The sequence below is a fragment of the Malania oleifera genome, chromosome 4 (genome assembly GCF_029873635.1).
Source record: "Malania oleifera isolate guangnan ecotype guangnan chromosome 4, ASM2987363v1, whole genome shotgun sequence".
Classification (NCBI taxonomy): Eukaryota; Viridiplantae; Streptophyta; class Magnoliopsida; order Santalales; family Ximeniaceae; genus Malania; species Malania oleifera.
This window is the reverse complement of record NC_080420.1, coordinates 73,525,746-73,597,834: the sequence shown is the minus strand read 5'-3', so window position 1 is coordinate 73,597,834 and position 72,089 is coordinate 73,525,746. Positions and strand designations below refer to the sequence as shown.

General features: G+C 36.0%; 1 protein-coding gene and 1 long non-coding RNA gene across 2 annotated transcripts; one reads left to right on the top strand and one right to left on the bottom strand.

Moving 5' to 3' along the window:
• The first annotated feature begins 22,349 nt into the window (after positions 1-22,349).
• Positions 22,350-29,179, top strand: LOC131153134 (uncharacterized). Its single transcript, XR_009136164.1, has 3 exons — positions 22,350-22,461; positions 24,860-24,936; positions 28,572-29,179. It is a non-coding gene; the product is annotated as an uncharacterized LOC131153134 (long non-coding RNA).
• Positions 23,202-52,383, bottom strand: LOC131153133 (protein TOM THREE HOMOLOG 1). The gene is made up of 11 exons (XM_058105212.1): positions 51,789-52,383; positions 51,343-51,433; positions 51,198-51,250; positions 51,013-51,105; positions 50,274-50,345; positions 31,799-31,871; positions 31,675-31,720; positions 24,822-24,885; positions 24,680-24,733; positions 24,230-24,307; positions 23,202-23,764 (listed from the first exon to the last, which is right to left on the bottom strand). Exons 1-11 carry the CDS (start codon positions 51,942-51,944, stop codon positions 23,672-23,674), a joined length of 873 nt encoding a protein of 290 aa, XP_057961195.1. The 5' UTR covers positions 51,945-52,383; the 3' UTR covers positions 23,202-23,671.
• Between the last annotated feature and the right edge of the window lie 19,706 nt (positions 52,384-72,089).

Genomic DNA, 72,089 nt, shown 5'->3' with positions numbered 1-72,089 from the left:
AGCTAACAAGGGTGTGTCCTCACTTCATGTATTATGTGTTCATAAGCATATAAATTTCTCTCATTTGGTGGTGGATTTCGTGAACTATGCACATCACTTTTCACACATGCTAACCTGGATCTAACACCTTGACAAGGATGGCTATCTAAAGAAACATTGTTAAATGTCCTTTATCTTACACTTTAAGTTTCATAGAGTCGCCACAAAACATTTTTACCTAGATGTGGTTAATTTCATCTAATTACTACCAACTGATTAGTCTCTAGATAATCCTAAGGTCCAAGTAACCAATAATCTCTAGTCTAAATTCCAAAGCCAAGTGCAAGAGTGCGATTATGGGAAGGGAAGGTACTAGAACCTCCACACACCTATTCTACAAATAGTACCTAACTAACCTATGATTATCTTTGAATTCAACTTATCATGACTTTAATTCTTTCAATTTTGCATTTACAAACGTTTAATATATTGGATAACCTACATAAGATGATGATTATCCTCACCTCCAGATCCTCAAAGGTATACACAAGTCACTTCCATGAGGTCCATTATAAGATGAATTTTATGTATAAATGCTCTTTGATGTATATTTACCCTCCATTAGATATTAGGTCAATCCTACACAAGATAGTGACTACCCTCACCTCAAGATCCTTGAATGTATGAACAAAACACCACCTTGAGATCCATCATCAGATTCATTAAAGTATTTTAAGGTTTTTCACATTTCCATTCATTTAGACCATTCAACATTCAATAGAAATTTAATCATACTTCAAAATAATCATGGTCATATCATAACAAAATAAAATCACATGTTATTGAGTTCTTATACGCAATTCAAACTATCATGAACCCTAAAAAAAACATCAAAATAGCTTCATTCCACTGAAATTTGGCACAATTCCAATCATACCAACATTTGCAAATAAATGAATGCACACAAAATGAGGTTCCAAGGGCCACCAAGGCTCGGTATTGATACATTCCTTGATCCTCTCACTCAAATTAGGATGCAAAGGGGTTCAAAGCACTTTTAAATTCTCACACAGAATAAATACCCCTTTAAATTTTATTTTTTTTTTGGGTATTTTTAGGCCTTTTTTTTCTTTGCAAATTTTATGATTAGCAATTCAGAAAGGCAAAAAATATGAGAAAATGCAAGAAAAACTAGTAAAAATATTTAAAAGGAAAAAAAAAAACCAACTTAAAAATCCCCAATTTATGCAAAGAGGATCCTTAAATTTTAAAAAAATGAAATTTGAAGAAAAAACTAGAAGAAATTTTTTAAAGAAAAAATAGAAAAAAGTGAATTGAGTTTCAAAAACATTTTGGCTAAATTAAACATTTGCGCCGATTCACCACATATCATATCTCATTCAATATAATAATGTGTATGAAAAATGATTAAGCTATGAGTGAGCATACACGTGCAAATAAAGGTGTGCATGCAAATAAATAAAGCCAAGAATGAACAAACATACACACACTGAATTTAAAGCGTATAAATTAAATGAGATAAGGAGAGAGAGAGAGAGAGAGAGAGAGAGAGAGAGAGAGAGAGAGAGAGAAACGATATTTGCTATCAAGGTTCGGCCCAACCAGCCTACGTCCCCACCTTGAGCATACCTCCCAAGGATTCTACTAAACCTGCTCACTTAAACGAGTGGAGCAAAAGCCGTTACAACCTCTCCTTACGGGGTGAGGTAAACCCCAGCTCAATTACAAGGTTGAGTCCAACTTGTCTCACTTATGGGGCTGAGACTCCTCAGTTCAATTTTTGGGCTGAATTGAACTGATTTCACTTACGGGGCTGAGACTCCCTAGTTCAATTCCGGGCTAAACCCAACTGATACAATAGAAATCATTTTTGTACATAATAGTGCTTCTGAAAATATAAGAAAAGATGTACACGTTTAAGCTCAAATATATGCACTCTCTCATGATATGATTTATGCTCAGTAGAGAAAGGGTGCTATCAAATAAATTTGCACAAATAATATATATATATATATATATATATATATAATGAGTATTATGTTCTCCTATAAATATTTTTACAAATAAAGAATATTTGGAGAATCTAGGAATTTAAGCTCAAGAAAAATAATTGTGCTTTAAATAATTTTATCCCAAAAATATTTATCAAAGAAATAGTAGGGAGAAAACCTAAGCAATACTCTCAAAAATGTTTTTCAAAGATTAAGTGCTAGGTGAGAGTATATGCAAATAAAATGCCCTAAATAAAATACTCTCCTCAAAAATGATTTTAAGATAAATGCATGAAAGAGAGTTGGAGATATTTGTATAAAAGATTCGGCTCCAAGAGACTGATTTTAACAATAAAAAACGTTTTGGGGAAACTTTGATTAACAAAGGCTTTGAAAGAAAATTTAAGCTAATCAAAGTTGCTAATCTGAGTTATGGAGGAAGTATTTATAAATTTTCAGAAAATTATGACCGTTGGGGACATGCTCGGTATTTTGAAAAATTTTAATTAAAAAATTAATGACGTTTTAGCCCTTAAAAAATTTCCAACCCGAGAGGTTTGGTCGACCATATCACCAAGTTCGATCGACCGTGGATAATTTGAACTACAAGTTCGGTCGACCATATTAGGGCAATTTTAAACCCTTTGTAGGTTCGGTCGACCAAGGCAAGGTTCGGTTGACCATTCCTCTGAGTTCGGTCAACCGTGGCATAAATGAACTACAAGGTTCGGTCGACCAAGTAGTTGGGTGTCAGACACATGTTGGTTCAGTTGACCGAGGGCGGTCTGATCAAACTGGAACGATCGACTGAGAGAAGTCAAATGTTGACTTTTGACAGTTCGGCCGACCGTGGCTTTTATACTGCCACAAGTTCGGTCGACTGGGCAAGTCAAACTTTGACTTCTAGGCAAACAATGGTTCAGTCAACCAAGCTAGTTATTAATAGTTTGGTTCGATCGACCGAGGGCGTTAACAATGAATATTTTGCCCAAAAAATCTAGCTTCGGTCGACTGAAAGCTTTGTTTTTGCCCTAATTTTGACCCTAAAGCTATTCCAAAAAACATTGTATGATTTTAGTCTTTTTAGAAAAAGCTTTTTTGTGAAATGTTCTGGTCCTTAGGGTCTATCTACGGTCGTTCTGAGCATTCAAACATATCGTGCAGATGCCTGCATTATTATTGACCAGAGATAAAAAAAATTAAATGCAATACAATTAAAAACAAAATGTCTTCTTCTTTTTCTCTTCACTCCATGGAATGTGCCAGTTGAAGTAAGCTTCAAGTCTTCTGGCTTCCATCTCCCTTTTGCCTTATGTGTGTGTTGAATAGTAAACCTATGCAAGCATTTAAAAACAAACATAAGAAACTGGTGTTTTGTCAGCATCAAAATAGGGATCAAACTCAAAAAGTCAACAGGCTGACTAGTCCAAGGGGAGTGGCACACATCACACATATAGGATGGTGTTAGATTTGGTGTATTCCCAAGAGAGGGGTGAATTGGAAATTTAAAATTTATCTCCTAGGTTAAACGAGATAGCCGTATAATACAACCTAGGGTCTTTTTATGCAATTCCAAATGCGCCGATAAATATAATATGCAGAAATTTAAATCATACGCATCATTCACATCATAACATACACGTGCGGTAAATATAAAGTGAGAAATATAAACAGACACACGATATGTTATCGAGGTTCGGCCAACTGTGCCTACATCCCTGCCTCTAACTCGTAAGCCCGAGGATTCCACTAATGGCTCACTTAATGGGTAGAGCAGCACCGATTATAACCAGATCAATTAGCACAGGGCTGACCTCAACCTTTACAAATTCTCCTTGCGAGGCGAAGAAGGCCCTAGGTTAAATTCATAGGGCTGACCCCGACCTTTACACAATCCTTACCATGCTAGATTACTGCCCCCTTAGGCCACGCTTGGAATACAATGGATATGTAATACAATTTTTGCGTACCCGAAAATATTCTTCTTACACTAAGCAGATTATGTACCACAATATGCGCAAGTAATAATCAATCCACACCAAAAATGTAAGACTCAGAGTGGTGTATATGTGCAATCTACACTCAATATAATGATTATACTTAGTCAAGCATGGGAGTGTTCAAGCAAGCTAATCTTTGAAAGCAAAGTATGTGAAATCTTAATATTAGATTAGTGTTTCAAAGATGCTAGCAATATTATTCAAACGAACTCAAAAATATTTTCTCAAACTGTATCAAGCACAAGAGTTGTTTGACAACAAGCTTTGAAAAATATTTTGCACACAAAAATAATTACTTAAGGAATCTTACAATGACAATGCAAAGATCCTCAAGCTAAAGAGTTTTCCCAACACAAGATTTATCAAGTTAAATCTTTGGAAAGAACCCTAGCCAAACTCTCAACAAAAATCAAACAATACAAATATCAATGAGAGTATATGGTTATTTAGAATGGAGCACTAATAATCTAAATGCTCTCTCTAGACTTGGATGTTCAAAGAAAACGAAGTAGAGGAGTATGAGGATTTTGGGCCAAAATATTTTCTAAGGATTTTTCTTAATCATAAATCCTAATCCCTTGTTAATCTTTGCAAATAATGGGCTATATATAGAAGTTGGAAAAATTATAGCCGTTAGGACATGTAGGAAATTATTATAAAAGTTTTAATGTAATTTAACTAAGTTAACCCTGTTTAAAAATATTAACCACGGTAAAAATAATGGGGCAACCCAAGAGCACCGGTCAACCGAAGGAAGTTCGGTTAACCGAGTTTGTGCAAGTTCGATCAACCGGGCATCATTTGAACTACAAGTTCGGTTGACCGGACATGGAGGTTCTGGGGCGATTTTTCTATTTAGTGCAGTTCAGTCAACCGGGAACCTTTTGAACTAACTAGTTCGGTTAACCAGACCATTGAGTTCTACACGTGGGAACTCGATCGACCAGAGCGTTGGCATGCAATTTGGGCACGGTCAACCGTAAGGTCAATTTGTTGACTCCTAGGGAGTTTGGTCAACAGGGTGAGAATGAACTAGAAAGTTCGATCAACCGGGCAGTGGTCAAACTGTTGACCCGGCACCGGTTTGGTTGACCAGGGGATATTGTACTTAAGTATTACGGTCAATCGAACATGCAAATTAAGTGTATTTCGGTTCTATTCCCTATGTATATTAACCCTATTCATATGATAATTAAATTTATGAAGATAGAGCAGATTTTCATGTATTATGGAGAGTCCTGAGGTTAGTCTAGATCATTTGAGGACACCGAAAAAAATCTGGTGTCAATCGACCGAATCCTTAAGGTCTCTCAAAGGTCATGATTTTGTGTAGGGACCTAGAGTCATTCTAAGGTCTTTGAGCTTGTAGTTCCTACGTGCATGAAATGCAAATTATTACAGACCTTTTCTTAATTAAGATTACAGACCCAAATAGAAATTACAACAAATAAATTACACCTAGCGTCTTCATTTTCCTCTAGGTCTCTGAGTGCCATCGTATGATATTGCCAAGATAAACCTGCACATCAACTCAGCAGACATTAAATACCTGAATATTTATCATAATCAAAACAGGGTATGACCCATAGGGTCAACAGATGGGACATTGCCGATGTTACTATTCTATTGTTGTCATTGGCAACTTCGATGAGCCACCAAAGACGATGATGGAATCTTAAAATTTCAAACCATCATATCTTCTTAGTTTGAACTCCAAATTGAGCGTCATTTTTCTTTTGTTTAGATCCTTTCTCAAACCTAGGAATATTTTCTAGGCAAAAAAATCTTTAAAAAAAAAACACATGAAAAATACAATCTTTTCAAGAGAACAAAGCAGAAAACCCTTGTTTTGGGTATAACCTTTGTGCGCAAATCAGATCATCATCTTTGGCCCTAATACAGATTTTAAACCATAAGATGTTGTATTTTAATGAGAATGAAAGATTAAAATACTTACCTTGTGTTTTCGTGTTTTGAATCTTTAAGAAACCCAACATTTTCGCACATTAGCATTTCAGTAGAGTTTCCTTCTATTTTTCTCCCTTTCTCTTTTATCTTTCTCCTTAGCTCGAGCATGCAACTCCCCTTGGTGTTGAACGTGTGTGCCTCCAATCTCCCCCCTTTGCCTCCAATTTCCTCTCTCTTGCCTTTAACGTTAAGCCCCTTTAAATAGAGCAAGGGCTTCACTCTTTTTTTCTCTTCCAAAAATATCCTTTATTTTTAATTTTTTTTAAAAAAAAAATCTTACTTTCACGTCCAATATGGGGGGTGTTTAATCCCTTTTTTGCTTTATCATTGTCCAATTTCAAATTAAAATGAAAATAAACTCCCATTCTTGATTATCAAAACATGAAACTAAGGCTCCACAACACTCTAAATGCAAGATTTGCACATTGAAATGCAGGGAGAGAGAACATGTTTTCAATTAATTGTTCTTAAACTCACATCACTTGTAATTGCTCTTTAAACTCTAAATTAACCAAGATTTTGGATAAATTGGCCCAATAAAAAATAGTGTCAACAAGTCTTATCTCCTCGTTTGATTGAAAATAAATCACATTTGCATCATTTATTTTACATTATATTACAAAATTCATGTAAATACCAATTAAATACATCAAAATACATTAAAAAAAGAATATAAAAAACACACAAAAATAAGGACTGTAGCAACTTTCTCGACCCATCATTGGGTCTCCAATTCGGCTAGCCCTTCAAAGGTCCATTTACCCACACAAAAAGCCTATTTTAAGTTAGTTCTAGCCTAAAGAAAAAGCAAAACAAGCACAACCCATTTAAGCCTAACTATCATCAGCCCTCTCCTAACTCTACCTCTCCCTTTGGTCACTCTAGAGTTCCCCCTACAACCATTGCCCTTGCAATAGTAGCCACCCCACCTACTACTTGCAATAGCTAGATGGTTGCCCAAAAACCCCTAAAAGAGATGAATTGGCAAATCAAAAGGAGGAATCAAAGGATTTTCTAGGAAATCATGGGATTTAATTTTTTTTTTTTTTTTTTGGCCTATAAATAGAAAGATAGATAGAAGAGAAAGAAAATGACTATAAATTGGGAGAGACCCTTGGGCATAAAGTATAAAGTGAAAGAAAGTGAGAATTAAAAGTCAGAAGACCATTTAGAGGCAAAGAACAACCATGGAGATGGGAGGAAAGTTCAAGAGGAGACACTAGCACAACACTCAGCTAGTAGAGGAGCTAAAGGAAGAGGAGTAAAAGGTTTCAGAGGTATACATTTTCCTTTTCTCTTCTAAACCTATATCTTTTGCTATGTGATGTCTAGTTTGACTTAATGCTTAGCATGTATAGTCATGGGCTGGTTTGGATTTTGGGTAAGATGTATGAAACCTAAAGCATAGTTGGCAAATTTAATTGGGTGGTTGATGGAATGAATATTGTTTGATTAAAAAAATTTTGGATTGCAAATTGTTGTGTACCTTTTAAATTTATTTTAGCTAAGCACGTGATATGAATGAATATGTTTTTTTTTTTTTTGGGCAAGCATGATGCAAATTGTAAAGTTTGGAACCCGAAAAATTGTTTGAATTCAAGGTTGTGCAATAGTAGTATTATGAGTTTAAGGGCTAGTAAGAGTCATAATCATTAATAAAATTTTGCAATTGTAAGCTAGTTAACAATTTTAAACCGATCTAACAACCTGGTCTCTGAATCATTTAGCCTCTATAAACCTTGGATCCACCTACAGAGATCCACCTACGGATCCAAATTAGTTGACCTTGAATTCCTAACCACTTTAACTGGTTTAGTTTGAAAGCCCAACCCAAAAATCAAATGGGTCAACCCAAAACCTGAATCCACCTTTTTGATCGAGTCAACCCAAGACCTGGATCCAACCACCAATCAAGTCCACTCAAGACCCATATCAAACTTCTAATTGAATTAATCCTAGGAACCAAACCCCAAATACAGTAAAAACTGAACCCAGACCTAGTAAACCTAACCGCATCTTGACCCAAACTCTACCTAACCTAAACTTTGGCTAAATTAAACCAAAGCCCCCACTTGTGGCCCTATTTGTTTGGTAAGAAAGGAAAAGAAAAGAAAAGAGAGATGAGAATACAAACAGGAAATTAAGGAGGCTTGGTGCCCATTTGGGAGAAAAGAAAATAAAGGAAGGGTGAAAGAGAAAAGCTCAACCATACTTAAGAGGAGAGAAAGGGTCCTTACGACTGAGGGCAATTCAATGATGTCTCCGTTGGAGTGGATCAGATTAGAGTAAGCTTTAGCAGCAATGGGGCTCGCCAGAGTAGAGAAAGTGAAAAGAATGGGAGTTTGAAATAAATAAAAATAAGAAAGAAAAGAGAATAAAATAAAAAGGAAAGAGAGAGATAAGGGTTTGAACCTGGGTGATTGGTGGGTCTTGTCAGCCATGGTGGTTTTCACCAATTATGGTGGTTGGCCGGAGGTGAGGCTCAAAACAAAATAATGAGACTTTTTTTACATAGCTTTAAAACATATATATTTTAAAATTTTCATAGTGGGCCATGTGTCACCTCAGTGGGTGACACATGGTGCAATTCGAATCGCATGCAGCCTATTAGGTGATATCGACATGACATCACCTTGTCATGTGTCATCATCTGGATTTTCAAAAAGATAATTAATTCAACCGTCCATATCCACTATGTGTCACATTTTGGTGGTGAGATGTGGCTCAACTAGAATCACAAGATGTGTTTTTTCTATAAACAATTGGATCATAGCCACTTTAGCGACATGTTCAAAAGAGCAAGCCAACAAGGCAGCACCACGTGGTGCTAGCATACTACTTAGGTGATGTTGGCATGGCATCACTTGCCACATGTCAATTTTGGAGATTTTTTATTGTCTTAGTGGGCCACGTATCACATTTAGGTGATGATACCTAGCGCAATCAAGATCACAAAAAGTATGTTTCTACAAACAGTTGGATCATAGCCACCTCAGCAATCCATGTTCAAAGGAGAGAGCCAACAAGGCAACTCCATGTGGTACTAGCATACCACTTGACTAACGTCAACATGATGTAACCCTAACATGTATCAATTCCAAATATTTTTTATTTAAAAATCTAAAAGTTTTTGGTCATCCATAGTAGGTCATGTCTCATTATGTTGTTATGACAAGTGGCATAATTAGAGTTGTCTAATTTATACTTTTTGCGGACAACCAAATCTCAGCTATGTCATTAATCCTTGTGAGGGTGAGTGTGCCAATAATAGTGTCATATGTCTCCATTTAAAATCTCAGGTGACATTAGTATGACATCACCCTGCTATGTGTTAACACCTGGGCAATTCCCGCCTTCCCCTTATTGACTAGGGTTGACTCTTCCACTAGCCTACCCAATTCATTGACCAATTTGACCCGGTTCAATCTAGTTGAAACAATCAGCCCCTTTTTAATTTAACTTCTTTTTTATTTTTCAAAATTGTTTTTTTATTTACGATAAATCATTAAAAAATTCATAAAAATAGTGAAAATTATGTAAAATCAGAAAAAAAAAAATTATAGAAAAATTTTGGAAGCTTTTTAGAGGTTGTTTTAAGTTAGAAAATACAAAAAATAAATCAAAAAAATTAAAAACCACAAAAATGAAAAAATTTGAGAAATTTCCTAAAAATCATTAAAAATTGCAGAAAATTACCAAAAAGTAGATAAAATTTGAGGAAATTTCTAGGACCTCCCTTGCATGTTTTTTTAACACTTCTTGGTATGTTTTGACTTTTGGGTGGCATTTGAATGTGTGTTTTACTTGATGCTTGATTAAATGGTTGTTCATCTTCTACATGTGTGTTTGTGTGTATGTGTGTGCACCACCTAATGAAGAGGAACTCAATAAAGTGGGATTATATGGTCATCAATTATCTCCTAAGGGGTGGATTATCTAGTAGAGTTACTTTGAGTTCAATCCATGGTGATTCTGTTAGAATTTTCTGAATTCAGTGCATGCATTTCATTCGATCTTGCTTTGGTGGATTGTTTATGTGCATGTTTAATCCTATTTCACATGTATGTTTCCATGTTTTGTATAGTGTTGTTTCTCTTTGCCTCTTCAGTATGTTTACCACTTTGTTTAACATAAGATAAATTGAATTGGTTAAATCTAAAGGAAAACTTAGGCTAATCGGATACTGTCTGCTGGACATTCCTTTTGCATTATCGTGCTCCTGAATCCTATATGGAGACATAGACCTCTACTGCTAAATTCCTTAAACCTAAGTGTAGCTTAGAGACCAATGAATTGGTAGAACTATAAATAGGTATTTTAACCTCACCTAAAATAAAAATAGGATAGTGGCAATTCCATTGAACCATCTATTGATCTATTTCTCAACCTGCTGCAATACCCCCTATTCGATTTCAAGTTTGTATCCATGTTACAACGATTTGGAGATTCGACCCCCTTTGTTTACGGGTCGACCCTTCGGCACGTTGTAACACTAAATATATTAATAGTGGGTCCTCCTTTTTATATGTCTAATATTAATGAATGTAGGACCAATTAGACACATTTTTATCATCTAAAAGATGTTGCAACACTAAATATATTAAAAATGGGTCCCCCTTTTTATATGTTTGATATTAATGAATGTAAGACCAATTTGACACATTTTTATCATCTAAAGTACAGGTATGCGGACACATAAAAGAGCAAGTCTCCTGCATAATTTCTCGTAATAACATACATAATAGATATCCAAATTATAGTATTAATTATGCAACTAATTGCATTATTTAATTTCTCATGAGAGGTGCAATCAATATCAAAAGTATATACATATGTATATAAATTACGTCTATATCTAAGTGATCCAATTAACCACATAATTACACAATAGCATATTAGATAGCTTGGATATCTCAACCACACAATATTTAATATGTTCCACTACAGCTATGTCAAAGAAAGTTTAAGAAGGATTCATTATTAAAACCAATAATAATTTGTGGTCACCTTAATTAATTTTTAGGAGTATGAATATGAAGAAGTTCGATCCTAAGGAGGTCTATAATTTGGTTTGAAAGGTGGGCAATTTAATGAAAGAGTGATTGACAAATTTTAATTTATCAATGAAGTATCTTCGATAATAAGAAGCCTAGCTAAGTACGATTTCATACTATTCAAAGTTATGACTAGACAATAGAGATGATTTAATCTTTTTTCACTTGTTCAATTTTTATTAGTTTTTTGTTTCTTATAAATAAGACCATTTTATCATGATATTCTATTTATTGTATTTTTACTCTTGTCACTTCAATTAAAGGATCTCTCTCTCTCTCTCTCTCTCTCTCTCTCTCTCTCTCTAGTAATTATGTATGTCACTGTAATTATAATATTAATTAACTGCACATATCATTTAGAATTAAACTACATGTGTACATAATTACATAATTAAGACCATTATTTGCAAATTTATATACACAATTTTGTAATTATGACAATCTGTTTGAAAATGTATGTAATTAAACTACACAATCATATGTATGCAATTGGTTTGACCAAACTTGTCATGCCCCGAACCTGCAAATGGGCCCCAGGTGTGATTTTAATAACCTAACATGTCTCTGTATTATTTAAAACATACATGATACTACACTAAATGAGAGTCCGACCCCGTGGAGTACACGTACATCCTATACACATTCACATACATATCTATACACATCAAATACATAATGGAAATGTTCTCTCTATACATACATCATACCATACCACGTACCAAACTAGAGTCTATACATAACCAGAATCTACATTCCAAAATACCATACATACCCCGGGTGTCTACAAAACCAAATAATGACAACCCAGTTACCAAAATCCGTACTTATACAAATACTCTACGTAGCTAACCGACACCCATGCTCTCGAACGCTAGGATGCTAGTTTCGGCTACCCGAAGGACCTAGAAAACATTTGTATATTTGGGGTGAGACACCTCTTAGTAAGGAAGAAAGCATGTTATATCAGTGTGTGGCATACAAGTGTTATTTCGACATAAAACATAACACAATATAGTTCCAGTATTTTCACAATCAAGTTCCAGTACATTCGATACCAAACATATAGTCAGTGTCATCACACTCAAGCACCTGATATCCTGCAATAACCGAAGCCTCACAACAATATCATGCTAATACGGTGTCCACTCACACCTATCGATGACCATTCGAAACAAACAGGTGATATTTCATACCCTCAGATATAGAGTCGGACACTCTCGCCCATTGTATTTAGCCGAGACATGGCATTTGCCTACGGAAATTAGCCGAGACGTGGCAAAATTTCTCAAAACCTGGAACAATTTTGGAACTCATATTCCTAAACCCATCAGCGTACGGTAATGAGCTACCCCTAACTATTTTACAAAACATGGAATATTTTACATACAACATTTCATTCCATACTTATTTGAGTATAGAACAATCATATCATTTTCAATTCGAGAAATACAGTTTAATGCAAATACAGGTACGGTCATCTCATTACTACAGTTTTATACAACATACGATTTTTCAACAGAAATAGAGATGATACTCGAAACCCCCAAATTTTCCCAAAAACTATAACCCGAAAATTCCACATTTTCACCAGACAGATTTTCCCAAATAAGTAACCACAATGTACATACAATTGTAAACTACATGTTTACCGATTCTGATTTCAAAAATAACTGATATAAATAGAATCTCCTTACCTTTTCCTGAATACCACAAACCCTAACTCTACAGCTCCAAAACTATGAACCGAGGCACCAAAACCTAAATAATGAAGAACAATACTTCCTTACAATACTATTATCTATAGATCTACCAGAAGGAAATCGAACTCTTACCTCAATTTTGGGTCAAAACTCAAAAATCCTCAAAAAGAATTTTCGATCCTCTATAAACGTAGAGTTTCTCCTCATAATCCATGTGGTAACGTTGGATCATTGATTTTGGCAACAGACGGCCTGAAATCCTAGAGAGAGAGAGAGAGAGAGAGAGAGAAAGGGAGGATTCGAGTTCTAGAGAGAGAGAGAGAGAGAGAGATTTTGAGGTTTCTTAGCAATGAAGCAACAAAATATCCTATTTATAGACCCTTGACCCGGTCCAATTCATCAACAAGATGGCACCTTCGTCGACGAACCGGTTCCTTCAGCCACAAACCCTATTCTGATATTTTATAACTCGTTCGATATCTCTTCGTCGACGATGCTTTGAATTTCGACGACGAAGAGTATGAAGGCCTTCGTCGACGAGAACAATGGCTTCGTTGACGAAGCTTGCTAATTTGCCTTTTTACCCTTACTCATTTATTTAATCTACATATCTCAAGTCGAGTTCTTACAACCTCCCCTCCTTACAAAAATTTCGTCCTTAAAATTTGTAATCTCATTTACCAACTCAACTACATACCCAAACGCATACCCGACTATAGAAAGAGTCAGCGGCCACCCACATAACAGCCTCGTCCCAAATATATACATACCCTCACTTATGGGGGAGGAATACCTTGGTTACATACATACATTGTCTCGAGAGCTCACAATATTACCAAACTCTCCTAGAGACTAACCACACGACATCACTACAATAGCATAATATTACATACATACATACCCATACCGATCCTACTATAAAAACTACTACTCAGATCAACTGTGGATGTTTCAGGAGTACTTCCCTCTCTAACTCCCAAGAAACTTCCTTAATTGCATGATTCCGCCACAGAACCTTCACTAATGGTATCTCCTTGGTATGCAGCTTCTGAACTTTACAGTCCAGAATCTGAATGGGTATCTCCTCATACGCCAAAGCATTCCCAATCTCTAAAGATTTGTTACTAATCACATGCGACGGATCCGTCACATACCTCCTCAACATGGATACGTGAAACACATCATGGATCCTCGAGAGTGCTAGGGGTAGTGCAATCCTGTAGGCCACCAACCCACTCATTCCAGTACCTCGAATGGTATGATATACCTCAAGCTCAGCTTTCCCTTCCTTCTAAATCTCATCACCCCTTTCATCGAAGCCATTCTCAGAAATATCTTACCCGCAACCTTGAATTCCAACTCACAACGGCGAACATCCACATAACTCTTCTGCCGACTCTGAGCTGATTTAATCCTATCCCTGATCAGTCTGACCTTCTCAAAAGCATATTGTACGAGTTCGGGACCCAATATCTGCCGCTCACCAACCTCATCCCAATACAGAGGAGATCGACACCTCCAACCATACAATGCCTCGAACGGTGTCATCCCGATACTAGCATGGAAGCTATTGTTATAGGCAAACTCCATCAATAGTAGAAACTTAATCCAAGTACCTCCAAAGTCTAAAACACAAGCCCGTAACATATCCTCCAAAATCTGTATCATCCTCTCTGACTGTCCATCAGTCTGGGGGTGGAACGCTATACTGAAAGTAAGCTTCGTCCCCAGTGCTTCTTGTAAGCTCTTCCAGAATTGAGAAGTGAACCACAAGTCTCAATCTAAAACAATGGACATCGATACCCCATGCATTCTAATTATCTCCTGCATGTACAAATCTGCTAACCTTCATCAGTATAAAGTGAGCAGATTTAGTCAACCTTTTCACAATTACCCAAATGGCATTTTGCTTGTGTAGTGCTGGTAGAAACCCGGTGACAAAGTCCATGGAGATGTGCTCCCATTTCCACTATAAAATACTCAATGGCTGCAACAGCCCTGCTAGCCTCTGATGTTCAGCCTTTACCTATTGACACGTCATACAGTGCTCCACGAACCAGGCAATCTCCCATTTCATGCGACTCCACCAAAAATATTTGCGCAAATCCTGATACATCTTCGTACTACCTGGATGTACCATATACAAAGAATGATGCGCCTCCTCCAAGATCGTCCTATTTATCCCCTAGTCATTTAGAACACACAGCCTTGTCCCAAACCACAACACACCTCCTTCGGAGATATTAAAATTTGCAGCCAACCCTTGCTGCACTTTCTTTATAACCTCGGCTAACTCCGCATCATTAGCCTGCGCAGCTTTTATCCTCTCAAATAATGTCGGCAGGATCACCAAGTTAACAATGAAAGCCTGGTGATTACCATCCACCAACTCCACACCAAGACTTTCTAGATCTTGTCTGATATGATGCTGACCCACTACTGTAGATACTGACACGTGCTCTAACTTCTAACTCAATGCATCAACTACCTCGTTAGCTTTCCCCGGGAGATAGCTAATTGTGCAATCGTAGTCCTTGATTAGTTCTAACCACCTCCTCTGCCTCATGTTCAACTCCTTCTATGTGAAAAAGTATCTGAGGCTCTTGTGGTCCAGAAAAATCTCACACTTTCACCATATAAATAGTGTCTCTAGATCTTTAACACATATACTACCGCCGCCAACTCCAGATCGTGCATGGGGTAATTATTCTAGTACTCCTTGAGTTGCCGAGAAGTATAAGCAATTACTTTCCCTTGTTGCATCAAATCATATCCCTAACCCTTCAGCGATGCATTGCTGTAATCACAAAACCACCATCCCCAGATGGGATGGTTAAAATCAGAGCAATGACCAGTCGGTGTTTCAACTCCTAGAAACTCTGCTCGCACTTGTCGTTCCAATCAAATCTCACACCCTTCCTTGTCAACTGTTCCAGAGAGCCAGATAACTTAGAGAATCCCTCCACAAACCGTTGGTAATACCCAGCCAGTCCTAGGAAAGTCCGAACATCCTACACGCTTTTGGATTTCACCCAACCAACCATGGCTTCTATCTTACCAGGATCAATTGAGATACCACCCTTCGACATGACATGGCCTAGAAACGTGACCTGATGCAGCCGGAACTCGCATTTCTTTAGCTTAGCATACAGCTTCTTCTCCCGTAGAACCTAAAGTACCAACCTCAGATGGTTTTCGTGCTCTTCCGAACTCTTAGAATATACCAAAATATCGTCGATGAATACCACTACAAACTGATCCAAGTATTCATGGAAAAATATGTTCATTAGGTCCATAAATATAGTCTAAGTGTTAGTCAACCCAAAAGGCATGACTAGAAACTCGTAGTGACCGTATCTGGTTCGGAAAAAAGTCTTTGCAACATCCTCAGTCCTAACTCTCACCTGATGATACACTGACCGTAGATCAATCTTCTAAAAGACCTGTGTTCCCTACAGCTGGTCAAACAGATCATCTATACGAGGCAACGGGTACCAGTTCTTCACGGTTACCTTGTTGACCTCACGATAATCAATGCACATTCACATCGACCTGTCCTTCTTCCTAGTGAACAATACTGGAGCTCCCCAAGGCGAAGCACTAGGTTGGATAAAGCCCTTATCCAGTAGTTCCTGCAACTACTCCTTCAATTCTCTAAGTTTAGCTAGAGCCATCTGGTATAAAGCTTTAGAAATCAATGCCTTGCCTAGCAGCAATTTAATAGCGAACTCCACCTCCCAATCAGGAGGTAAACCGAGTAAGTCTTCGAGGAATACATCCAAAAATTCATTAACCACTCAGATATCTTAAAGTTTCAGGTCATCCCGAGGTGGTTCCTTCACACAAGTTATGTACCCCTGACAACCGTCCAAGAGTAACCTTCTCATCTGTATAGTTGATAGAATATGTGGTGTCGAACGCACACACGATCCCACAAACTCATACTCCCACTCCCCAGGAGGTCTGAACACTACTACCTTCCTACGATAATCAATCATTGCATAGCTAGAGAATAACCAATTCATCCCCAGTATGATGTCAAATCCACACATGTCGTACACCACCAGGTTCCCCGGTAGCAGCCTTCCCTGAATAACCACTGGGTAGTTTTCCAACATCTTACTACAAATCGTTACACTCCCAATTGGTGTAGTGATAGAAAACCACTCATCCATCACTTAGGTTTCAACCCCACACAGTTTCACAAAACTAGCAGATATAAACGAATAGGTTGCTCCCGAATCAAATAAAACAACAGCTCTATTTGAAAGTAATAACATGGTACCTGTCACCACGTTTCCCGCATGTTCCGCATCTGTTGGAGTAAGAGAGTACACTCTCGCCTGAGCCGTGTTTGCCTGATAGTTTCCCCGAGGCATCTAATTACTTCTACATTTCTGGCTCTATGCAGGCATATCACTCCTTTATGCTTGACAATTTCGAGATATGTGGTCCGGTTTGCCACAGTTGTAGCAGTTACCCCAAAATAGCTGGCATTCACCATCGTGCCATTTACAGCACCTGGTGCATAATGTGAAGCACGGATCCCCCTGAGAATCCTGCCGTTCAGTATTTTGGCGATAACCCGAACTATAGTTATTCTTCTTCTTCCACTGTCCCTGTCGAGGACTAGTTTGAGAACCAAAAGATACTGGCCTCTTCCTCTGTTCCTGAACCACCTCATCCCCCTGGAGGTCAGCCTCAACTATGGTGGCTTTATACACCAGAACATAAAACTCTCGAATCTATAGCATACCCACAAGCCTATGGATGTCCTTCCTTAAACCCTTCTCAAACTGCTGAGTCTTCTCATACTCGTTCGAGACCAAATAAAGCTCGAAACAAGATAACTCAATATATCTGGCATCATATCTCTGCACCGTCAGGGTTCCTTGAGTCGGGCTCAAGAACTCATCAGCCTTGGGGTCACGAGTGGAAACCTGGAAGTATCTCTCAAAAAATACCTCCTTAAAGCGACTCCAAGTCATACTAGATGGACCTGCTCTCTGCTTCTCAAACAGACTCACAGTCATCCACCATCTTTCCACTTCTCCTGCCAGCTAAAAGGTAGAATAAAAAACCTTTTTCTGGTCAGTGCAATGCAGAACTTTCAATATCTTCTCGGTCTTCTACACCCAGTTTTTTACTACTATCGGATCGGGTCCTCCCATAAACATCGGAGGGTGTAGGCGGGTGAATCTCTCTATGGTGCAACTCGTAGTAGTAGGAGAGTGCTCACGTCTCTTAACACTCCGCCCAATCTCTCAGATAACCTGCCTCGTCAAACCCTAAGGCACAGAAAGAGACTCATCACTCGCAATCCCCTCGGAACCACTATCCAATTTGTTATCCTTGGGCTCCATTCTGAAAATAAGGTAGGATTCGGTTAGAATTCCTACATCATACACAGTTAACACAATCATTGAAATCTAATCATGTCAACTACAACTCTCATAGGTCCAAGTCTGTCCTACCACACCGACACGAAACCGTCAATGGTTTGCCGTGATTTTACTGAAATTGTCATTCCAGGAAAAACACAGAACACCGCCAATGAGTCCTCATCTAGCAACAAAACAACCCTAGACCTACTCTACCCATTTCCTACATCCTATACTCTAGTATGTAGACATAGCTACACCTAACCAAGTTTACATGACCTAACAACCTAGTTAGCTCTAATACCAAGCTGCCACGTCCCAAACCCGCAAATGGACCCCCAAGTGTGATTTTAGTAACCTAACCTATCTTTGTATCATTTAAAGCATACATGATACTACACTAAATGAGGGTCCAACCCCGTGGGGTACACGTACACCCTATACACATTCACATACATATCCATACACATCAAATATGTAGCGAAAATGTTCTCTCTATACATAGATCATACCATACCACGTACCATACCAGAGTCCATACATAACCAGAACCTACATTCCAAAATACCATACATACCCCGGGTGTCTACATAACCAAATAATGACAAGCCAGTTACCAAAATCCGTACTTACATAAATACTCTACGTAGCTAACCACGCTCCCGAACGCTAGGATGCTAGTTTCGGCTACCTGAAGGACCTGAAAAACATTTGGATATTCGGGGTGAGACACCTCTCAGTAAGGAAAAAAGCAGGTCATATCAGTGTGTGGCATACAATTTTTATTTTGACATAAAACATAACACAATACAATTCCAGTATTTTCACAATCCAGTTCCAGTACATACGATACCAAACATACGGTCAGTGTTGTCACACTTCAGCACCCGATATCCTGCAATAACCAAAGCCACACAGCAATATCATGCTAATATGGTGTCCACTCACACCCATCAGTGACAAGCCAAAACAAACAGGCGATATTTCACACTCTCGGATATAGAGTTGAACACTCTCGCCCACGGTATTTAGCCGAGATATGGCGTTTTCCCACGGTAATTAGCTGAGACGTGGCAAAATTTCACAAAACCTAGAACAATTTTGGAACTCATGTTCCTATACCCATCAACGTACGGTAATTAGCCGCCCCTAACTGTTTTACAAAACCTGGAACATTTTGCATACAACATTTCATTCCACACTTATTTGAGCATACAACAATCATATCGTTTTCAATTCGAGAAATACAATTTAATGTAAATACAGGTATGGTCATCTCATTACTACAAATTTATACAACATACAATTTTCCAACAGAAATAGAGATGATACCCGAAACCCCCAAATTTTTCAAAAAACTGTAACCTGAAAATCTCGTATTTTCACTCGATAGATTTTCCCAAATAAGTAACCAAAACATATATATAATCGTAAACTACATGTTTACTGATTCCGATTTCAAAAATAACTGATATAAACTGAATCCCTTTACCTTTTCCCGAATACCACAAACCCGAACTCTACGGCTCCAAAACTACGAACCGAGACACCGAAACCTAAAAAATGAAGAACAATACTTCCTTACAATACTGTTCTCTACAGATCTACCGGAACGAAAATGAGATCGAACTCCTACCTTGATTTTGGGTCAAAACCCAAAAATCCTCGAAACGAATTTTCGATCCGCTATAAACATAGAGTTTCTCCTCCTAATCCACATGATAATGTTCAGATCGTTGATTTCGACAATAGATGGCTTGAAATCCTAGAGAGAGAGGGAGGATTCGAGTTCTAGAGAGAGAAAGAGAGGTTTTGAGGTTTCTTAGCAATGAAGCAACAAAATATCCTCTTTATAGACCCTTGACCCAATCCAATTCGTTGACGAGACGACACCTTCGTCGACGAATCATCTACACATTTCGTTGACAAACCGGTTCCTTCGACGACGAACCTTATTCCGATATTTTACAACTCGTTCGGTATCTCTTCGTCTACGATGCTCTGAATTTTGGCAACAAAGAGTATGAGAGCCTTCATCGACGAGAACAATGGCTTCATCGACGAAGCCTACTAATTTACCTTTTTACCCTTTCTCATTTATTTAATCTACATATCTTGAGTCGGGTTCTTACAAAACTAATTAGTATACATGCATGTGCATAATTATGAAATTGATTCGATTTAGATATGTCCATAATTATATAAATATGTAATTATAGTATGTATCAGCTATATCAATCATTTGAAATTAAACAACACAATTACATAGTTAATATAAAATTTTGAAAATACACGGACATGATTTTATAATCATGGGCTTCATTCGAATATGTACATAATGGTACAATTATGTACATACATAATGATTTGATTTGGTTTTCCAAACCAATTAATATGCATGCATGTATATAATTACGTATTTAGTTTAGTTTATATATGTCCTTAATTATATATAAAATTATAGTTTTAGTTAGACATATCATTTGAAATTAAAATTCATAATTGCATAATGAATTCTATAATTCAGATGTTTATGTACATAATTTTATAATATATTGATAGTTTGATTTGAATATCCAAGTAATTATGTAATTTTATGTTCATAATTTGTTTGTTTTTCTTATGAGTGTACATAATTATACAATTATGGATGTATGCAAACATGTACGTAATTACATAATTGGTTGTTAAGATGTGTCCGTAATTAAATAGATACATGCATAATTATAGTGTTGCTACAACCACCTTTTGAAATTAAACAATCTAATTTATTAATACAAAATCAAACTATAATTTAAAAATCTAAATACATAGTTTTCTAATTATGGCCACCCTGATCTATCTATATGTACGTAACTATAAAATTATGAGTATACACAATTGGTTGGATTGAATTATGAAAACCCATTAATATGCATACATGCATGTACATAACTACTAACTGGCTGGTTAAAATATGTCCGTAATTATGTAAACATATAATTATAGTGTTTACGACAACTACAATTTGAAATTGAACTATATAATTAATTGTGTCATTAAATCTGAATTCATAAATCTATATATAATTTTGCAATTGTGGACAGCTAGGCTCGAATATGTACATAATTATGTAATTATAAGTATACACAATTTATTGGGTTAATTACATTAGAGACTGGTTAAGATATGTTAGTAAATATATGTAGATACGTAATTATAGTATTGGCTAGCTACAACTATTATTTGAAATTAAATTATATAATTAATCACTTAATCAATATTATAATTTGAAAATTTATTCATAATTTTGTAATTATGGACATCTTGATTGAGATATGTATATAATTACGCAACTATGAAAATCAATTAAATGTGCATGCATGCCATGTAATTATGTAATTACGTACATATTTTTCGATTAGAGTAGTAAATCGAGTCACCTTCAAAAATAGTGGAAGATGTAACAATGATAATATTTGACGATTATTATAAGTTTCGCCTAATATTGAATAATTGGTCTCGTATGCTTTAAAGTTAAATGGATAAATGTGTTGACTCATGTATACATGGGTATGATCATAAATGGATAAAATATTTTATATAAATGGGTGATAAATGAATAATATATTTTGATCAATACCCATCCATTTAACACGTCTATATGCATGTAAGAAGACACACACTCATATCTTAATTCTTTTTTTTCTTTCTTTTTTTTCCGTTTTACGGTCTACATGACTAATCTCGCGCCCCTTGAAACCGACCCTACAACTCCAAAGGGAGGTAAATTTTAGGACTTAATTACCAAACCCTCATAATTTGATATCTTGATTCTTGGAGGTGCTAGTGGTGGCAAGGACTTAATTACTAAACCATCATATTTCAAAGTAAAATGAAATTCAAATATATAATATGTTTTAAAATATGTACATTTTAAATTTATGACCGTTAAATATTATCTATATTATAATTTTATAAATGCCACACGTGTATGTGTATGTGCATGTGCATGTGAGAAGACAAAATCATGTTCCCAAACGGAGGTTTTATATATATGAAAGAATCATTTTGGTAGAAAACATAAATTAACCTATCGTTCAAATCTTTAGTGAAATATGATGAGCAAACCTAATATTCAAAGGAAGAGAAAGGAACCAATTGAGACCAGTGGATGAAACGGTACGGAATCCACCTACTGGTCCGCCTTAACCACACCCATCTTCCACCCATTCATATCTCATATATATACATATATATATAAGGCAGTCATTCTAACATCTGCAATGATAAATGATTCTATCCTCCAAATTCAGCTCGTTCATTTCAGAATAAAAATCCTTTGACATGAAAGAAGCAGCTTCCGCCATATGAAACAGATGAACCAGGTATGTTCCTTCTTACCACCTCCTCTTCAAAATTCTCTTGTTTTTTGTTTTTTTAATTATATTTTTTTTGCTTTTTTTTCTTGTAATCGTTTGTAAGTGAAATATATAACTTGAATTTAAATTTTTGTCAACTTAATATAATTGTATATATTGAATTTAATCAAGCATATTTATACGAGTCCAACGAGCCTACTCTTGCATTTCAGCCTCGGCCAGGCAACTCTGCATTTTAAATACCAAACAAAATTTTCAAACAGTATTACTGCTTTTTTTTTTTTTTTTTGCCCTTTTTATCGGCCTACTCAATTATGATTCAATTAACAAAACCACAAACCCAAACTGCAAAACACAAAAATAACTTGAACAAATAAAACCCTGTTCTGCATTTATTTTTTTCAGTGGAAAAAACACATTTCTCAAACAATTCATATAATTCTTCCATACCACGGATCAACATAGGACAGGACGGATCTCTATAAAAACACCAAGGCCTGTTTGGACGTGAAAAACATTTAATGTTTTATTTCTAAGTTTTAAAGTAATTACAAGATTACCATATATTTTTTAATTTTCAGAAATTTATATCTAGAAAACAATTAAACTCTGATACAAATTTTAAAAATTTAAAAATAATGCAACATTCCTGCAATAATTTTTAAAAATAAAACTGAACAGGGCCTTAATTCTCCTAAACAGCAGAAGTCAAGCACCAATTGCCATTCGTACTCATGGATAAAGAATGAAATTAATGGCCAGACCACAAATCATAACGGAATTGGCCCAAACTAATTATTACACAAATAAACAAATTTTAAATCACGTTCTTGGGTCGATCACAAGTTCTGTAACACTATTTTTCACCACCACCACCCCCCACCCCCCCTCTAAAAAGGTGACAGGAGTAAAAGACAGGCGTACAAAGCGAAGATCATTCCGTTAAAAGAAGAATGCAACATATTTCACAATATACGGAAGGTCACATTTTCGACAACATCTACAAACCCCAGCTGAGAGAACACTGCCCCATTCATATTTCACGAGCAAAGCTTCTTTAGTCAATACAACAAATGGTCATTTTTCGTTATACATCTTCCTTGCCTTTTGTTCTTTATAAGACAAAAAGAGCATCTCAAAAGCCAACCCTCATCCAACACTACATTCTCAATAAGTCTCCTTCCCATCGTGACATTCGCTTTTTTTTTTTGTCATCTCATCGAATAGGATGATATTGTGTGATACCACGCTTCGGAGGCAATTTTCTCAAAATGAAAAGGACTAGAGAAGAAGGTAGTATCTCCACCAGCTGTAGGAAGACACAGGGAAAACACGTGAAAACATATCGCATTTTAAGTGCCAGAGATAAACAAACTGCAGGAATGCAAGATTATTCAGAATGGACAATAGAATGCCTCCAAGGGGGGCATTCAAAACCATTTGAGAATTTCCTTATGGCCTCTTAAGCTCTTAAGATTGAAAAGGAGTGGGAAGGGGTTAAGGGGCGAGGGGCACCACTATGTAGCTCAGGCACAATAGGCCTCCCACTGAACCAAAAACAGAGCAACATAGCAGATGCCAGATATTCCCTATTAAGAAAGAACTCAGTACAGATGGTATTGGGAAGAGGGAGTTGCCATCTAAGCAAACATCTGCCAACTAGTTATGGTGACCATCCTTTCCAGATATATTTTGGCATGGAACGCATGCCAAAATATTTTCACTAGATCACATGCCACCAAGCAACAAAATAAAATCATGAACAAATGCTTACCAGGTAGTATATGGAGTTTAAAATTGGATGATCCAAAACATCGAGGTCTGCAGCCTCGTCAAATGCATCAAAGCACATCTGTATCACGAGACAAATAAATAAATAATAGATTTATATCAGCTTCAAAAGAAACATCATGCAGCAGCAAAGGATTGCTTCTGCGCTTGAGCAACACTGTTGTAACTCTTATCACCACCAATTGCCCACTATAAATGCCTGAGATAAAACTGAAAAACAGCAGTAAAATAATCCCAACAATAACATTGTGGTTCAGCAACCTTGATCATGCAACAAACCAGAAACATACTAGTTTTATTCCCATATAGAGTTGATGTTGTATGATTTTACATTTTCTATTCATGTAAATTTGGTTGAATGTATGTAAAAGCTCAAAGCATTGTAATGCCAAATCTGGTAGATAAAAAGCGCACAGAATATGAGCTGACTTACCATGATGCATCTGACAAGGAAACAAGTAAAACATATTGTGGTGACATAGCCAACCTGACAAGAAAAATAACACAGGAAAAAAAATTAAAAAGAAAGCAAAATAGACATGTAGCATTTTTTTATTTTGACAAATATAAAACACCTCTTGCAACTTTTTACGTCTCCCTTTTGATTCAACAGGAAACCGCTGCAGCATCAGGAAGAGCCTGGCAAAAGTTAAAATTCAAAGAAAATGCATAAGGAATATTGCAGAATATGTAAGTTGGAGAATGAATATTTGAATGAGCATTCATTAGTATGCCATATTTATCTGCCAATCGTCCAAATCTAATGCAGAGATGGTCACAATTACTATACAGCAATTAGGAGAAATAGTTCACTGCAAATTATAAACACTAATTAACATGAGTTAATAATATCCTCCCATAATTGTGCAATGCGTGATCATGAGATTCTCACACCTAATTTCAGCATATTGCACCCACAGAAGAATCCTCCATCCCCTCTTTCCTTTTGACTGAAGATTAAAATTTAATGCTTACAGATAAGGGCCATCGTAACAAATGTTTCAAAATTTGTGCAACAGAAATAATTGAAAAACATGGCCAGTGTCATGCAAACTATAACCGTAAAACACTTTCTAGAATATTTTTAAAGGACCTTAAGCTTATTTTGTGAACTATTTTCATAGTACAAATAATTCATACAGCTTAGCTACTTCAGTTGAAAGAATATGCGCTCTGGCACAAGTACTTGAAGGACCTTAAGCTTATTTTGTGAACTATTTTCATAGTACAAATAATTCATACAGCTTAGCTACTTCAGTAGAAAGAATATGTGCCATGGCACAAGTACCTCTTATCTTCTTTCCTGCTCCTCTTTGATCAATACTTGAATATGTGGAAATTGTTTTATCTTCTCTCCTTTAATCACTCTTATGTGCAATTGATTGTTCTTCTCTCTTTTACTCACTCAAATAGGTGCCTAGGTGACTCAAACCATTAAAGACTCATAAATCATATATGGTCTTCTCCTTCCTCAAAGGTGAATGTGCCTCTTAGATTACAATTTCACCTAAAAGCTTAAGCTATTGGGTTGGGGCTACCAACGTATATCAAGCCTCAACACTCCCTCACACATGCAGAGTTAAAACAATGAGTAACACCCATATTAGGAACATGATAATTTTTTTGAAAAACTTACAATAAACATGGCCAACAAGACTCGAACCTACCTCCTAGCAACCATGGCTCTAATACTATGTTAGATTACCACTTCATCTAAAAGCTTAAACAGTTAGGTTGTGGGCTAACAATGTGACAGAATTTAGATATGGAGAGAGAATATAGGGAATTAGGAAGAAGAAGAAGAAGAAGAAGAAGAAATAGAGGTGAGAGAATTTGAAGAGAATGAGAGGAAGAGGAGGAAGGAAAGAGAAGAAAAACAGCAGAACCTACCGGAGAGAGGGGTGGGGGGGGGGGGGGGAGAGACAGGGAAACTACATCTGATTCAAACAATGACTGTACAATAACTTAGATGTCCAGCACTAATACCATTACTATTACTAACACATATTTACATAAAACGCCAAAAAAACAACTACAAAATAATCCCAAAGTAGCTAAATACACAAAATAAACCTAAATTAACCAAACTTCTAAAATAACCAGAAATATACAACAATGACAACAAGAAGAAGCAGCTTTAAGCCCTACTAGGTAGGGTCGGTCGCATGAATCCTTTTCTGCAAATTCACCCAATTGAGAGCATTTTCCTCCATTAGATTAAGGGCTAAAATGACCAAAAATATCCCAACCTAAAATAGAAGTCCAAGCTACCAAATACACATCTAAAGTTCTCCATCAAACTCCCCTTATTAGAGAAAACTCGACCTCAAGTTTTATAATGGCATAGTAGCTTCAACTCCATGTATGGGAACAAAGCCATAAATGTAGGCAAATCAGGAGGAGGCACGATTTTCATTACATCATCAATCACCATTGGAGAGTATCAAGATTCCTAGAAGATCCTCCAACTGCAAGTAGCATAGAAGGCTGCAATGTCTTCTAATAAAGTAACAAGTCCTCCAAACAAGGAAATAATTTAATATCCAAATCTATTGGCAGCTCAAGCAAATATGCATTTGGTCCACATTCTAGGATGGTGAACAAAGTTTCACCAGATTTGGTCAAGGAAAATGTAGAGGGAGAAAATACGAGGGATGGAGGCACAAGTTTAGTGAATTGAGGAAAAGTAATCTCAAGGAGATTTTCAACAATAGGTTCCATAATTAAAGAATTTTCAACAAACTCTGAGCAACCAATTGTTCCTCATTATTTGGGTAAGAAAATTGAGGTTGAAGAACAAGGTGATTGAAAAATATATCTATCTATCCTAGTAATTGGCAACTCATCTTGCTGTTCATTGCAAGCCTCAACAACCAAGTTTGGTGACAAATCAAGGTCCATCTCTAGCCTAGAGGCTCCAACAGTGCTTAGGGTCACTAAAGAACAAGTCCACTACCTCATTTTGAGAAGATTCATAACTCATATCCACAGAAGAATCAAAAAATTGAGCACTAGTTATATACAAATCATTTATGTAGTCATGATATTCTTCTAATATGCAACAATTTCGATGGGCACTTTTGATATCCTCGACAAGTTTTTTCTTGAACATCTTGGGTGGGCCTAGGACTACCTTGTGACCATTGAGAAGATTCATGACCCAATTCCACAGAACAATCAAAAAACTTAACGCTAGTAATATGCAAATCATTTTTGTAGTCATGATGCTCAATCACACAATGATTTGCACTGATGCTTCTGATACTTGATTGTTTATCCTCAATAATTTGATTTTTGTCTTGAACATCTTGGGAGTATCTAGGAATACCTCGTGACCATGGAGAAACTAATCTACACTGATCAAATTCTTCAAAATGGGAAGTGGGTTATGGGTTGGTAGCTGGAGAAATCTCTTGGCTTCCAAAGCCATATCGTAAGCCTTAAGAGTAGCGGGACGTTGCCAAACATTTATATACCTTCTAATTTCATCCCTCAACCCTTTCTCAAACAAAATTAACATTCTAGGTTCCTTATTAAGAGCACAACAACAAATGAGGTCTCTAAATTTAAGGAAATAATCGACGATGCCGACACTAGAAGAATATTGTCTAAGACTACACAGTTGGTCCAGTAATTGAGAATTGCCAGGAACCACATATACGGAACTAACTCATTTAAAAAATTATAATAATAAATAAAAAATAAAAACAGAGTGTAAATATGGACCAATGCAAATTCAGACAAATAACAAATAGATAAGCAACATTAAATCATTTTCTATGGAGCCCGAGTAGTGTAAGCTCAAACAATGTTACCAAATGTCCTTGCTCTAATTTTGTAGTTTCAAGATATTTTTTCAGATATTTCACTTCAATTTCTCGTAGATGCTCTAAGAAAACTCCATTAATAAATTTGGATAAGGGAACTGGCATGCTGAACTTATCCTCCAAAAATATGTATTTAACAAAGGAAGATGGATTCTTCAAACCAACATCAAAATCATTCAAAGGAAAAATAAATTATCGCAGTAAATCTCAGAACACAGCGGTTTGGGCCTCAATCTGAACACTGGCAAGCCATCAAAACTCGGAAAATTTTGTGTTGGCAGTCCAAGATCTGAAGCTAACTTCCTACTTTCTCAAGTTTCCACAAAATAAAAGCTCACAAAATGGAGAAAGTGAAGTCTGAATCCAGTGTTGGTGCTAAAATTATCCTCCAAAAATGTATCACAGGCTAACACTTGAATTCCTCCTAAATTGTGCTTCAAAATCTCAAGGAAAACCCAATTAATTGCGGGTGGAAACAATTTCTTGCAAATTTGACAGCAGAAGAAGACCCTGGCAGTTTCTCAGTCGCAGGTTGCCGGCATGTGGGGCGCATGCACAGCTGGCGAGGCTCCTCCAGCAATGGAACTCTGGCTGGTGGCAGATCAAGGGTTGGGAGTTGAATAGTGGTGTTTTGAGTCTCAACAGAGTATTGGCAGATCTGAGTTTTCAGAAGGGGGTCGACTGGAACACCTTCAAGTTGCATGTGGGCCCACACCCCCCATTTGGTTGAGGTGAAATTGCAGGAAGGTGTTTTTCGGTGGTGTCACTGTGTCAGTCTAAGATAGTGTAAGAGATGTTGAGAAATTATTGCTGGAAGTTGGAGTTTCAAACCAGTTACAAAACTGAAATTTTCTGGAAAGGTTGCTAGTGAACAGTGCTTGCAATTTCTGTACTGTGACTACTGTGGTGATTGTGTTTTTCTCTAATACCAATTCGATGTAGGACATGTGACATAATTTAAATATGAAGAGGGAATTTAGAAAATTAGGGAGAGAAGAAGAAGAAGAGCAGAACCTGCAGAGGGGGAGGGGGGAGAGAGAGAGGGAAACTGTAATCTGATTCAAACAATAACTGTACAATAACTTACATGTCCAGCACTTATACCACTACTACTACTAACACATATTTATATAAAAAAACCACAATAAAACAAGGAATTACAAAATAGCCCCAAAATAGTTAAATACACAATGAACCTAATATCCAAAAAAAACCCAACCCAAAATAAAAGTCCTAGCTACCAAATAAACATCTAAAGTTCTCCATTGGTGGTTCTCCACAATGTATTTCAAGCCTTAACAGTACACTTTACATTAAAATAATTATCATTAGTTTATGAGATACACTAGGCTTGATGATCCATTGAATAATGAGATACATGACTTAGATCAATGACCAAAGTGTAATTGAGTGACACATAAGTTTTGTTCATTGAGTGATTCTCAGCATGTTTTTGCAGCTATTTACTCAATTGCCTTTTTTAGGCCATACGTTCAACATTCCAAAGTTGAAGGGTTCCAATTTTTCTGATTGAAAGAAAGATCTCATCACAAAGGGATGCTTACTATGGAGTTAGATTTATGTCTCTGCACCTCAAAAACCAGGTCACACAAGTTTGGTTCATGAGAAAAAGTCTTTATGAAGGTTGGGAGCATTATAAGAGATTAAAACTTACAGTTATGAAGAGCGCAATTGCAAAAAATATTCTATGAAGAGCGCAATAACGAAAAATTATTCGCAACTCAATTTCCACATCCAAAAGGCAAGATAAATACTTTGTGTATGTCGAGAAACAATTCCAAGCTTCTAATAAGGCACTAGTAGGAACACATATGGCAACTTTGACAACTGAGAAGTATGACAGGCTTAGTGGAGTGCACATGCCAAGTATGGTATGTTCTATTATATAATCAGCCAAGTTTGGTAGTATTCCATCACCAAATCAAACATAAGAGTAAGGGAAGAGATGATCAAACAATTTCTGCACGTTTGAAGCTTGGTCAAAGAGCATGAAAGTAGATAGACACCCCTCCCCCTCCCCTTCCAACACACACACACACACACACACAAGGACCAAACAGAACAAAACAAGAAACAATAATAACATTACATTCATGGTGTAAAGTTACACCAACAATTTCATGCTCACCGTAGTGTTATCAACTTACCATAACAACCTGGTAATTTAAGCAACAGCTGAAAATATGGAAAGCATAACCAGTGCCACACAGATTAAATGTTCACAACCTCCCCATGCACCACCCCCACCCCCCAAAAAAGGAGGGAAAACAAACTAGTAACTACAACAATAATATCATCAAGGTCAAGATAACAAGTGCACAAAGAATATATCTTTTCAAAAATGGTGATAACTATTGCATGTCAGAGAAACAGAGGATTGAGCAAGGGAGAAACAAATAGGGGGGTGAGCTTTGGTAGAAATCGGGGACAATCTCCTTCCTCTAGAAAAGCCATGTTTAAGAAAGACGGTAACTATTGCACCGCATAAGGTAAAGATGATGAAAAGGAAATAAAAGAGAGAATTGAGAAAGATTATTGGAAACTATCTACTTCACTACCAACCCAAAAGAATGGAACAGCCTCACCACACTGGGGAATACAAAGTCTATCAAATATCAGCAGACAAAGCTAGTTGTAACATGCTTAAATGCATCTTAAAGCCTCATTTTTTAGGAATATAAACGAATCACTCTAGCTCCAGAAACTTACTAGCAGCAGATATTAACTTTTGGACACTATTTTTCTTCACACATGTTCTGCTTTTGCACTGGCCTTGTGCATTTGGTTGGGCTGCAGGAGTGTAACCCTAGAATCTTCAGTGAGCTAGTGGTATCTCGAGATTTGATCTTCAGGAGGGTTTTCTTTTATTGCTTCACTCTGCTACACCACTTTTGTCTTGTTTAGGACACTGTAGTTGGCTGATATGCAAAGCGATTGGAGGGATTTAATAAATTTTATTAGTTCATGAAAACATAATTTTGGTTTTTGGGACCCTCATTATACATTGCTAATGCAACAAAGAACAATTAAGATACAAGCAAGCCATGTTCCAGATAATCTTGCATGCTACTTAGAATTTCCACATAGTTATGGCCAAGGCAGGCGAGAATGCAAAGGAATATGCTGATGGCGAGAAAATACAAGACCGGTCAATAGACAGGCTATAGTTTAAGATCTATTTGAACTTACAGAGTGAGTTGATAAATCAAGGGCTATTTGCTTGTCAGGCATAGATGCACTGGTTTTGGTATTACAGAAACATTAATGTCGTAAAGGTCCATCTCTTAAATGTCTAGGTGAACAATCTAACTTTTGGCTCTTAAAAACATGGCATCAGTTTTTAAGCCAGCTAAAATATTGTTCGACTCTGTACTAGCTTCTTTTTTCCCCCTTCACCTATTTAATTTTTTTAAATGTAACTTGTAAATGAGATTGTATTAGTTCCTTTATCTGTTTCTGCAAGTAAAATAGTGTCCATTTGTCACAGCAGCCATACTAGTAAATTGCACCATGTATGTATTCACACTTTTCCTATTTCCTAGATCCAGATAATTTAATTAACCATATAATAAAAAGCTACCTTCCTCCATAAAGAAGAAAGCCAAGGGCAGCGAACAAAGATACACCTGCAAATATGTAAAATATGCATGTGTTAAGATCCAGATGTACTGGTTAGCAAAATAAGTGTACAGTGAAGAGAGGACCTGCAAAGAACAACTTAGAAAGGATGACAACCATTGGGATAGGCTTCCACCATAAAACCAACCACATAGCAATCTGATAACAATTAAAAGGCTAATGTTATTTGAGAAACTAATTTCATTCCAGATAAGACAGAAAAAGCTTTGTCAGTAAAAATAGTATACTTTGTCTGAAAGTACACTGGATATGCAACATTGCTGAAATCAAAACAACAAATGACCTAATTTTGTAGGATATTCCAAAAGAGAAAGGCCATTACACAGACATTAATTTCTACGAGACCTCCAAAAGAAGCATTGTACAACTAATAGCAGAACACCACAAACATTATCATAAAATGGGTTTGGTGTTGCTTCTGATATCTAAATGTTCAAATCTTGGGCAATCTTTCTTTCACCAACTACATCCCTGTTGGGGATCACAACAGCAACACTAAAAGCACACAATCCACTGGGGTTGCTGAGATGCTAAAGTACAGTTGTAATTATTAATGGTAATGCAACACAAACACAAGGACAAAAGACCAGAGTAGATTAATGCAACTCGGCACTTAAGCTTAAAGAGCCAAGGAGCATAGTTTGAGCGCTGAAGTCGAGTTTAGAAAGTTCAGTGAAAGATCATACCCAGAAAAATGCCCTTTTGTCCTTTTTGTGGCTTTATTTTGTTTTGCTTTGTTTCATTAGCCTTAACGATGTTCAAAACTTTGATACTGAATTTCTTAAATATGAATGTGCAATGTGCAAATTTTCAGCCTCGGAAAGTTTTCAACATGTAGAACATTAACTTAATCAAGTTAGAATGGAACATTCCTCTGTGCCTCAAACACAACAGGTGGCCACTTTTTGCCACTGTATCTTTGCTCAATTTTTATGTTTTGAGCCCAGGAAACTGCACCGAGCTGCTGCCAACAGTCAATTGACTTTGAAGAACTACTCTAATAGTTGGTATTATGTTCCTCAACTGAAATTTATCATCAATGAGAAAAAATCTTGCCAGCTATGGTGCACATTTGTGATTTCATTCAATCAAAAAAGTGAAGCCACACCAGCGGTTGCCAGTTGCCAAGAATAGAAAACCGTAGTTGTCCATCAACATATTTGCAATCTCAGCTCCTGTTCTACAATTGGCATCCAAATAAACCATATACTCTGTAAAGTACTTCAGACACCTATAATATGGTCCACATCATCAACCTCTGCCTTAGCTACCATAGAATGTTTTTTTCACCATGGTAATTTCGACAAATTTGTTGAATTTCCACTTTCCACCACTCTTCAAATTGAAATAGCTTTCAAAATATGCATCAAAATTTCCATAAATCATGGAAAAAAATTTTGAAAATTTGACAATGGAATAAAATTCCCTTGAAAGTGAAATATGTGATTCAAAACCCAAAATTGAAATGACCCTCTTAATAAATCTTCAATTCTTAATATTTTACTGAAAAATACAGACTACTACAATAAGGATATGATTGATAATTTTTACACTTCCAAAATTTTGTGGAAAATTGAAATAAGGTATTAGCTACAACCAAGTTCTTAAATTTCAATTTCGACTCAAATTTTGAAGCTCCAAAAGTATGGAATTTCGACAGAAATTTCGATTTCGATGTCAATTTTGATTTCGATTTGAAAAAATAATGGAAATTAGTAGTAAAGCATGGAATTCTTCGTGAAACTTTAAAAATGGTTAACAAATATAAATTTTTAGGACTAATATATTACAAATTAAATACATTTATGTTTTGTATGAGGTGGAAAAGTTGTAAAATAGTATGTGTATCAAACATATTTGTAAGATAATGTACATTAAACATATTCAGTTAATACAAAAGAAATTCATAAATCATTTAAATATTATTTATTATACAAATAATGATAATTTAGACATGAATGGTTAAATAAAATGTTACTGTAAGTTTATTTTTTCATATAATTTCAAAAGCACTTGTAATAATCTTTTGTTTCGATAAAGTAAATAAAATAAACTAAAAGAGAAATTTCACTTCACTCCTAAATCTCTCATTTGAATTCCGACAAAATTTTATTGTAAAGTTAAAATTTCAACAAATTTTGCTAAAATGTTGAGATTTCGATAAATTTTGGATGATTCGTTGAGATTTTGACAAAAATTATGCAATACGGAAAAAGATTGCCATTTCGATTTCGAGGGTGACAAAAATCGGAAATTTCGATGAAAATTTCAACAATTTCATGGAAATTTAAGACCATGGCTACAACATTCTATTTTCTAAAGTTTCATTAAAAAAATTACAAGTTCTTCTACTAGCTTACATAATTCTTTATCGCTGATATTGAAATTGACAGAAACGTTGAATTTCCTTTTTTGAAGCCTCAAAATTTTAGTTAACAAATTTTAAATTTAAAAAACTTGGTTTTCATCAATTCTAGGTCAATAAATTCCATCCAATCTAAGTACATCTTAAACTGTACCTTCCATCAATAACTACCCCAGCAGGGCTGCAACTTAATTAGGCTGAGGAAGGGCCCACTTGACCAAAGGGTAAGCAAGGGCTGGGGTTCTTCAAAACCCAATTTAAAATATGCTCCCAACAAAATGCCAAATACATTGATGTGCATATATGTATAGTAGTAACATGCCAACTACATTCATGTGTATTAAGTACATATATTCTTACATGTAAACAAAAACATAGATACGAACATGTGAGTGTGTATATATCAGTGCTTTAAAACACATTTTTGAAGCACGCCTTGAGGCATTTTGCTGCTAGAACGCACTGAGGTGTCGTTCAAAAGGAAAAAATCCTACTATGCATATGCTTTCTAGGTCGAAGAGTACACGTCCAAAAGGGAAGGCGTACACATTCTAGGACCAGCCCCTAACTTACTTTAATAATATAAAAAACTTAAAGAAACTGCAAAATAGGGCAGAAAGGTCCTTTCTTTCATGCTTCTATCAACGAATGGACGAAAAATCAAACAATCGAATACTCCTCCCTTCGACGCGTGCTCCATCACTTCGACAAAGAGCCACTGTCATCTTCTTCAACAAGCTCCTCTGACAGGATGACTGCGCTGCCACCTCTATCTAGCTGTTCATCTCTTTCCCTCTCTTGTTCTCTCTCTGCGACAAGATAATTGGGTCGCCTTCAAATGTTTCTCACTCTCGTCTTGAGTGTCTCTTTCTTGGCTCAAACCCTTTCCATGGAGGTAGTGAGCTGTGGAGAGAAGATAGTGCGAGAGAGACAACCAGAAAAGCAAGATTTCTTTACTGGGTGGGAAGGCAACCAGCAAGGAGGGCACATGGCTGTGGAAAGGCCATGTAGCTGTAGCATTTCACTTACAGGAATCAGTGTATAGGACAGCTTTGGTTAATTTATTTTATTATTTTTGTTGAACTATTTTTTTAGTTTAAAATTCAGACAACAATGATACATATATATTTTATATATATATATATATATATATATATATATATAGATAAAGGATTTAGATAAAATTATATATATACATAAAAACATACCTGTGTGTGTATGTATATAGTCATATGAAGCCTCAACTCTAACTGATTTCATAAGGATTAAAAAAAGTTTCCTTTTCTTTTTTCTATTTTTTCTACAAGGTTTATCAACTTTATCCCTTCATATCTCATGTTTGACCAATGCTCTCAAAAAATATATTATCAATGTGCATTCTTGCAACAAAAATAAAATAAAATAATTAAAGAGTTGGCCAACCTGGCACAGTACCCACCTGAACTTGCATCAGAATCCTCCAGCCCAAGGTTGGGTAAGGGTATGCTTAGGGAAAATAAAATAAAATAGAACACCGAGTCCTAATATAAGATATACATATTAAAATAGAACACAAGTACCTAACTAGGAAGATGGATCGTGTATCTTGTAAGGATTATAAAATTATTCCAGGTGAAAGTTTGACAACACAGCATAGAGTCCTAATATTAGACATACAACAACAGCAACAAGCCTTTAGCCCCACTAGGTGGGGTCGACTACATGAATCTATTTTCGCCAATTCACCCGATCTAGAGTGTTTTCCTTTATTAGATTAAGGGCCATTAAATCCTTCCTCACTACCTCATTCCAAGTTATTTTAGGCCTACCCCTACCCCTCTTCATGTCAGAAACAATAACTCACTCCCTCTTCCTCACAAGTGCTCTACTAGGTTTGCGTTTCAAATGTCCTAAGATTATATATACATACAAAAAAATGGAAGACAGAGTAAAGTAAATCAACACAAGAGAATTAGGTAATGTAAAAAGTATAAAGGACGAGACTGATAACGTCTTAGCTAGAGAAGAAGACATAATGTGAGGTGGTAGAGATATTTTGATAAGTTGTTTAATGAAAACCAAAATGAAAGACTGAACTTGGAAGTGACAGATGAGGAAAAGTCTAGAAATAGGAGATTTATTCGCAAAATTAGAGTCATTGAAGTTAAGATGGCTTCGAAAAAGATGAACAATGGAAAAATCAATGAGACCATATAACATACCAATTGAAGTTTGGAAATATTTAGGGGATAAAGTTAAGTATATGGTTAACTAATCTATTTGAAATTATTCTAAGAACCAAGAAAATGTCAGAGGAATGGAGGAGAAGCACATTAACACCTTTATACAAAAACAAAGGCGATATTAAAAATTATAATAACTATCGCAAAATTAAGATTATGAGTCATACAATGAAACTTTAGGAAAGGATAATTGAACAAAGAATAAGACTAGAAATAAGGATTTCAAAGAATCCATTTGATTTTCTACCTGCAAGATCGAAAACAAAAGCTATTTATCTTTTAAGAAGATCAATTAAAAAGTTTAGAGAAAAGATGAGGCACTTCCATATGGTTTTAATTGACCTTGAGAAAGCATACAATAGGGCACCTAGGGAAGTTCTTTGGTGGATCTTAGAAAAGAAAGGTATATGTAGTGGATATACTGAGGCCATTAAGGATATGTATAATAAAGTAATAACTAGCATTAGGATTGTAGTAGGAGAATCTAGAGATTTTCCAATCACAATTGATTTACATCAAGGTTCTACTATAAGTCATTTTTTTTTTACTTTAGTGATTGATGAACTCACTAAGAATATCCAAAAACGAGATCCCTTGGAGTATGTTGTTAGCAAATGATAGTCTTAATCGATGAAAGTAGAAGCCGAATGGAATCCAAGTTAGAACTTTGGAGAACCGCTTTAGAATCTAAAGGTTTTAGGATGAGTAAGAATAAAACAAAATATATAAAATGTAATTTCAGTAATGTAAGGAGGAGTAGTGGAGAGAAGATTAAACTTTATAATCAAGAAATTAACACGTAGATTTTGTTATCTTGGATATAGTATACAAGCGGAAGGGGAAATTGAAGAGGGTGTAATATATAGAATTAAAGCAAGTTGGGTAAAATGGAGGAGTGCGTCAGGCGTGGTGCGATCATAGAATAACCTTAAAATTAAAAAATAAGTTTCTATAAGACGGCTATAAAGTCAACTATGCTCTATGGTTCAGAATGTTGGGCTACTAAAAAACATGTACAAAAAAAATAAAAGTTTTCAAAATGTGAACGTAAAGGTGGATGAGTGATATAATAGTAAAAAATAAATTAAGAAACAAGCACACACGCAATAATCTAGGCATAACACGGTCGAAGATAGAATAAAGGAGGGGCAGCTCAGATGGTTTGAGCATTTGAAATGCGGACTTAGCAGCGAACCTGTGAGGAGGAGTGAGTTAGTTGTTGTTTATGGATTGAAAAAGGGTATAGGTAGGCATAACTTGGAATGAGGTAATGAGGAAGGATTTAATATCTCTTAATCTAGTAGAGGAAAATGCTCTCAATCGGGTGAATTAGCGGAAAAGGATTCATGTAGCCAACCCCACCTAGTGGGAGACTTCGGCTTGTTGTTGTTGTTGTTGTTAATGTAGAACACGATAAAACAACTTCGATTCCTTTTATTTTTGGTACTATATATTCTCTCTCTTAGTTATTTTCCTCAATAATTAAACAAGGAAAAGTGGTCTAGCTCATCCTTTCTTTTATTTCCCTTTGTGTTCTCCAAGTTCCAAACAAGAACTAAGCCTCATATGCTTATAAATTTATAGAGATTCAAAGGCAATTACCTACTTGTTTCGGGCTGACTAGCCAACATGACCCCACACCTATAGTCAACAACTACAGCACCTAGCTGGCCTACAATCTTACCAGCATAATTATTGACACAAATTTTTAAGAAGCTTATGCAAGGTCATTTCACTAATAATCTAACTTGACCAAGCTTAGCAATGAGAAGAACAAATATTATTAAAAATAATAATAATAATCAAGAATAGAGAATAGAAACAAAGAGGAAAATAACATATCCTCCTAACAGAGAATCAGATAAAAAAAAAGAGATACGTGATGAACAAATATTAGTTTTCTCTAATTGGAATTTCTTCATCAATCCAATGTGAAAATCTTCCCAAAGCCCTTCATCTCTACTGATTTATCCTGCACAAACTCTTCCTTCCTTTATCATAATTTTAATATCTTTCAGCATTAATCCATGGTAGCAAAGCAAACTTTTCCAAATGAGTCATATACCATTGGATCAATAAGCAATAGCACCTCTGCAAGGGTTTGACTAAAAATGTTTGTGCTAAAAAATCTAAAGGATGGCTGCATAAGGGAAAATGAACAATTCTGGCTTAATTTGAAGACATTCACTCCAAACTCCAAGTATATAGTCAGATTTAAGGTTCCTAAAGATTGGTATTGACAACTTCAAAGCTCAATAAAACTAATTCCGCAAGAAGCTCAAAATGTTGGGCATTTTCATTTACTTTTTTGTCTCTCTTCAGATTTCTTCTAGGGATTGCAATGATGGTGAGAGAGAGATTCTTGTGGTCTAACATGTTTGAGAACAAGAAAAATCATTTAGTTAGTTGGGCGGTTGTGACCTAAGTCAAAAGGTGGTCTAGATATAAAGAGAAAGTATGGTCTTTGTCAAAATGAATGGGACAATGGGATATTAAGGGGATCATTTAGGGACTAGGGTGCATTTGTTTCACAAGCTAAGAATTTTTGTAAGATTGGAATTGGATGAACGGCATAGCAGTGGACTGCATAGCATAATTATTATATCCCTTGTGGGTCCAACATCTATAGGCCCCATGAAACAAGCGGACCCTTATTCTACTTACAAGATTCATTAAAAGCTCCCCATATTTCACATCTGTTTTTCCTGTATAGGCTATATGATTGGTTTTGTCAACTTTGTTTCCATGCCTAGTTCGACTTTCTTCACCCATAATAAGTCGTGGATTCAAGATTTTGCGAGGAGAGTGGGAAGGGGAGGAGAGGCTTTTTCTAAATCTATTGGAAGCCCACTAGGCTTTGTTACACAACGTGAGGTAGTCCATTTCCCATCCTAGCCCTTCCCACCTTATACCAAGGTTCAAACTAAACAACTCCAACATGGAAGACCCAAGCACTAACTATTGACACCCTTGGTTGACACCGCCTCCCCCCCCCCCCCCCCCCCAAACCCAACCCAGGCCAGGTGTTTGTAGGGGGTGGAGGGAATAGAATTGTTAACAATTTTAACATCCAATACTTTATATTTTTCTCATTTAGTAAGGTGGGTAGAGAATTGTAGGTAGGTCTAAATTGGAGGGAGGGCTAGGTCTTGAAAATATGGTATCTAAAAGCATCACCCTTTTCGCTAAGTGGTTATGGCACTTTCCCCTTGAAGATCTTTGGCAGTGTGTGAATAGAAGCAAGTATCGGAGAGCCTATGGAAATCTATTTCTCAAAAGTTTCCCTTGTTTATGCCTCACATGAAATTTGCAGTGGCAATGGGTTCTCAGATTCGATTTTGGAAAGATCCATGGTTGGGGAATGATATTCTAGCCACATCTTTTCCTCATCTCTTTCGTTTTTGTTGAGGGCAAGATAGTATGATATCTTTCTTTGTGGTTGACTTGGGTAGCCCTCTGGTTTCTTGGAACTTCCATTTTAGAAGATCTCTTAATGATAGAGACCTGTTGGAACTTACATCCTCAATGTCGATATTTAACAATTATTATCTTTCAAAAGCTAGGGATACTTGGTCTTGGTCTTGGGTTTTGGATCATTCCGGATGCATTCTTGTAAATCTTTTCTTGAGTTTTTGACCCGTACCAATTCTTGTTTTCCTTATATTCATTTATTTGGAAGGCCAAAGCTCCCCCAGAAATTAAAGCTTTCATGTGACTGATTGTGCTTAAAAAAATCAATACTAATAACCTATTGCAGATCAGTAGACCTTTGAAGGACTTATCTCCAAATGTTTGCGTGCTATGTTATTTGAGCTCTGAAACAACACCTCATCTATTTTTACACTGACCACGCTAGGAGTATCTGGAGTAATTTATTTGGCATGATGGGAGAATTTTGGGTCTGCCTGCCTGCGTGGCATCGGTGGAGGAATTGTTGTCTTTTTATTTTGAGGGGTTTGGTAGAAGGAAGGAGAGGGTTGCACTTGGGAGACGCAGTATTTTTGCAGTGTTGTTGGGAGTATGTTGCTGGTCTCTGTATGGTGTGTTGGTTTTGGCTGCTTTATGGGAGTTAGTTTTTCAAGAGTTCAACGAGTAATGGACGAATCTTCTGCTTTTAATATTATTTCTTCAAATTTTTGTTTTATTAGATTATTGTTTCTGGATTCTTCCAGAATTTTTACGGGAGAAGTCTTTTTACCCTTTTTGTAAATTCTCCTCTTATCAATGAATTCTCTTCTTTTATTATCGATAAAATATTTTCTCACATCTTATTGTAACTTGATTACTTCATTATTTTAGACTAAGCCACAAAATCTTTGCATTAAAATTCTAGTCTTAAATTTTACATATTAAAATATTAATTCAATTATATATTATAAATAATCTTAACTACATTTATAACAATAATTTTTATAGTTACGTTTTTCCCAATGAAATTGTTGATCCAATAACTAAATTAATAAATTAAAAGTCATTATCTAGGACAAAAAAAAGATATGAACATATGTATCATATATAAAAAATATGCAAACATAAATACAATAAAGAATACAATAAAATATATTCATTAAAGGATAAATTACATAAAAGCATGAAATAAAATTACAATTAAAATATAGCTCTATCAATGCTAGAGGCTAGAGCCAACTTCTTTAGCCTACTCTATGAGTTTTTATTTTAAAAAAAATATATTAAAATTAAAAAATAGAGAGAGAGAGAGAGAGAGAGAGAGAGAGAGAGAGAAATATTTTATTAAAAATTATTTTTATCAAGTCTTGATTTTTATTAGCCTTATAGCAATGTCTTTTTAGAATAATTTGTTAAAGAATAAAGGCCTTGCAAAATGAGAAGTTAGAGAAAATCGTATTTTTGAGATGGAATGAAGGATTTAGGTTTTACTATTTAGTGCAGCAAATAAAGAGAAAGAATATATTTAACATCTTTTTTTTCCTATCAATAAAGAGAAAGATATATTATCAAGGCATCAAGGGGATGCCAACCCATGTTACAAAACATCAACCACTCTAAAGAGCCTCAAACATCAAGGATTACACTATGATCATTAACAATTTACCCACTAAGCCAGCTGGAAACAGCAGCAAACCACTGGTCTTTGCAAATTTGAAGCGGAATAGTCGTATCTTTGAAGGCTCTCTTATTTCTTTCTTTCCAAGCACACCAAAGGATGGCAAGAAGGATGATGTTCAAAACCTTTTGCTTCTCCTCGATAGCTCTGATGCCTTTCTAAGCCCAAATCTCCCCTCCAACTGAATTTGCCATAACCCACTGCTGTCCAGTCAAGGATAGAACCAAATTCCACAAATTCTTTGTACAGGGACAGTGGAGAAGAATGTGGTTGACTGATTCTGCATCAGCCATAAAAGAAAACACCTATTTATGACTGTATGCCCTCGTATCTGCAGCAAGGGTTAAAATATTTCCATGAGCAGACTCCCAAACAAAAAAAAGGCAACCTTTGAGGGGGCTGCTCTCCTCCAAATGTGAATCGAAAGGGAGTTGCTGCAATCAGTTCCCATCGAAGAGAGCTTCTTGTAGAGAGATTAAACAGTGAAACACCATTTTTGTCCAAAGCCCATTTTGGTTTGTTGGGAATGTTTTGGTAATGCAATTTATAGAGAATTCTGTAAAAAGTCAAAGAGTGCATGAAGTTCCCAATCTGCCACATTCCTAGAAAAAGAAATATTCCCAAAAATTCCTTGATCAGTGATTTGAAGATGATGACTGATAAGGGCATTTTTGTCACAAGCCAAGTCATAGATGGAAGGAAAGACACCTCTAAGATTACTGTTCTTACGGCACACATCATGCCAGAAGAAAACATTGGCCCCATTCCTCACTTGAAATGTCACAAATTGGAAAAAATCATCCCATCCTTTCCTAATTAATGTCCAAACTCCCACTCCATAGGGTCCCCTTCCATTGCGTGTTGTCGAACCATTATGCTCAAGCCCACATTTAGAAACCAAAATATCCCACCAAAAGTGGTCTTTCTCCTTCATGAACCTCCATATCCACTTCCCAAGGAAGGCTTTATTGTAAGTGCGTAGGGATTTAAACCCCAAACCTTCCGAACAAATGGGTTGTTTAACTACTCCCCATCTAACAAGGTGATATTTACACTCCTCCCCTAAGCTTCCCCAAATAAATCTTCTCTAAATTCCCTCCAATCTCCTAGCTACCAAGGCCGGTAAGGGAAGGAGGGACATGAAATAAACAAGAAGATTCGTCAATGTGCTCCTGAAAAGGGGGAGTCTACCTCCTTTTGATAGGAAATTTCTTTTCCATCCTACTAACCTCCTTTCAAACTTCTCGACAATAGGGTCTCAAACTCCTTTGTCTTTGAATTTGGCTCCAAAGGGGAGACCAACATAATTAATGGACCTAGAAGACCAACAAGGAAGGCCCCCTCTGTGTTCTCTCCAATTGGAATAAGCTCACTTTTGCAAAGGTTCACTTTCAAGCCTAAGATAGCCTCAAACCCTAGCAAAATGAATTGGAGATAAAGATAAGACGGGGGTCTTTTCACAAAAAATAATAGTATCATCTACGAAAAGGAGATGAGAAACTTCTATAAGCCTTCCATTTCTGCCAACCTTGAGACCTCTAAAGATCCCTCCTTCAGTAGCTTTCATCAGCATGAGGCTAAGCACATCCATAACCAAAATAAACCAAAAAGGGAGACAAGGGTTCTCTTGTTTCAAGCCTCTTGATGAGTGAAAGAAATCAGAAGGGCAGCCATTAATGAGCACTGAGAAGCTTAGGGTTTTGATGCATTGAGCAATCTAACCACGCCAGAGCTCCCCAAAGCCTATTATACCCTGAGGAGATAAAGGAAGTTCTAGTTGACATTATCAAATGCTTTCTCCATATCTAGTTTGCAGACTATTCCCCTTTTTCCCTCCTTTAGATAGGCATCCACCATCTCATTATCAAATAAGGGCAGCATCCATAATCTGTCTTCCAACGACAAAAGCATGTTGATACTGACCAATGACTTCCGCAATTGCTTTTTTGAACCTCTTGACTAGGACTTTGTCAGTGATTTTATAAACGCTTCCCACCAAGCTATTAGAGCAAAAATCCTTGATGTCAACAGCCCCCACTTTCTTTGAGACGAGCAACAAAGGTGGTATTGATGCAAGTGGTGAATTTTCTTGATCTATGAAACTGCTCAAACACGTTTAACAAGTCGTGCTTGAGAAGGCTCCAATTATCCTAAAAGTAAGCCAAGGAGAAACCAAGCCGTCCAGGAGCTTTATCCCCATTGCAATTTTTAATAGCTTGGAGGACTTCTGTTCCATCAAAGGGTATCTCAAGCCACACCTCGATAATTGAACTAAGAGATGAAAATTGATGCCATCCACTATAGGTCTCTCCAAGACTCAAGTTCAATGCAAAGGTATTTATAAAAATCACTAATACTTTCCCTAAAATCCTCTTCCCTAGTTAAGGTGATGAGGCAGGGGCAGCATCAAGGTTCTGCAGCCATGGGGGAATTTAGAAGAAATAGAAGGGAGGAAGGAAAGGGAAGGGAGGAGAGAGGAGGTACCAAAGGAAACCTCACGTTCAATTCAACAATTCAAACTAATAAACAGCTAACTTACAACATGGCTTTCACACACTATTTACAAGAATGCCTAAACACATAAAATTACACACATCCCTAAAATTACAAGAATTATAAACAAACCAATACTTTACACAAATATTACAAACAACCCCCAAATACACATAACCCTATTCTAATTAATACTGAACACATAGTAAACTACTAATTAAACTCAACTATTATCAATCCAATTCTTCTTAAATAGTCTCAAACATGGATCTTCACAAGGTCTTGCTTCTTGTCCTACATCATGTGCTTTTCCCAGTTTCAATGTGAGACAAGATGTTACTTCTACGATGGACATTTGTATTACAATACCCCACCTTGAGCCATAAAATTCTGGATTTTTGCCTCCAATACATTTCTTCAAGATTAATAACCTTGCTCAATTCCTTCTTAAGCATAGCTCTTTTGGCTCTCAGTTCATCATCAAGACCCCGGATTATCTCCAGCTCATAAAGTTCTTTGATGCCATAAAGGATAACAGTCATCTTCATTTGGACCTTCCCAAATGTGTTTCTGTTCCATATCTTTAGCTTTTCTTTTATTTCTTTCAATTTTGAGACTACCAAAAAACTAGCCTTCACCGTGACCTGAATAAAGGATCACCAAGTTTTCACTAACTCCTTGAAACCATCGCGCTCTAACCATATACTCTCGACGCAAAAGGGGGTTGGCCCCCTTTTAACTCCCCCGATGAGAAGTATGATGAGGAAGTGATCTGAAATGGGCCTAAGAACCAGACACTTAAATCATGTTAGGAAAGTGAAATTCCAACTCAATCAAATTAGGAACCTATCGATCCTTGAAAAGAAAGGCAGCTCCCTGGAGTTGGACCAAGTGAAATTACCACCAATGAGAAGGAGATCAATAAAAGCATTCATACTGATAAAGTCAAGGAATTCTCTCATGTTACTGGTCTCAAGGATGCCCCCACTTCTTTCATGCGGATAAACAATCATATTGAAATCACCTCCAATGAACCAAGGAGCAACCCATCTACTCCTAATCTTAAAGAGCTCATTCCAAAAAAAAAGAGACCTAGAGGGTCCTTCACTTGGGTCGTAAACCCTGTGAAAATCCACTAAAAGTTGCCATTCATGCTTTTGAACAAATAGGAGACTAAGAAGGAGTTGATGGAGTGGTCCAACAATTCCACAACACTAGGCTTCCACAAGACAAGAATACCTCCTAAGCTGCCTACTGCTCCAAGGGATATCCAATCACATGCATCTCAACCCCAAAGGCCATTGATCAAGAGTTGCTTTACTGTCTCTACCTTAGTTTGTAGCAAGCACACCACATTGCCCTCCAATCTTTAAGAAAGGATTTAATTACTCCTCTTGAATTTGTCATTAAGACCTCTCATATTCCAAGAAATGATTTTCCTCAACATGATTTAATACAAGGGCAGCATCCTCCTGTTTTCCCATAGTTCACTATGCATTCCAAGCGCTTTAATTCCCTATTGGTATCCAACTTTCTGATACTGCCCAATGTTTTTTTTTTATTACTTCCTATCTCTTCTCTTCTCTTTCTTTCAATATCCTCAAACAATTTTAAGGCTCTATCCTCAAACCCTTTGTAGGACACACCTATAGTTTTGCTTACTAATTTCAACTTCTGAAGGACCCTAAAAAATACCTGATTCTTGAAGTGGATACTATTTGAGTCCAAGTCATTCAAAGCATCAAAATTGGGTCTATCAATCAAATCCTCAAAGTTGGGATTGACACACAAAGTGTCATAGCCAATGCTAAGGGCTTGAACAAGGGCTAGTCTTTCAGCAATAGCTCGAGATATAGGGGGTTCCTACACTAGAACGGCCTCTTCTTGAGTTTCATCTTCTTGAGTTTTATCTACTTGTGAGGGGACAGCTTTCCCAAAGTGGACCAACTTTTTGGCAGCTTCAAAAGGACCATCATGAAGCTCAAAGAGAGAAAAAGAGTGGAGTGTAGACTTTGAGTAGTCAAGAGAGATTGCAAGGCTAAAAAAAATCCCCATATTTGTAGCTCCAAGGCCCAAGTTAAGGCCCTCTCCGACATCCTCAAACAAGACAAAAGCTTTAGGCCTGCCTTTATCCTGCTAAGGGAAATCAAAAGAGCCATCTGAAGCACTGCTCTTCTCCCTCACAACACTCGAGAAGGATTGCACGAGAATACTTGTCTCCCCCCCCCCCCCAACCTGTAGTTAGGCATCAAGACACCACCCAACAATAGACTCAAAAGGCTTTCGATAATGAGGCAGGAACACAAGGGAGTTGATCTGTTAAGGAGAGGGTTCAAATCCACTGGGGAGGTTGTGGGCTTCTTCTCCACCTTTTGAACGACCATAGAAGTTGAACATTTCTTTGTGGCAAGAAACAAATGGTGGCCCAACTCGAATGCCAAAGAGGAGATCCTCAACCAACCCTTGGATTCATACCTAGTCAAAAATGCAAGGGTTCTGCAACCACCACTGTTGGTCTCAATAAGGACAAGGCAATTCCCAAATTTGTTTAGGTTCAGCTGCAAAGTGAGTGTTCTATCCTTGTTCCTAGTTCGACGAAACCAAGAAGTTGCCTAGGGTATGGCTTTTTTCAAAGTCCAGAATTCCTTCCAAGATTCAAGGAACCATTTGAAGTCTACCATCTCTGGAAAGATGGGGATCCTTCTTTCCTTGTGATATCCCTTGATTATAAGTAAATCAAAGCTTCCCCTCTTCAATAACCAAGTCGAAGGACTTCATTTCGACCACCAGAGTACACTTCCCATCCCACAACATCTCATCAAGGCACTTAGCGAACAAACAAAGCCAAGTCTCCAAGAGAGTGAAAAAACATAAGAGAAAAAAGCCTTCTAACTAAGATACTTTGTTCCTTAGGGTTAGAGGGACGCCACATACATTAATCACTAGAGACATTAGATTCAAAGTTAGAAATAGAAATAGAGAGATTTTAGAAAGAGGAGAAAATTCTCTAATTGTCCTAACCAATCTCAATATTCACCTTAAATCCAAATAAAATATTTAAGGGAACAGTATTGTAATATGTACTAATGAAAAATTAATTGAAGTATAATAATATTTTAAAAAATTTTGGAGGCTAGAACCCCCTCAATCCCCCGTGGATCCACAACTGTCCATAATTATCCAACTTTTTCTATATTTTAATTTTTTGGAAGGGAATTCTCTCCCATGGGATTTCCATTTTTTCCCCCAAATCTTAATGAGAGAGAGGTGGATAAACTTGTAAATTTGGAGGTGATAGTTAAGTCTATTGTTTCTAATCCTTAAAGTGATACTCATACTTCGATTAGTGAAAATTCAAGTATCTTTTTTTCAACATCTTTTTTGGTTCATTTGAGGAAATCCGCAAATTCTCTTCCTTTTCCTATGGAGAAAGTTATTTGGAAGGCTAAAGTTCCCTTTAAATTAACCTTTTGGAATTTGATGTTTAAACATGATTAATATTACAGACATGTAGTAGGCAAGAAGGCCTAACAAAGTATCCAGTCCAATATTGTGTGATGTGCTTAAACAAATGAACATTTGTTTCTTCATTGTTGGGTGGCCAAACCACTTGGTGTAATCTTTTTGCCCTTGCCAATAAGATTTGGGTGTCTCCCTATGATGTGGGCATCCTTGTCCTCTTGTGGTAATGCATTTGTAATTTTGGGGGCTTGTAGATGGAAAGATAGTCTACAATATTCAATGATCAAGCTACACTTACTTCTTGTCAGAAGAGTGGTCTTCCTTGCTTCTCCTTGGTCTTCTGCATCTAGGGTGTTTCAGAGTATTTCTTTTAACGGATTTGCAAAGGGCTTGAGTGGTAACTCTCCTGCAGTTGTTCATTTATAGTATTGGAGGACATCTTGTCCTCTAGAATTTTTATAATTCTATCAAAAAGAGGAAAATGTATTTAGAGCTAGCCATCACAAAATTCATATTAAAATAAATTTGTATGGTACTTCCCTCCTCTCTCTCTTTTTTTTTTTTAATGTTGGAATGGAAGGGGAGGTTCAAATCACAAAAAAAAAAATTCTCACCAAGCGAGGAGGTAAGACTGCGTACACAATGCTCTCCCCCAATCCCTGGTGGCATGGGAGCCTTGTGCTAGGGTACCACTAGATATCACATATTTGTGAATGTATGTTATCACATAGTTCTCAAAACTAAAACACGTGACTCATCACTCATGTCGACTACAAGTAATATTTTTAAGTCCAATTTTTCCGTTCCTTCAAACCGATGACCAGGCCCAATAACGCACCATGTATTTGCCTTGGATATCAACCACTAATCAATTAAGAGGCAATTTTCCCACGTAGATGACTTGCAGGGCAAAATTACAAACAATGTTCAAACACCCATTATGGGTGTGTGGGTGCAATTCAAAGAACCTTCTACAATAATAATATTTATGAAGAAGTCATTATTTTATCACGTTTCCATTTTACTTCTTTCAATTTTAAAAATCTTCTAAACCTAAGTTAAAATCTTATATAGAAAATAATTTCTTTTACAATTTTTCAATTCCAAATTCCAAATCAAATGTAAAATTACAATCCAGTATTAAAAAGCCCAATAATACAGTTCCTAATTATTTTTTTAATTATAGTTTCCTAAATAAAATTCTTGAAAAACAAAAGGTTCAAGTTTTTTTTTTTTTTTATCAGTTGTGTTTTTTGAATCTGCCAGCTCTCCAAAATTTTTTGTGTGATCCCACCCCCCCCCCCCCAAAAAAAAAAAAATAAAAACACCAACATAAAGGAGCTGGACCTCAAATGCTGGCATTATTTAACAGAAGTAGGGTTCATATACAGGAAGAGGTTTTTCCAACAGGGAATTTAACTTGCACCTGTTGACAGCCAGCTTGTCACTGAGGGTCAATCTCCCCGCATCAGGACTCTTCCATTTTCTTCTCTGCTCTTTTCCTTTCTTGCCCTAATGTTAACTCAAGTTTACAAGAATAACTGCAGCTGCTATCCCCTTTCAAGGGCCAACTTGAACTGACAAGGAACAAACCTGTTCTGCATGGAAATGAGTTGTCACAGCTGGCAAGTAAGATAACAATGGTGATGTGCGATGGCAACAAGGATAGACAAAGATCCTAACTAGAGGTGATGTGGCAGGGGTTTCAATTTGGATGGTGTTCCTATCACCGCAATGGCCAGATAGGATTCCAATTGGGCAGAGGCTAGAAATTTCGATTGAGAACAGGATTTGATTGGAATTATGGGTTATGGGCAAAAATGGATGTCATGTGGTAGTCTTGGAAAGTTTCAGAGAATGATGTGAGGGCTGAAGGCAACAGATGGTTGGTGGTTGTGCTAATCATCAAAAGTAGATGGCAACAGCAGCAGTGGTGTGTTGGTGGTGACTCAATGTGGGGCTCTCAGTTGATATGTAAATGCAAATAAAAGACAGTGGGTAAAATCCTAAATTCTCAAATCCTCAATCCCAAATCCCAAAATTAAATATAAAATTGGGTACAGCCCGAAATACATCTGAAAGATTAAATAACTAGAAAACTCAACCTGCCCAATATAACAGCCATTTCTTCACTTTTGTGTTGTTCCTTAATCAGTTTACATTGAGAGACCTCAACCTGCCCCCTACACCCCCCTCCTCCTCCAAGCAAAAAACGAAACAAAAACAAAATTGATATTTAAATAAAGGCCTACAGTCCCTAAAAATGGCAAAGACTAAACTAGTTCCATTCATTCACTAACCATCAAACCATACATACTTGTCAATAGCCCTAAGTCTCAATTCAAAATAAGCCCAAGTATTCTTAGTTTCTTAACTTTGCTGAACATGCCCCTTACAGCCACTTCTAATACCTAAATACACTTTATCCTCACTTATTTAAAAGAAAAAAGATATAGAAATTAATATAACATACCTACCTCAGCAACCACCCCCCCCCCCGGGACCCAGTGGGACCAAATAAAAATTTTGAAAGAATTCCAAATGCTTCTCCAGTACAATTAATGCACACTGTTTAAATGAATAAGAAAATTCCCCCAATTAAGTCGCGTTGATACACTGTTTACAAGATAAAACTTCATTTTCCAAATCAAAAAATGAAGCCATTCAGGCGTAACTAATTTTTCTAACATCACCAGCCAATTGCAATCTAATCTCTCCACCAAACTTTAACCAAAAAAAAAAAAAAAGAGAAATAAATAATATATGACAGTAAAAATGAACATAGTAGGAAAATATTAATAGCTTCACTATTGTTTCATAAACGAAGGTTATGCTTCCACGTAGGACAAACCCAACTTCAAGACTCCCCCATTGTCAGGCCTAAAAGGGAGGGCATGGGCAAGAAGTTTCACCTGAATAGCATAAACCACAGCATTTATTGTAAAGAAACTCGGCCTGAGCCCATCTGTTGATACAGCACGTGCCTGTTAAATATTAGCACAAATTTAAAGCTAAATCAACTGACCACCAACCAACCAAAAAAATACTTAGGGAGTAAATTACACTTTTAAACCGTATAGTTTGGAGTCAGCCTCACTATAAATCTTAATGTTTGTGTTTTAACACATGTTAATGCAATAATGCTTGATAAACATTATTGTATCACAACCTAATAGCTCAAAATTTTAGGTCAAGTGTTGACTAACACTTTTAGCCACTCTAGGAGCAACTGTTCATGGCCATTATGGGGAAACCCTTTACGAAGGAGATACATTAGGTACATTTATATATGAAAAATATCATTCATTTCTCTCTCGAGTCTCCACATGCAAGTGATCAAAAAACAAAAAGAGAATCTATAAGTTAAATTGAGTAGTAGTCATTGAATAATTAATACTTTTCCACAATTGATGGTCATAATCTATCTATCAACTAAAGCATATTATAAGGTCACGTGATACTTACATGTGTCATTTCCATCAATGAATGAAACATTCGTCAGATATTAACTTCTTTTTTAAAAAAATAATTTATTTTCTTTAGGGTTTTAGGTATCAAAATTAAAAGGTTAGGGTTTAAAGTCAAAGTGGACCCCAAACTATGCAGTTAAAAGTGCAATTGCTAAAGAAGAAAACAAAAATCTAAACCAACCTGATAATATATCTCTGCCCAGAACAGAACCAAAAGTGCATAGGTGGTGAAGAAGGCAAGACTTGGCATATCAAGCAAAATATGTTGGATAATCTAACAGATATACCACAGCAAGCCACACATTAGAAACAGGTCAAAAAAATAAATTTAGAAAATAAATAAATAAATCAAAGTCTGGTTTGTACCTCAGGTTGTAAGGTCTGCACATTACGACGGAATACAAAAACCAGTGATCTAACTGAAAAAGAGGCAAAAACATATTCAGCTCATATTAGATAATCAGTGAAGAAAACAAAGAAGATTGAATCAATTGTAATTGACGATACAAACCCCCATTGACCACAAAATTGAGAAAGTGGAAGACCTTCTGCGTTGTCCAACCATACTCTGGTACTCTCAATTGTATCCGAACCAATTGAACCTAAAATGCCACGAGAATTCAAATCAAAAGTGTATGGGACTAAATGAAATTTACATCGAATATATCAACTAAGGCTCCGCTTGATCACTGAGAATTGTAGGAAAAGATAGCAGGGGCAGTCTTGCATGTTAGAGTCCAGAGGAAAGCTAAGCTTAGCTAATTCTGTGCTTTTAAAATCTGTAGCAGCTTAAACATTAGGAAATACAAAATTGAACACTTCACAATCTCTTCATTTTCTTTTACAATTGTGCTTCGTGCCATACCAATCAAACCCTAGATAAAAGTATCGGACATTAATCAACAATCCTTGTAAATGATACATGTGCGCACACGCGCACAGACAGATAAAGAGTACCAGGGCGACGGTAGCGACGACGCCATAGAGGGCAGCGAGGATGTGGAAAATGCGATCCTGCCAGAGAGGAGAGTCGTTAACTTCTTTCCACCAATTAGAGGCCTCTGTGAGGCGGTGAGCCATCACCGCCGACGGCATCACTACGCTCCGCCCCATCCAATTCCGGAGATTTCGATTCCACGGTGCCGGCAGGCCGGGGCAAGAGATTCCTCTAGAAGAAGGAATAGGAAGACCAGACGGAAATGTTTTCGCCAGAAATCGGACAAGAATCGCTCCGAATTTTGTGTTGGCTTTTCCGGATTTTTTTTTTTTTTTTTTTTTTTTTTCGCTCTACGAGATATAATGCAAGTCTGAAAACGGGCGTCGGCCAAATGAGAGGTGCAGAAGATGGTTGGGGTGGTTTTACGTGGGGTTCTTCTCAAGGGCACCGGCTGTAGCCCGTGGAGATGGGATCGTTTTTCCCCCACGCGCTTGAAGTTTGACGACATTTACGCGCTGAGTTGTAGATGGCACGTCACCTGAGAACAACGAAATCCGGCTATAAAATGCGGTGTTATGGCGTTAAATATTTTCATGGAGCCTTTGTATTCGTGCCGAATGAATTCTAAAGGATGGTTGATTTATAAAGTAGTCATTAGGTCTAGTAAAGCGTACGGGTGGGATAATCCGTGATAGAAAAGGCGAATTATATGGTAATGAAATTATAATTCATATTCGATTTATTTAAGTGACAAATTAGATGATTTCGAGTAGGATAATTCATGATAAATAGATACATAATTCATCATAATAACCCACAATTTTCAAATATGACTTTATTAATAATTTATTTTGTGTCATAATAATTTAAGTTGTATGCTACAACTTGCAATTAGTTTGTGCATTAACTTTTTTAATAATTATATCAATCATTCAATCTTTTATATTAAGTAACAACTCTTGATTCATATAAGTAAAACTATAAGCATTCAATTCCATTCAAAATTCAAAATATAAAAAATAAACATTGCATAATACATAGTAATTACAATAACATAGAAATATAATTAAATAAGCACATCTCCTCAACTATACATACAGTCAATCACGAGTTAAAATGATAGTTTTGACATTATCAAACGTAAGAGAACTATGTGACATATTTATCACTTTTCCTTTAATATTAATTACTTAATGTTGATTTCGACGATTTCATCAAACCGTCGATGGTTACATTTATCTGTTGCAATTCAAATGAAGAAAATTTGAGACAAATCATCAGAATAAAAACTAAGAAGCGTCAAAGATCCAAAATCAATTGTCTGAGTATCATATATTCTAAAGACCCAAAAAATAGAAATTATAAGAAAAATAGAAGAAAAGAGGGAAATGGTTCAGTGAGGACAAAACCATCGACGGTTATATTTTTACCGCAGCCAAGTTAAGAGTAAACAATGAAAATCGGTTTGGTTAAAGACCAAGTCGTCGACGGTTTTCTAGAAGCCTAAGAAAACTGTCAACGATTTTTGCCACGGACAGAATACTATAAAAGGGTTGCATGTCTTTTTCTTGTAAAAATTCAAAACCCTATCCCTTCTCTCTCTAAGCTGTGAATCCTCTCCCTCTCTCTCCTTATTATCTCACTCTAAACTCGCCCTATCGATGATCAGACTTTGTATCTAAGGCCTAGCGGCGATCCTCGTCAATTTGACCGGAGCATAATTGTGTTTGGAGGATCTCAGGCACCACCCCAAAACTGAGGTAAAGAAGTTATTTATGATATTGATTGGTGGTTTAACTGGTTTAATGGGTGTATAGGCCTAAGAATGTGAATATGAACATAATTTTGGAGTTGAATTGATAAATTGGGATGTATGGAATATAGAGTTTCGGTGTGAACGCCGCAGGCACGGATTTAGGGTCCCTGCGGGCGTTTCCCTAGGAAATGAGGTAAGGGTGATAAATATTTAATTGTTTGGAGTTTCATTGATAAAATAGAGTATGTGGGCCTTGGAAAATGTAAATGTGATATTTTTCTGGGGAAATACATAACTTCAAGGTTTTTGAGTTCTAAATGCCGCAGGTGTGAGTATAGAGATTTTTAGCAGGCCTCTCGATAATCAGGTAGGAATAAGTTAAGCCAGTTAATTTCAGAAATTTTATCAATTAAAGTATAACATGTATTTATGGGATTTTAGCATATGATTTACTGGATATTACAGAATATAAAATCTAGAGTATTGGATTTGAATTTTACATTTGTTATATGTTTGTGAAAATTCATAAATTTTGGGATACAAGAAAGTTTTGCAAATGATATAAATTATTTTTATATAGCAGGAAAATACAGTTTTTCCCGTAGAGATTATAGTATAAAAGTTTCATTTAAATTGTGTAGCATGAGAAATAGCAGATATAATATAGAGATTTAATATAGAAATTTTTACAGCTTTCACAGAATCATAATTATATACAATTTTTATAGAACCATGATTATATACAGCTTTTACAGAACCATGAATTATAGTTATTAGAGAACCATGATATACAGTTATTATAAAGTTATGATTTACAGTTATTATACAGAATCATGGTTATTTCAGTTTATATAGAATCATGGTAAAACAATATTATCTAGAAATAATATTATATAGTATCAAAACCTTGATGGACCAAAGTAGATTACAGAGCACGGTACTGTAGCTAATACAGTATAGATAGTGCAACTACACATCTCGATAGAGTGTGGAATGATAATCGATTGTGCCAAGAGGAGAGATGAGGAGCTACCTGGCAATTAGGACTAGGTTGAGGGGGCCAATCATACTACAAAGGTTTATAGTTTGACTTAGCTTGGTAGGCCAGTTAGAGTTAAGTCCAGCCCATAGGCCGCACAACCCAAACATGCGGGGTTAATTCATGCATACAGTTATCCATCTAGGAAAGCTTTCACATTTATATAAATAAATGTATATAGTTTTACGGAGAACGGGAACTATCTATTACTGTTAAAAGTATGTTCAAATAGAAAACTTATTTTAAAAGGCATAGGTGTGATTTATGATATATTTTACATTGAAATGTTATCACAGTTATAGTTGAATTAATAATTATGTTATTCAAGTAAAACTCATTTGCCACACATTGGTTGTAATTTATTCCGTCTTAATTACGCGCTTAAATTGCGTAATTAGATATTTTAATTCATGCATTACGAATTATATTTTTAATTAAATGTATAATTACTCTCAATATTTTAACATTGTGTTCTATTTATAATATTTGGATTTTATTGAATAATTTATAAATTTTTGGTATTTTTTTATTGCAGGGCAACTATTGGAAGCTAAAAATCGACGGTACTTCATAATCTATGTGTAACACTCTCATACGACCTCCAATTCAGATGATTCAAGATGTTGTAGTAAGATAAGAAAACTCACTACAATTTTCATGTTTCGAGTTTTGAGAGATACTAGCTTCATCAAGGTCGAAATCGGACGTGAAGTTATCCTACGCTGTTTTTATGGACTATTTCAGCATTGTTTCGTAATCTGGCCGTAAATTTCTCGTCCGAGCTCCGATCGAGACGTTTCAAAATTCTAGGGAAAGCTGAGAAAGAGCTATACAACTTTCGTGTTTGAGCTTTGAGAGATACGAGTTTTAGTATGATTGAAATTGGCTTTGTGTGTTGGGGGCGTGAAGAGGTTTACTGGGATATTAGTTTGTAGGTTTTTCTTTGTAGGGTTGAAAAGTCAACATAGCAAAGGGATATATATATACAAAATATTAGTTGGTAGGGGAGCTAGTTTTTTTCTTTAGCTTTTCTTTTGAGGGCATCAGCTTTAGCTGCCGCAAGAGGCTTTTCATGACTTGTCTCCTCTTCTCTCTCTCTCTCTCTCTCTCTCTCTCTCCTTATTTTTTATTTGAATCTTAAACAATTGTTGGATCTGTTTTTATTATAAAAAAATTAGTTTGATTCTCTTGTTATTTAAATATTGTTAATTAGTTTTTAAATTGAATTTTCTCTCTCTTTTACTCCATTTCTTTAGTATATTTGTTTAATAAAAAGTTATGGTTTGAATTTTATTTTAGTTTAAATTATTCAGTTTAGATTTTTTTTTTTTTTAAGTCTTGCTTTGAATCCTTAATATTTGTTTGGGTCATTATTCAGTTTGTTTTTCTTATTTGGAGTCTTTGTTAGCATTTAAATATTTTCTTTGGGTATTTTTACTATTAAAGTTAGAGTTTTTATTTAGTTAGAGTTTATGTTTAAAGTTAGTATTTTTATTTAATAGAATGATTGTAGGATTTGTTTCTTTCATTATTCTAGTATTGAATCTGACATTTATTTACTTATTTTTATGCATGATAAATTTCCAGTTAGAATTTACGCTATTTTAAGTTTCATAGCAAAAATCCCAAAAATTTCAAAAACTGAATCTGAACTGTGTTCAGTCATTTTTCTTTTCTTAATTTCTTTTGGAATTACACAAATTTTGGAACTAAACTGCATTCTTTAAGGAGACAATCTAGCCCTTAGGCTAATTATTACACGACAGAACTCCTATACTTGGGATAGCTTCTGAGATGCTCATTTTTAGAATGAGTCAAGTTTTTGGCACCGTTGTCAGGGAATGTCAATTTTAGTTTCAAACTAGTGTTTTTCCCGTTAGTTTAATGTTTCTCATGAAGAAAAAAAGAATAAAAATAATAAAAATAAAAAATAAAAAATTAAAGAATTGAGCTTTGAAGAAAATATGGCTACACTTGGACTACGCACGCTTATGGATTTTTTGCAGCCTATATACACCACTACACCATCTTACACTGCTTTACCTAATAACGAACTAAACTTCATGAAGCAGCACGGGAGGACGTCATTGATACCTTAGTTCTACGGGATGGAATCTGAGTGTCTTTATCGGCACCTAACGGTGTAGTGACCCGAAGAATTATGGTATTTAAATAATGAAAGAAGGAGAAAAAACAATTGTATTTGGAGTTTTTAAACAAGGTCTCATCGACGAAAACAGGGAGTTCGTCGATGAGCACACATAAGGGGCTCGTCGACGGGGACGTGTCTCATCGGCGAGAAGATATCGAGAGGATATATCTCAGTTTTGAATTTCGTCGATGAGGGTAAGCATTCATTGACGAATTTTTTTCTGGACCTCGTCGACGAAGTGAGGTGGCTCGTCGATGAAGGCCAGTGTATAAATAGGCCTAAATTTCATTTTTAGTTGAAAATTCACACACAAACCTCTCTTTCTCTCTCCTCTTCGGTTCCCCTCCCTTCTCTTTAAGTTTCTAGGTCCATTCTTCGCCGGATCGATGATCCAAAGCCGCCACGACACTCTTGGGAAAGTTCTCTTCACGTTTGCTAGAGTAAATCGTCGATGGGGCTAGCTTGGACTCCATCCTAAGTTTAGGATAAAGTTTGTATTTAGTGTTTGAGACTTTCCTGTAATTGAAGTAGTGAAGAAAATACTGAAATTTTGTTTTGGGAGATGTTGTTTTCAGGGTGTTGAACAAGGAACCCTGCAGGTGCAGGATTGGTTTATTTTAAGGGTTTTTTTCAGGAATTAGGTAAGGGGATAAATTAAGTTAATTGTTTTTCATGAGAATATATGTATAATTTTACAGCATTTAATTTTAGGAATATATATATATATATATATATTAGCATTATGTTTGGAAAATATTGTTGTAAATCATGATATGATTTAAATATGAGTAATACCCATTTTGTGTGGCATGAGTAAAATTTATTATGGAATGCTATGTTTGCAAAATAAGTATGGTTTACTGTTTTCTGGGAAAATGTTAAAATGATACAGAGTTTTTATATGATAAACTGGCATCGGGGCCGAGGGTTTTATTATGATATACCGGTGTACGGGCCGAGGGTTTTCTTTATATGATATACCGGCGTACGAGTCGAGAGTTTTCTTTATATGATATGTCAGCGTACGGACCGAGCCATGTATAAGATATGTCGGCGTACGGGCCGAGAAATTTATCTGGTATGTAATACAGCGTACAGGTCGTGAATGATAAAATACGAAATGTCGGCATAAGAGCCAAAAATTTTCATATTATATTATGAAAATGATATAATGATATTAACTTGACAAATATTATTATAAAATAGTCATGTATCATTATTTGGAAATATGTTATATGATATCAGAACCTGGTTGGTTTAGTTTAGGCTTTCACGAGCACGGTACTGTAGCTATATGATCACGATCATGATATGTTAGTACTACTGCTAGCCGTACGGGGCAGTGGGAGAATAGCAGTTGATGTGGTTTATTGTAGTGTTGGCACCCCTGGTGTACAGACCAATAGAGGTAGACCCATCGTACTTACAGACTTTTGCTTTTGATCTAGCAGTGGTCGGCCAGCCTTTGTCGGGTCTTGCCTTCGGGCTGCACAACCCAGTCATGTGGGGATAAGACATGACACTAGGTAGCTAACCTTCCAGGATGTTTTCTATTATTATTATATGAGATGAAATATGTTTATGAAAATTCAGTATGTTCTACCATATTATGATTATATATGTTTTCTCAGATATGATACAGACTATTTTACCAAGTATGTTTATGTACTATATATGTATAACACAAAAATACTCATGTTGCCACACACTGGCATTAGTTTATCTTCCCTTACTAAGAGGTGTCTCACCCCAAATTATATGAACATTTCAGGAGCCCCAGGTGGAAGAGCGGATAAAGCTCCATAGCGCTAGTGTTCGATAGTCCTACCTTACTTGAAGGGTAAGTGCTTGATAGGGTTAGACGGTTTTTGGGTGGTGACTCTAGGACTATTTTGGATATTTTTGAGATATGTATATTTATATGACAGTTGTAGTAAACTCTGGTATTGGGTTGTATGGTATTTTGGTTGTATATGATTTCACGTTTGTTGCTGTGTAGGTAATAATAATGAATTTCAAGTTACCCCTTGTACCTTGGGTCCAGGTGGACAAGACCGGCTCTTCATAATATGGGGCCCTAGGAGAATGATTTAATCAAGGACCCTTAATATTTTGTTTAATTTTTATTTTTATTTAAAATTAATTTTTTCTAACTTTTTGAGATGCAAAATCACTAATTAAAGTTTTATATTTAAGATTTTCAAGTATTTCTTTTTCTATTGATAACATAGTCAATTCATTTAATCTTTCTTGTGACATAGTTGATCGCAAATATTTTTTTATAAGTTTAAGTTTTGAAAAACTTCTTTCTGCAGAAGCTACTATCACAGGTATCGTTAATAAAATTCTATAAGCAATAAATGTATTTGGAAAACAATCTACCTTTTTTATAAAGTTTAATGTTTCAATTGGTGTACTCGTTCCTTCCAAACTTTCTTTTAAAATTTTCAATTTTGAAAATAAATCAAAACCATTAATATCTGAATGTGTTCTACATTTTAAAATATTCTCAAGTGTCAAACATTTTTGTTTCAAATTATTCTCATCTAATGATTTTAATATTTTTAAATCATATAAAAAACCAAAAATATTCTCATATGTTTGAAATTGTTCAAATCTACTCTTAAATGAAATAATAGCTTGATCTATTATGTATAAAAAAAAAATTAATCCTAAAAGATTCTTCAGCTGAGTATGTTGTATCATCATTAGCATTCTCATCAAATTGTTTTTTCCTATTAATTACACGTTTTTTACGAAATATAGGTTCAATATTCATTTCAAGTGCAATATCTTTTACTGAAATTATAGAAGATATAAATCCATTCTCCCTATAATTTTTTAGAAAAACAATAAGACCTTTTAATTGATTAATGGCGACATCAATACACATATCTTTTGATTGTAAATTTTTACTAACACAATTAACAACAAATAGTATGTCATACCAAATAATCATTCCTAGTAAGAATTCAAAATTTTCCATTTCATAAGTTGCTATACAATAAGATTTACTCTTTGCTTTTGGATCATTACTAGTTTTTTCTAATTGAAGTAAAGCATCTCTAATTTGAGAAGTTTGAAATCTTATTGCCTTAACACTCTCTATTCGACTTTCCCAACGTGTTTGTGATAATGATTTTACAGTTAAATTTGGTATATATTCGGTTAAAATTTTCCATCGTTTTGTAGAAGAAGAAAATAATGTATATATTTATTGTACTACTCCAAAAAAAGTTATAACTTTAGAATAACAATTAGCCATATCACAAAGTACTAGATTAAGACTATGACAACCACACGGAGTATAAAATACTCTAGAGTTATATCTAATAGTTTCTTTTGTACACCTTGTTGTTTTCCTTTCATATTAGATCCATTATCATATCCTTGCCCTCTTATATTCTCAATACCAAGTTCAAATTTTTGTATGACATTTATTAATTCATTAAAGAGTCGTTCTCCTGACGTATCATCTACTTTTAGAAATTCTATAAAATGTTCTTCTATTTTAATTGGACTTGTAGAAAGATTCAAATATCATATTATTAAAGACATTTGTTCTTGATGACTTACATCCGGAGTACAATCGAGTATGATTAAATAATATTTTGTTTTATTGATTTGCTTTATAATTTTCTTTTTAATATTAAGAGTTAATAACTCTTAAGCTTAGTACTAAGATTTTTCCAATCTTTACACCTTTCATTAGCTAGTTGTTGGTTATTTACTTTTTGGCCAAATAACTTCCAACAAAAACAAAATACTCTATCTAAATCTTTAGAATATATAAGCTATTTTCTATCATGTTTATCTCCATTTGATAATTTTTGAAAAATTAAATCATTATCCCTAATAGGACCTTTTTCAACTAGTAAATTTCGTAATTTGGTATCTATATTTTCCCAATATTTTGGATCATAAATATTATCATCATTATTTATTTATTTTTCTTCTATATTGTTAAAATGTCTTTCAAAAGAAATATCATTAGTGAACATTTCTTGTATATCAATGTTATCTTTATCAGTATTATTATTATTATTATTATTATTATTATTATTATTATTATTATTATTATTATTAGATTCTAATTCCATCTCTGGAATTGATTGCTCGTTTCTTGGAGGATTTTCATCTTGCTCATTTATATTTTGCTTAGAACTAAAAATAAATTTATCAAGAGCTCCCTTTTAAGATGACAATAATTCTTTTTTTTTTCTTTATTCGTTTTTCATATCCGGATTCATATTTTCTCGTTGACATAATTAAATTTCAAAATTAATACTATAAATTGACAAATTAGGTAAACAAATAAAAATAAATTTAATAAATCTATAGAAATAGTAGATTGAAACAATATAACCTAATTATTATTATTGCAAATCGATCAGCGAGCGAGACTTTAGAGATATCAGATTCTTGCCGGATACAATGCTCTAACCTCAAAGCTTCCAAAATCTAAGAAAAAATAGAAAAAAAAAATTCAGAGTGAAAATAATAGAAAAATAATATACAAACATTGAAATCAAAATTAGAGTTTATGAAAATTACAGAGAATCGGAGGCCCGAAGATGATGATTACAATAGTTGGAGTAAAAATCATAGAGAGACCAAAAGATGAAAGTGAGAGAGATGAAAAAAAAATTTTAGAGAGACTAAGAGGGAGAGATAGGAGTAATAGATAATTTGAAATACAATAAAGGTGTTAGTTGGGAAGTATAAGACTTGAAAAAAAAAAAGAATTAAATTGTATTTATTTTATATTTTAAAATATAATTTAATTTATTTGTTAGTTGGGAAGTTAATTATGGGAATAGAGCATAATAAATAATATTAATATTATTTAATTAAAAAAAATTTTGGGGCCCAAAAACTGTATTATTATATTAAGAAAAAATTGAGGAGCCCCAAAAATTTGGGGGCCCTAGGCGGGTGCCTCAATTGCCTAAAGGCAGAGCCGCCCTTGCAGGTGGATTATGGTTTACCAGGATGTTAGTATGTGAAAAAAAAAATTATATGGTAAATAAGCAAGTCATTACAGTTTGGTATCAGAGCTTAGGTTGTTAGGTTCTATAGACTTTAGAATGCAGCGGAAACGATACCAGAGTGTAGGAAAATGATTTAAGGTTGTGTTCTATAGTCTTGAGGTAGGACTTCTGTGGTGGTTTCTGTGTTTTTCCTAGGGTGACGATTTTAGGAAAACCATAGTAAACTATTATCGGGTTGTATTCCTAAAATATAGGACTGGAGCTAGGAATAAGCTGAGGATGTTAAGATAAGTGGTTAGGTTAGGTGAGTAAATTATAAGGATAGGGTTTATAAGTTATGTTTATTGTTTTTCAAGATGGATCTAGGAGGAGGTAGTGCCCATGTGAGCGGCAGTGATGGAGCAGGGCCCTCGAGTGCAGGCGGGACTAATAATGTAGTATTATGCAATGTGGCTCAGCAGGTTATGGCAAGAGATCGAGAAAGTCTTGGCTGTATTACAGTGTACGGAAGAACAGATGGTCCTCTTCGCCACCTATAAAATGACAGGGGAGGCCGAGAGGTGGTGGACTGCTGTGAGACTTTTGGAGCAGTAAAGGACGATGTCGATAGTTATGACATGGGACCGATTTAAAGAATTATTCTTTGACAGATATTTTCCAGCTACTGTTAGGGAAGTTAAAGTGGAAGAGTTCTTGAATCTGAAGTAGGGACAACTGTCGATCTAGTAGTATGCGGTGTGATTTATAGAGCTCTCTCACTTCGTTCCATATATTATTCCTGATGAGGTAAAGGAAGCGAGACAATTTGAAAGAGGATTGAGGCAAGACATATATAGGCAGGTGGTAGTGCTAAAGATATATGACTTTGTTGAGTTAGTCGACAGAGCAGCCTTGGCAAAGGTTAGTGAGCATATGGATACAGAGGGATAGGGACATAAGAAGAGATCTGCATCTTCAGGCTACCAGCAGGGTCCTAGGTAGGGTCAGTGGAGGAGAGGAAACTATGGCAGAGGACGGAGGTAGGAGACTGGGGATCATGAGGTTCAGATAGTGCAGAATCCTCCTGTTTGTTAGACTTGTAGGAGGAGACACTTGGGAGAATGTCGAGTAGGGAGAGTTGTCTGCTATCGCTGTGATAGACAAGGACATCTAGTGCGAGACTGTCCTACATTGCCAGATGTTGCTCATGCTCCTAGACAATACCAGGGAGGCTATCAGGCACCACATGGAGGCTAGCAGAGGAATATAACTTTAGTTAGAATTTTTGCTTTGATGTCGGGTGATGTTGAGACAGCTGGTGACGTGGTGACAAGTATAGTTAGCATGCTTTCTTTTAAAGTTATTGTATTATTTGATTTAGGAGCCACCTATTTGTTCATGTCCATAGGGTGTGTTAAATTGTGTGGGGCAGAAATACAGTTGTTAGATACTGAATTATTAGTGACTACACCGACCGAGTCAGCAGTGAGGTGTAGTAGGGTATACCGGAGTTGTCTAATTGATATTCAAAGAAAAATTTTGTCTGTCAATCTGATAGTGCTAGACATGCATGAGTTAAATGTAATATTCGGTCTGGACTGGTTGGCAGCCAATTACATCAGCATAGATTGTCATTTGAAAGAGGTAATATTCAGACCTTCGGGGAAACTATAATTTAGGTTCATTGGATCGCGAGTGCAATCCTCGCCCCAGTCAGTTTCATCTATTCAGGCGAGGAGACTACTCCTAAGTGGGTGTCAAAAATTCGTGGCATTTGTGAAGAAAACGACAGGGAATGAAGTGAAGCTCACTAGTACGCCAGTAGTAAAGGAGTTTATGGATGTTTTTCCAAATGAATTACCAAGCTTGCCACTTGATCGGGAGATAGATTTTGCTATTGATCTGCTTCCAGATACAGTGCCAATCTCTAAAGCACCTTATCGAATGGTGCCAGCAGAGTTGGTAGAATTAAAAAATCAGCTGTAAGATTTGCTTGATAAGGGTATATACGACCTAGTGTATCTCTATGCGGAGCTCTAGTTTTATTTGTGAAAAAGAAAGACGAGACTATGAGGATGTGTATAGATTACAAGGAGATTAACAAAGTGACAATCAAGAACAAGTATCCTCTACCCCGTATAAATGATTTATTTGACCAGCTCTAGGGTACACGGGTGTATTCTAAGATTGACCTCAGATCAGGCTATCATCAGGTGAAAGTAAAAGCAGAAGACGTCTCAAAGACAACTTTCAGGACCAGATATAGGCATTATGAATTTCTTGTTATGCCGTTTGGTTTAACGAATGCTCTTGTAGTATTTATGGACTTGATGAATAGAGTCTTCCACCAATACTTGGACTCGTTTGTTGTTGTTTTTATTGATGATGTATTAGTCTATTCGAGGATTTATAAGGAGCACGAGACACATTTGAAGCAGGTTTTGCAGACGCTCAGGGAAAAGAAGTTGTATGCCAAATTAAATAAATGTGAATTCTGACTTGAGAAGGTTGTGTTTTTGGGGCACGTCATTTCTAGAGATGGAATTTCTGTGGATCCTAGTAAGATTGATGCAGTAGTGAATTGGCATAGACCAAGGAACATCCAGAAGATCAGGAGTTTCTTGGGATTAGTTGGGTATTACCATCATTTCGTTGAGGGATTCTCAGCGCTATCAGGGCCTCTGACACGATTGACTAGGAAAAACATCAAATTTGAATGAGATAATAGCTGTGAGCAAAGTTTTCAGGAATTGAAGCAGAGGCTTATCACGGCACCAGTGCTGATCATCCCGTCAGGGGGTGAGGGTTATGTTATCTACAGTGATGAGTCCTTGAAGGGATTTAGCTGTGTATTGACTCAACAGGGTAGAGTAGTAGCATATTTGAAAGAATATGAAAAGAACTACCCTACCCATGATCTTGAATTGGCTACAGTGGTACATGCATTGAAGATTTGGAAGTATTATTTGTATGGAGAGTGATGTGAAATCTTCTCCAACCATAAAAGTCTAAAGTACTTTTTCACTCAGAAGGAACTGAACATGAGGCAGAGGAGGTGGTTGGAGCTTATTAAAGATTTCGATTGTACCATCAGTTACCACCTAGGGAAAGCAAATGTGGTAGCTGATGCATTGAGCAGGAAGTTTGTGGGACCAGCGTTGGCAGTTTTGGAGATTCAATATTCGATCATGATGGACCTGGAGAGACTCGACATAGAGTTGATCAAGAGTGATCCTCAGGCATGTATTAGTGGTGCAGCCTACTCCGTAGGAAAGGATTAAAGCTGCTTAGAAAGAGGATCCAGAATTAGCAGAGGTAATGATCAGAGCACATAATGGTTAGGGAGAGATATTCTATATTACAGATAACGGAGCTTTGCAGTTCTGTTCTAGATTATGTGTTCCTGTCGATGTTGATATTAGGAAGACCATCTTAGAGGAGGCTCATAGATCTTTGTACACAGTTCATCTTGATAGCACGAAAATGTATAGGGATCTGTTAGAGTTGTATTGGTGGAGTGGTATGAAGAAGGAGATTACCGAGTATGTAGCGCAGTGTTTGATGTGCCAGTAGATAAAAGCTGAGCACCAAAGGTCGGCGGGCCAGTTGCAGCCACTTTTTATTCTAGAATGGAAATGAGATCATATATCTATGGATTTTGTAATAAGGTTGCCGTCAGCATTGTATGGCCAGAATGCAATTTGGGTGATTGTAGACCATTTGACTAAGACCGCCCATTTTCTTCCTATCAAGATCGCTACTCCCTTAATCGTTTGGTAGAGATTTATATTCAAGAGATAGTCCGTTCTCATGGAGTGTTAGTATCTATAGTGTCAGATTGGGACCTGCGTTTCACGTCACGATTTTAGAGGAGCTTGCAGGAAACTCTAGGGTCTCAGTTATCTTTGAGCACAACATTCCATCCTCAATCAGACGGGCAGACAGAGGGGATGATATAGATATTAGGAGATATGTTTCGAGCATGTGTGCTAGATTTTGGGGGTAGTTGGACCCAGTTTATACCGCTGGTGGAGTTTGCGTATAATAATAGTTATCAGACCATCATTGGCATGACACTGTTTGAGGCGCTCTATGGTAGGAAATGTCGTTCTTCTTTATTTTGGGATGAAATGGGTGAGCAGAGAGTTGTGGGGCCAAAGTTAGTACAGCAAGCGTATGATAAGGTTTGACTCATCAGATATAAAATCAGTGTCGCTCAGAGTTGACAGAAGAGTTACGCGGATAACAGCCACAGGAAGTTGGAGTTTGATATTGGTAACCATGTGTTTTTAAAAATAGCTCCGTTAAAAGGGGTTATGAGGTTTGGAAAGAAAGGTAAACTTAGCCCTAGGTTCATTGGCCCGTTAGAGATTTTAAAGAAAGTGGGGCTAGTTGCCTATAAGTTGGCTTTACCACCTGTATTGTCCAAGATACATGACGTATTCCACGTTTCCATGTTGAGAAAATACATTTCAGATCCTTCTCATGCAATCAGCTATGGTGAATTAGAGTTCAGTGATTCACTAGTTTATGAGGAGATACTAGTACAGATTCTGGACAAGAAATAGCAGGAATTACGTAATAAGAAGATTCCTTTAGTAAAAGTTTTGTAGAGAAATCACGCGATAGAGGAGGCTTCTTGGGAGCTCGAGGAACAGATAAGGCAAAAATACCCGCAATTGTTCCAAGAGGTTCAGTTTTAACTGGGTAAAATGTAAATAGTTAGGTAATGTTTCTTTTGTAGGTACATGTAGTAGTTTAGTTACTAAATAGTCTTTTGGTTTTGGGAGAATTTTTATTTTGTATATGTAATCTCCCAGAACTTTGAGTGTAATTACGGTATTCCTCTACCATAAGTGAGGGTAAGTAATAAAATAAGTAGACTATTTGTTTTCAAGGGTTGATGAATTGTAGGAATAGCAAATTTCGAGGACGAAATTTTATAAGGAGGGGAGAATGTAGTGACCTAAAGAATTATGGTATTTAAATAATGAAAGAAAGAGAAAAAAGAATTGTATTTGGAGTTTTTAAACAGGGTTTCATTGACGAACATAGGGAGTTCGTCGACGAGCACACATGAGGGGCTCATCGACGGGGACGTGTCTCGTCGATGAGAAGATACCGAGAGGATATATCTCAGTTCTGAATTTCATCGACGATCCTTCTTGACCTCGTCGACAAAGGCCAGTGTATAAATAGGCCTAAACTTCATTTTTGGTTGAAAATTCACGCACAAACCTCTCTTTCTCTCTCCTCTTCGGTTCCCCTCCCTTCTTTCTAAGTTTCTGGGTTCGTTCTTCGCCGGATCGACGATCCGAAGTCGCCATGACACTCCTGGGGAAGTTTTCTTCAAGTTTGTTGGAGTGGATTGTCGATGGGGCTAGCTTGGACTCCATCCCAAGTTTAGGGTAAAATTTTTATTCAGTATTTGACTTTCTTGTAGTTGTAGTAGTTGAGAAAATACTGAAATTTTGTTTTGAGAAATGTTCTTTTTAAGGTGTTGAACGGGGAACCCTACGGGTGTAGGATTGGTTTATTTTGGGAGCTTTTTTAAGAATCAGGTAAGGGGATAAATTAAGTCAGTTGTTCTTCATGGGAATATATGTATAATTTTACAGCATTTTAATTTCAGGAATATATATATTAGCATGTTTGGAAAATATTGTTCTAAATCATGATATGATTTAAATATGAGTAATACCCATTTTGTGTGGCATGAGTAAAATTCATTATGGAATGCTATGTTTGCAAAATAAGTATGGTTTACTGTTTTCTAGGAAAATGTTAAAATGATATAGAGTTTTTATATGATATACCGACGTATGGGCCGAGGGTTCTATTATGATATACCGGTGTACTAGCCGAGGGTTTTCTTTATATGATATACCGGCGTACGGGCCGAGGGTTTTCTTTATATGATATGCTAGCGTACGAGCCGAGCCTTGTATAAGATATGTCGGCGTATGGGCCGAGAAATTTATCTGGTATGTAATATGGTGTACGAGCCGTGAATGATAAAATATGAAATGCCGGCGTAAGGGCCGAAGATTTCTATGTTATATTATAAAAATGATATGATGATATTAACTTGACAAATATTATTATGAAATAGTCATGTATCATTATTTGGAAATATGCTATATGATATCAGAACCTAGTTTGCTTGGTTTAAGCTTTCACGAACACGATACCGTAGCTATATGATCACGATTATAACACACGTTCTTCACATATGAAGACTCTTCAATCGCTTAATGCTTCAGATGTATCCACGCCAGGTTTGTGAATAACTTGATCTAGGGTGATCTTGGTTGGACATGGTGAGTAGGTGAGAAGATGCTAAGGTGAAGGACCTGACACCTCACAAATAGGCTGGATCCTTTTCAGACTATTCCACTCTATACATCTAGCGTTCGTTCCTTACAAAATGTGAGATGTTTGATTGCGACACTCCTCCTCACATATGATGAGTGAACCCATCTTTTTTAAGTGTTTTTTAGGGTATACCACTTAGGTTGAGTCAAAACAACCGTTCTGTAGGTGTCCACTAGCATCCTGGGTGTAACAAGTCATACACACTACACACACCTCGAGATTTCTCCTGTTTATACTTGAATTTATATGACTACATTAACTCTGAATTGTAATTGCTGGTTAACTTTATGTCAGTATACTATTCTTAACGACTATATAATGATGAAACTTGCATGAATTACTTGCTTCGGAATTATGTGAATTGTGTATGAGCTTGTGTGTAATCTGGTGTTATTCATGTATGTGAAATGGTATATTCGTGTTGCATGTACATTCATTTAATATTCATTGGAATTGGTGTTTGTGGGTGTCGCCCTGGAAATCCTTAAGAGACTACAACTCATCCACTAGGATCGACCTAGGGGTTTAAAGCCTTGTTGCACTTGGTAAATGCAATCGTGTTTCCCGTGAAAGAGGAGGTAGATAGGATTTGGTAGTTTTCTTAGTGTTTTTTTTTTTTTTTTTAATTTTGCCAAGGACTAGCAAAACTTTAGTTGGGGGGTGTGATTACTTGCTTAAATTGCGTAATTAGGTATTTTAATTCATACATTACAAATTATATTTTTAATTAAATGCCTAATTACTCTCAATATTTTAACATTATGTTCTATTTATAATATTTGGGTTTTATTGAGTAATTTATGAATTTTTGGTATTTTTTTATCGCAGGGCAACTATTGGAAGCTAAAAACAGATGGTACTTTGTAACCCGTGCGTAACTCTCTCATCAGATCTTCGATTTAGATGATTCAAGATACCATAGAAAGATAAGAAAATTCTCTACAATTTTCATGTTTCAAGTTTTGAGAGATACTGGCTGCATCAAGGTCAAAATTGGATGTGAAGTTACCATACACTATTTTTATGGACTATTTTCGGCATTGTTTCGTAATCTGAGTGTAAATTTCTCATCCGAGCTACGATCAAGACGATTCAAAATTTTGAGGAAAGTTGAGAAAGAGCTCTACATCTTTCATATTTGAGATTTGAGAGATACAAGCTTTAGTATGGTTGAAATTGGCTTTGTGCGCTGGGGGCGTGAAGAGGTTTGCTGAGATATTAGTTTGTAGGTTTTTCTTTGTGGGGTTGAAGAGTAAACATAGCAAGGGGATATATATATAAAATATTAGTTAGTAGGGGAGCTAGTTTTTTTATTTAGGTTTTCTTTAGGTTTTCTTTTGGGGGTAGTAGCTTTAGCTGCAGCAGGAGGCTCTTGACGGCTTGTCTCCTCTTCTCTCTCTCTCTCTCTCTCTCTCTCTCTCTCTCTCTCTCTCTCTCTCTCTCTCTCTCTCTCTCTCTATTTTTTATTTGAATCTTAAACAATTGTTGGATCTATTTTTATTATTAAAAAATTAGTTTGATTCTCTTGTTATTTAAAAATTGTTTAATTTTTTTCTCTTCTACTCCCTTTCTTTAGTTTATTTGTTTAATAAAAAGTTGTGGTTGGAATTTTATTTTAGTTTAAATTATTCAATTTAGATTTTTTGTTTAAGTCTTGCGTTTAATCTTTAATATTAGTTTGAGTCATTATCCAGTTTGTTTTTCTTATTTGGAGTCTTTGTTAGCATTTAAATATTTTCTTTGAGTATTTTTACTATTAAAGTTAGAGTTTTTATTTAGTTAGAGTTTATTTTTGTTTGGGTTTATGTTTAAAGTTAGTATTTTTATTTAATAGAATGATTGTAGGATTTGTTTCTTTCATTATTCTAGTATTGAATCTGACATTTATTTAATTATTTTTATGCATGATAAATTTCCAGTTAGGATTTATGTTATTTTAAGTTTCATAGCAAAAATCCCAAAAATCCCAGAAACTGAATCTGAATTGTGTTCAGTAATTTTTCTTTTCTTAATTTCTTTTAGAATTACACAAATTTTGGAACTAAACTGCATTCCTTGAGGAGACGATCTGGCTCTTGGGCTAATTATTACACGACATAACTCCTATACTTGGGATAACTTCCGAGCTACTCATTTTTAGAGTGAGTCACGTCTTACTGAGAGATGCCTCACCCCATAATTCCAAACTTTTCAGGTGATCCAAATAGGTGTGCAGAGCGAGCTCTGAGATAGAGGGGACTTTAGTATTGCTCTCGCTGAAGGGTAAGTGTTGTATTAGGAGATATATTTTGAGTAGTCCCTAGAAGTTTTTGTGAATTTTCTGGGAGATGTATGTGTATGTTTTGGGAAATACTAAAACTCTGGTATTGTAAATAAGGTTAATGTATTTTTATGTTTTCCGCCACATAAGTGGTATGTTTTGTGAACAGGTATCCTCGGTACCACTTGAGGTTCGAGACGTTATAGTGGATATTATTATAGGTATCAAAATAATATTATATTGTTGCAGGATATATATATATATATATATATATATATATATATATATATATATATACTGGTAATAATTCTATAGTCATTACAAGTTTGGTATCAAAGCCTATGTTGTTAGGTTCTATAGACTTTAGTACACAGCGAAAAAACAATACCAGAGTATAAGAATGAATTTTGATGATGATAGGTAGAGGATGGACTGAGATTTTGGTAAAATCAATGTGAGGGATTAATATAAGAATTTAGGGTTTTGTCTCGCAGTTTGGAGACAGGAACTTCGGGATGGTTTCTGTGATTTTCCTGGGGTGACGATTTCAAAAAAGTCATGGTAAACTATCATCAATTTTGTTTCCGAATGGTAAGATTGAGCCTTAAATTAGTGGATTGGTGATATGAAGATATGTTATGATTCTTAGTTAGATTAATGTAAGAATTGTATTATGAAGTTAGGATTCTCAGATTATTCTCGTGTTATTGTAGGATGGGCCCCAGAAAATAGCAATGCACACGTTGGTGATAGTAGTGATGTAAGGTCTTCCAATATGGGTGGCAATAACTATGACCAGATGTTGTGTAGTGTAGCACAGCAAGTTATGGCAGAAATCGCCCGGAATACCAGAGAACAAAGCTGCCCACTAGCTGATTTGGGTTGTACGATCTAGCAGTTCACCAACATAAATCCTACAGCGTTTTCTGGGGGAGCCAACCATGCGATTGCCTAAAAGGGGATATAGGAAATTGAGAAAATATGGACGGTGTTGCACTGTAATGATGATTAGAAGGTCCTTTATACCACGTACAGGTTGACGGGTGAGGCCGAGAGGTGGTGGATAGCTATGAGACTATTAGAGAAACAGAGACCTATTCTAGTAGCCATAACCTGGAACCAGTTCAAGGAGGTGTTTTTCGACCGACCGATATTTCCCTGCCACTGTTAGAGAAGCTAAGGTAGAGAAATTCTTGAATTTGACGCAGGAGCATCTGACGGTCTAGCAATACGCGGCGAAGTTTATTGAGATGTTGCGCTTTGCTCCATATATTGTACCAGATGAGGTTAAGAAGGTAAGGAAGTTTAAGAGAGGCTTGAGGCAAGAAATCTATGAACAAGTGGCAGTTCTGAAGGAGCAGGATTACTCAGAATTGGTTGACAAAGCCATTGTAGTAGTGGCGAGCAGGCATAAGGGTACTGGGATACAAAGCCAGAGAAAGGGGCCCACGCTTCCTAGATTTCAAGTAGGTACTAGCCCATGCCCATCGAGGGGACACTGGTACGACAGAGGTCAGAGGCAAGTGACGGGAAACCATGGATATCATGTAATGACATGAAATTTCATACCATTTTTTTTTCCTTTTTTTTAAAATATATAAATTGTAAATTTACCTTACTTTGATACCCTTGTAATAAATACTGGAAAATAACTATGTAGCACGGAAAACCTAAAATTGTACAACCATATACACAATACCAGAATTCAGTATCTCCCTAAAATGTACATACATAATTACATATCATCCCAACATCTTTTATCCAAAAAC

Coding starts and splice junctions, on each gene's coding strand:
- LOC131153133 (XM_058105212.1), bottom strand. CDS start 51,944: ATGGGGCGGAGCGTAGTGATGCCGTCGGCGGTGATGGCTCACCGCCTC. Junction 50,346..51,012: donor GGGCAGAGATATATTATCAG/GTTGGTTTAGAT, acceptor AATATTTAACAG/GCACGTGCTGTATCAACAGA. Junction 31,872..50,273: donor CTGTGGTTTATGCTATTCAG/GTGAAACTTCTT, acceptor AATTGTTATCAG/ATTGCTATGTGGTTGGTTTT.